We start from the raw sequence: 72,089 nt of genomic DNA on the forward strand, positions 1-72,089 counted from the left end.
CAAAACATGAGCTGGTTTTGCTACACACATGTGAACATGTTGTCCCAGACAAGCATGACCACATGGTAGTCTTATAATAAAACACTACCGAGTTCAGGGGGGAAACCATCATCGAGGATATCGAAGTCTTGTGCACTTAAATTAGACTTCTTTACCTGGAACAAGTCAAGCAGTGGCTTGGTGTGATAGGAACACATATAGAATGGAGGCGGCCAACCTACCAAACCATAGAATACTTCGCACATATGCATGACCAACTTGGGATGATTCCAGAGGAGCAAAACAAACTTTCTCGAATTCACGGCGGCAACTTACATCAAATGCACATGAATCAAAGGAGGTCACTTCTTTCATCCAACATATACTTCATGAACGGAGCATGAAGAAAATGCTTATACAAGTTTCCAACACTAGCTTAATGTTCAACAAAATCATGGAGGAGATAAGGATGTTGTCAATGGACTCAACAACAACTCATCCAGGTTTCCATATAAAAGGATTTCCATAGTTAAGTGAACACGGTGATAGCATTGGTCAGACCAAAGAATATAATGGTGTATGCTCGAGGAAAACCACGAGTAAGACAACATTACGAATATCGTTGGTTCTGATTTGATTTGACGATAGCTCATACTCAAATCAAAGATTGATAAGACAATAGGTCCAGCAACTGATCACAGGGACCAATCGCTGAAGATATCATCTTTCTTCAACTCACACAAACACAAGATATCCCTTTTGGAAAATGAACTAAGTTAGGCAAGCTTTTATCTTCCAACTCTCCAAGTTGATGTTCAGCTTAACCGTCTAGCTCAGGGATATCCAACACAGACTCTTGGGGAAGGGGTGGTTTACAGGAATAAACCAACTTGATCACGAACTCAACATAGCGGTCAGGTGACAACCTGGTAATACTTCCGAGAAGATAATCGAAAAATCACGAACCACCAATATGTTACTAAGCTCGAGGACAATCTTGCTTTTCAGGGCAAGACGATATGATCAATAGAGCGAGGATTTGAAGTAATCCTAACTCATCGATCGAGGAGTGAACCAGGAGAATGGACTAGGTAGCACGATCAATCTTAGAATGATGATTCAATAACCAACATGCTAAGAATGAAATTATTGTCCTTTAACTACCAAGCAACGAGGTTGCTGGGAGTATTGATTTCACACATCACGATTCACTTGTCGGCGTTCCGGTTGCATCAACACGAGGACCGAGAAATGAATAACGATGGTGAGAAGTATCACTGTACCAAGAGTTCATAGGATGGTGTGCAATTCCTATAACAATCCCGATATAAAAGATGGTAATACTCCAAGGTAGAACAGAGCAAAAGCTGGATTGGCATTTTGATCTGCGGAGTACAATTGTTTTGACCCAATCCTAGATATGGAAGAGGTACTGGAGTTTGTTTCTCCCAGTCATTCCGCGATAGAATGGCTTGACGGACCACAAGAGTAATAGGCATCGATAAACGAACGCACGCATACTCTTGACTATCAATTGATAGACGAAGGTCAGTAGACAACTAAAGAGGGGCAACTCAAAAGAACATATGACTTTCTGAGTTGTGGATGTATAGATTAGTATGTCGAACCAGGTTCAACATAATTCTTCCGGATAACCCATGCAGAAAGATTGAGCTGGCAGAGTCACAACATAGAATCGAGAACTCAACAAGAGCTCTGGTTGTGATCTTTTGGTTCAAAGAACTTCTGCCATAAACGATTCATAGTATTTGGAAGAAGGAAGTACCACGGACCTTGAGGACTATCGCAAAGGATACTAGTATCCTAAAGGGAATAGCAAACACTATCAACATGAAGTAAGTAGGGTGAATCTCGGGTTCAAGAACCCAGGAATAGAATACCTACTACTAAGTAGCATCACGGAATGCTTTCGAGAATAAAGGCCAGAACCATCACACTAGGACACAAATCATGGCTAGACCACTAGATGATCCCCTGAGACACCTAGGGTCATAATAATAATTCCAACATAAATGTCAAGGCAATAGAATACCTCAACTCAACAATTAGTGTGGTTGAGCTGGCATAAAGGAGCATCGAAACCAGAGGGAAAGGATTTTGCAAATACATCAGACTATTTAGAAACCTGGGATGACTCGGACAGCATAACGGCTGTAAATGCTCAGAAAAGATTTGAGACATACTACAAAATGGTGGCATAACCACTCAGAAGCACAATATCAAGGTTCCGAGATCAACAATTAACATACGGAAGTAGTAGGAACTGAACTGAGACTTAAATCCAACAATCTTATAAGTCTACTGATTAGTAACACGTGATCCTGATAGAAAGAAGAGGAAGCCTAGTTCCTTAACCCCGTAGAAAAGATAAGATGACTCAGATCAGAAGGGCATGAGGTATAAGGAGTAAAAAGAGCCTTACGTTCCATCCCACAATCAATTCCCTTATATAACTAAAGAATTTCTAGACTCAACTTCGACCAGTTTGGCTTGGTAATCCTACAAGCAGTCAAGCTCTGATACCAACGCTGTCAGGACCCTGACTCAATGCCACATCGATCTAGCATGTAACAGCTCATATCACTTTGCGGCCTCACGCACGGTATTCCCACGGGTGTCGCCTTACCTTTGCCCGGGACCGTTTGCGCCTTTTGGCACACGTATATGACAGTGTCGCTAGCATCCATATGATAAGGATCCCGGGCTGACATGGCTAGTCGTAAACCCAAAGTGGCACAAACTTACAGGGACAGGTATACATGACCCAGCATCGAACGTGTCGGTCATCAGCGAGTGAATCCAGGCTGTAGCACTGGGCTAGCAGGACTCCGGTGAACCGGGCTGTAGCGGGCTAACAGGACTCTGGTATTCATCGCGTGACATTTCCCCGAAGGGACAGACACAGGAACGAAGAAGGACACATGCCGGCCAGCCTAAGTGTTCCGGAGCAGTAGCAAGCTACCATGGCTCAGGAAACACTAGGAGACATTTCCCGGTAAGAGAGGCTACTAAGGATAAACAACTAGATAGTCAGATCCCACACATACCAAACATTTCAATAACATACACACAATATGCTCGATATGTGCAAACACAACATGGCATCACAACATGACTCTACGACTCAAGTATTTATTCATTAGGCTCCGAGGAGCGAGATATTACAAACATAGGTCTCATGACCCAACATTCAGAGCATATAAGTCAAAGCACAAGCGGAAGCTATCATGTCTGGGTACAGACATCTATAAATGAAAAAAAAGGCTGAGAAGCCTGACTATCTACCAGATCCTGCCGAGGCACAAGATCATAGCTGAGGTAACAAGTTAAACATCGAAGTCCACGTGGAACTACTAGTGAGACTGAAGTCTCTCTGCAAAAACATAAATTAAGCAACGTGAGTACAAATGTACCCAGCAAGACTTACATCAGAACTAACTACATATGCATCATTATCAACAAAGGGGATGGTGGGGTTTAACTGCAGCAAGCCAGCTTTGACTCGGTGGCTATCCTGAACTACGACTGCAAGTAACTCTTTTGAGGTGGCGCACACGAGTCCACATATTCACCATATCAATACACCACTATGGATCCGCTCCCGTCTTCCTACGAGAACGCCATCCATAGCACTCATGCTTATCTTGCGTATTTTAGAGTATCCACTTTCACTTGTCTATGAACTGATATAAGCAACCCAGAAGTCCTTTTCCGCGGACACGGCTATTCGAATAGATGATGTTAACCCTGCAGGGGTGTACTTCTTCATACATGTTTCCACCACTTAGCGTCTGCACACGACATGTGCTCGGCAGACTTCAAGCGAAAGCCGACGTGGGTGTAGACCACGACCTACCTAAACACTCAAGTCTCTAGTCCAGGTTTATCGCCTATTCGGGTTCCATCCATGAGGAGATCCGGCCGGAGTTTCGCTCACAGCCCCAAACGATGTGAACAGGGTTCCCGAGATACCAAACGGGCATTCGGTACACCGTGCCACGTACCTACCGCATCACAGCCCACCCCTACAGTCAGCGCTGTCCACGGCCTCCAGTAAGCTACAAACACCAGAAACTACTTGCAACTCCTGGACAGAGGACTAGGGTGAATGAGAAGTCGAGCGGGGTCATATTTCAGGGCCCAATGTATGGTAGTAGCTGAATCATGGATCACAAACACAGAACTCAGTTCCTGAGGACGGCTGCAATGAGACAACCCACCATGTACTCCTACATGGCCTCTCACCGCTACCTTTACCAAATCGTGTTCACACACTTAGCTCACACACAGTAGGACATGTTCACACACCTCTGATTCATCCCCGATGAATCAGACCTGACACAACTCTAAGCAGTAGCAGGCATGACAAACAAGCATGAATGAGTAGGCACAACAGGGCTCAAACAACTCCTACTCATGCTAGTGGGTTTCATCTATTTACTGTGGCAATGACAGGTCATGCAGAGGATAAAGGGGTTCAGCTACCGCAGCAAGTAACAAATATGTCGTTGTTGTCCTAATGCAGTAAAAGAGAGCAGGAGCGAGAGAGTGGGATTTTATCGGAATGAACAAGGGGGTTTTGCTTGCCTGGCACTTCTGAAGATAACATTGAGTCTTCATCAGTGTCAACGATCACAACGTCAGAACATCGTCTACCGGGAGGGAACAGATACCGGCAACAACGAAGAAATACAATCAATGCAATGCACAATATGATGCATGCTCATGACATGGCAATATGAATGTGTTTTGAGCTAATGCAACTAGCAACAGATTAAATGAAGTTGGTTTGAATACAAGATTCAAATTCAAACTCCATATGTGATTATTCAAATGCCCTTTAATTGATTTGTGCTAAACAGCAGCTATAAGTTGTTCTAGCATGCATGAAAATGGTACAGATGGATTCCTTGAATTTTTCTGATAATTTTTCATATATAAATTATTTAATTTGGAGTTACGGTTGAATTTCTATGATTTATTGAAGTTTAGGGCATTTTCTGAAAATTCCTGAAATAATAATAAATCCAGAAATGATTTATGGCGTCAGCACCACGTCACGGTGACGTCAGCAGAGTCAACTGGGCGCCCCAGGTCAAACCTGACCAGTGGGGTCCACTGGTCAGTGACTCAGGAACTAATCCCGGTCAAACCCAGTGCTGACTGGGGTTTGACCAGGGGTGGGGCCTACTGTCAGTGGCTCTAGGCCTGGGTTAGCGGGGGGGTGGTTAGGCCCTAATGACCGGCCACGTCGGATTCGCCGGCGGTTGGACGACGGCGACGACCCAGAGCGGCGGTGGCTCGCCGGAGTTGCGCCAGAGACGACGGATCGACGCGCCAAGGGCACCAGGAGGTAGCCCGTGCCCGTGCGCATCTAGGGGAACCAACGGGAGGTGCGGGGGTGGCCGGGGTTCGCCGGAGTGGAGCCCGAGGCGGCGGCCGGAGCTCGGGCGAGCTCGGGTTCGAGGCCACAGCGGCCTTGGCGACGCGGGGATAACACATACGGTGTCTACGTGGTGCGGCGAGAACGTTGGACGCATGCCCGGGACCGAATGGTCACCGGAGCGTCATCGCCGGCGAGCTTTGGTGGCGGCGCTGTCGGGTGAGAAAGGCACGGCGGCTACGGCATACTAGGGAGAAAACGGAGAAGGGGAGGAGGATCAGGAGCTCACAGCGGTTCCAGTAGGCGTCGAAGCGGGCTCGGGGAAGGTCGGAGCTGAGCGGGGCGGCGAGGCCGATCTCCGGCGGCCGAGAAGGGGAAAAGCGTCGGGGCGGCGCTTAGGGGCTCTTCCGGTCACGTGGCTCGGTGAGGGGGTTGGCGACGAGGTGCAGGAGCTCGGGAGCAGCTCGGGGCATCGTCGGAACGGCGGTGGTCGTGGCAACGGTGAACGGCGGCGATGGGCGTGTTTGGTGGCGAGAGAGAGGGGTCCAGGGGAGAGGATGAGGGCGCGGGAGAGTGAGGGAGAGAGGCAGGGAGGTGCGTGGCGTCGCGGGAGGCGACCAGGGGAGGAGGAGGCAGCCAGGCAGGGAGGAGGTGGCCGGGGCGCGTGGCCGCGCGCGCCGGGCGCGTGCCCGTCCTCCTGGCAGAGGAGGAAGGCGACAGGGGGGGTAGCGGTGGCGGGCTGGGCCGCCAGCTGGAGTTGGGCCAGGTAAGTGGGCGCCAGGTAAGTCCTTCTGCTCTTTTTTTAAATTTTCTGTTCTGTTTTATTTTTATTTAATTCTTTTGCCATTGTTTTGAATTTAAACAAATTCAAACAATGCCAAAAACTCCTCTGAATATTTTTATTTTGCTAGATGGACTTTTCCAAAAGCTCATAAAATATTTCAGGGGTATTTGAAATTATATTCTAATTATATGAATATAATTCAAATTCAAATAGCTAATGATTTAAATTCAAAGTCCCAAAAATAAATCCTTAAAAATGTTCAATATTTTGGTTGGGACCAGAACCCTTGCCAAAAATTATCAAACATTTAAGAAGAACATTTTGGAACAATGAATGAGATTTTAGGGTTTTTGCCCTTCTTTTATTTAGGATTTTGAGGCTTCCAATTTTCCTCAGTTCAAGTTTCAAAAATTTAAACATGATGCACAGATGGAAGCAAGCATAGGTCAGGCCAGAACTAGGGATGTGACAATCTCCTAGATTGATCTTGGTGACACGTAGGAAAATTTTGAATTATTACTACGATCCCCAACAGTGGTATCAGAGCTAGGTCTATGTGTAGATTCTTTGCACGAGTAGAACACAAAGTTGTTGTGGGTGATGATTTGGTCAATTTGCTTACCGTTACTAGTCTTATCTTGATTCGGCGGCATTGTGGGATGAAGCGGCCCGGACCAACCTTACACGTACGCATACGTGAGACTAGTTCCACCGACAGACATGCACTTGATGCATAAGGTGGCTAGCGGGTGTCTGTCTCTCCCACTTTAGTCGGATTGGATTCGATGAAGAGGGTCCTTATGAAGGGTAAATAGCAATTAGCATATCACCGTTGTGGATTTTGCATAGGTAAGAAACGTTCTTGCTAGAAACCCTTATCAGCCACGTAAAACTTGCAACAACAATTAGAGGACGTCTAACTTGTTTTTGCAGGGTAAGCTATGTGATGTGATATGGCCAAAAGGATGTGATGAATTATATATATGTGATGTATGAGATTGATCATGTTCTTTTAATAGGATTCACGACTTGCATGTCGATGAGTTTGACAACCGGCAGGAGCCATAGGAGTTTTCTTAATTTATTGTATGACCTATGTGTCAATGAAAAATGCCATTTAATTACTTTACTTTATTGCTAACCGTTAGCCATAGTAGTAGAAGTAATAGTTGGCGAGACAACTTCATGAAGACACGATGATGGAGATAATGGTGTCATGCCAGTGACGATGGTGATCATGCCGCACCTCGAAGATGGAGATCAAAAGGCGCAAGATGATATTGGCCATATCATGTCACTTTATGATTTGCATGTGATGTTTATCATGTTTGCATCTTATTTGCTTAGAACGACGGTATCATAAATAAGATCACCCCTCACAAAATTTCAAGGAAGTGGTTCCCCTAACTGTGCACCATTGCAAAGGATCGTTGTTTCGAAGCACCACGTGATGATCGGGTGTGATAGATTCTAATGTTTGCATACAACGGGTGCAAGCCAGATTTACACATGCGAAACACTTAGGTTGACTTGACGAGCCTAGCATGTACAGACATGGCCTCGGAACACAAGAGACCGAAAGGTCGAACATGAGTCGTATAGTAGATGCGATCAACATGGAGATGTTCACCGTTGATGACTAGTCAGTCTCACGTGATGATCGGACACCGCCTAGTCGATTTGGATCATGTATCACTTAGATGAATAGAGGGATATCTATCTAAGTGGGAGTTCACTAATAATTTGATTAGATGAACTTATTTATCATGAACTTAGTCTAAGTTTTCTTTACAATCTATCTTGTAGATCCAATGGTCCACGCCAATGTTGCCCTCAACTTCAACGTGTTCCTAGAGAAAAACCAAGCTTAAAGACGATGGTAGCAACTATACGGATTGGGTCTGTAAGTTGAGGATCATCTTCATAGCTGCCAAGAAATCATATGTCCTTGAAGCATCGCTAGGTGAAGCACCCATTTTCCCAGCAACTCAAGACGTTATGAACGCCAGGCAGTCGCGTAGTGATGATTACTCCTTGGTTCAGTGCGGCATGCTTTACAGCTTAGAATCAGGGCTCCAAAAGCGTTTTGAGCAGCACGGAGCATATGAGATGTTCCAAGAGCTGAAAATGGTTTTCCAAGCTCATGCCCGAGTCGAGAGATATGAAGTCTCTGACAAGTTCTACAGTTGTAAGATGGAGGAAAACAGTTCTGTTAGTGAGCATATACTCAAAATGTCTGGGTTGCACAACCGCTTGTCTCGGCTGGGAGTTAATCTTCCAGATGACTCGGTCATTGACAGGATCCTCCAGTCACTTCCACCTAGCTACAAGAGCTTTGTGATGAACTACAATATGCAAGGGATGGAAAAGTCCATTCCTGAGTTATATTCAATGCTAAAATCAGCGAAGGTGGAAATCAAAAGGGAACATCAAGTGTTGATGGTGAATAAGACCACTAGTTTCAAGAAAGGCACCCGGTAAGCCAATTGCCGAGAAGAAGCCAAAGAATGGACCCAAGCCTGAGAGTGAGTGCTTTTATTGCAAGGGAAATGGTCACTGGAAGCAGAACTGCCCCAAGTACTTAGCGAGTAAGAAGGTCGTCAACACCAAAGGTATATATGATATACATGTTATTGATGTGTACCTTACCAGCACTCGCAGTAGCTCCTGGGTATTTGATACCGACGCGGTTGCTCATATTTGTAACTCAAAACAGGAGCTGCGGAATAAGTGGAGACTGGCAAAGGACGAGATGACGATGCGCGCCGGGAATGGTTCCAAGGTTGATGTGATCACCGTCGGCATGCTGCCTCTACATCTATCTTCAGGATTAGTTTTAAACCTCAATAATTGTTTTTTGGTACTAGCCTTGAGCATGAACACTGTATCAGGATCTTGTTTAATGCGAGATGGCTACTCATTTAAATCCGAGAATAATGATTGTTCTATTTATATGAGAGATCATGCCCCGCTGGTCAATGGTTTATTTTTATTGAATATCGAACGTGATGTTACACATATTCATAGTATGAATGGCAAAAGATGTAAGGTTGGTAATGATAGTCCCACATACTTGTGGCACTGTCGCCTTGGTCACATTGGTGTCAAACGCATGAAGAAACTCCATGCAGATGGACTTTTGGAGTCTCTTGATTATGAATCATTTGACACATGTGAACCATGCCTCATGGGAAAAATGACCAAGACTATGTTCTCCGGAACAATGGAGCGAGCAACCAATTTATTGGAAATCATACATACTGATGTGTGCGGTCCAATGAGCGTTGAGGTTCGCGACGGCTATCGTTATGTTCTCACCCTCACTGATGACTTAAGTAGATATGGGTATGTCTACTTAATGAAACACAAGTCTGAGACCTTTGAAAAGTTCAAGGAATTTTGGAGTGAGGTAGAGAATCAACATGACAGGAAAATAAAGTTCTTAGGATCAGATCATGGAGGGGAATATTTGAGTCACGAGTTTGGCATGCACTTAAGTAAATGTGGAATTGTTTCACAACTCACGCCGCCTGGAACACCTCAGCGTAATGGTGTGTCCGAACATCGTAATCGCACTCTATTGGATATGGTGCTATCTATGATGTCTCTTACCGATCTACCGCTATCATTTTGGGGTTATGCTTTAGAGACTTCCGCATTCACTTTAAATAGGGCTCCGTCAAAATCCATTGAGACGACACCGTATGAATTACGGTTTGGAAAGAAACCTAAGTTGTCATTCCTGAAAGTTTGGGGATGTGATGCTTATGTCAAGAAACTTCAACCTGAAAAGCTCGAACCCAAGTCGGAAAAATGCGTCTTCATAGGATACCCTAAGGAAACTACTTGGTATACCTTCTACCTCAGATCTGAAGGCAAGATCTTTGTTGCCAAGAATGGATCCTTTCTAGAGAAAGATTTTCTCTCGAAAGAAGTAAGTGGGAGGAAAGTAGAACTTGATGAGGTACTACCTCTTGAGCCAAAAAGTAGCGCAAATCAGGAAGATGTTTCTGTGGTGCCTGCACCGACTAGAGAGGAAGTTAATGATGATGATCATGAAACTTTGGATCAAGGTGCTACTGAACTTCGTAGGTCCACAAGGACACGTTCCGCACCAGAGTGGTACAGCAACCCTGTCCTAGAAATCATGTTGTTAGACAATAGTGAACCTTCAAACTATGAAGAAGCGATGGCGGGCCCGGATTCCAACAAATGGCTTGAAGCCATGAAATCCGAGATGGGATCCATGTATGAAAACGAAGTATGGACTTTGACAGACTTGCCCGATGATCGGTAAGACATAGAGAATAAATGGATCTTTAAGAAGAAGACTGACGCAGATGGTAATGTGACCATCTATAAGACTCGGCTTGTCGCTAAGGGTTATCGACAAGTTCAAGGGGTTGACTACGATGAGACCTTCTCACCCGTAGCGAAGCTGAAGTCCGTCCGAATCATGTTAGCAATTGCCGCATTCTACGATTATGAGATATGGAAAATGGAAGTCAAAACAACATTCCTTAATGGTTTCCTTAAGGAAGAATTGTATATGATGCAGCCGGAAGGTTTTGTCGATCCTAAGAATGCTTACAAGGTATGCAAGCTCCAGCACTCCATCTATGGGCTCGTGCAAGCATCTCGGAGTTGGAACATTCGCTTTGATGAAATGATCAAAGTGTTTGGGTTTATGCAGACTTATGGAGAAGCCTGTGTTTATAAGAAAGTGAGTGGGAGCTTTGTAGCATTTCTCATATTATATGTGGATGATATACTTTTGATGAGAAATGATATAGAACTTTTGGAAAGCATAAAGGCCTACTTGAATAAGTGTTTTTCAATGAAGGACCTTGGAGAAGCTGCTTACATATTAGGCATCAAGATCTATAGAGATAGATCGAGACGCCTCATTGGTCTTTCGCAAAGCACATACCTTGACAAAATATTGAAGAAGTTCAATATGGATCAGTCCAAGAAGGGGTTCTTGCCTGCATTGCAAGGTGTGAGATTGAGCACGGCTCAATGCCCGACCTCGGCAGAAGATAGAGAAAATATGAGTGTCATCCCCTATGCCTCAGCCATAGGGTCTATTATGTATGCCATGTTGTGTACCAGACTTGATGTGAACCTTGCCGTAAGTTTGGTAGGGAGGTACCAAAGTAATCCCGGCATGGAACACTGGACAGCGGTCAAGAATATCCTAAAGTACCTGAGAAGGACTAAGGATATGTTTCTCGTTTATGGAGGTGACGAAGAGCTCGTCGTAAAGGGTTACGTCGATGCTAGCTTTGACACAGATCTGGATGACTCCAAGTCACAAACCGGATATGTGTACATTTTGAATGGTGGGGCAGTCAGCTGGTGCAGTTGCAAGCAAAGCATCGTGGCGGGATCTACATGTGAAGCGGAGTACATAGCAGCCTCAGAGGCAGCACAGGAAGCAGTTTGGATGAAGGGGTTCATCACCGACCTAGGAGTTATTCCCAATGTGTCGGGCCTGATGACTCTCTTCTATGACAACACTGGAGCTATTGCCCTTGCCAAGGAGCCCAGGTTTCACAAGAAGACCAGGCATATCAAGCGTCACTTCAACTCCATTCGTGAATATATTCATGATGGAGACATAGATATTTGTAAAGTGCATACGGATCTGAATGTCGCAGATCCGTTGACTAAACCTCTTCCAAGAGCAAAACATGATCAACACCATAACTCTATGGGTGTTCGATTCATCACAATGTAAATAGATTATTGACTCTAGTGCAAGTGGGAGACTGTTGGAAATATGCCCTAAAGGCAATAATAAAGTGGTTATTATTATATTTCCGTGTTCATGATAATTGTCTACTATTCATGCCATAATTGTATTAACCGGAAACCGTAATACATGTGTGAATACATAGATCATAATATATCCCTAGTAAGCCTCTAGTTGACTAGCTCGTTGATCAATAGATGGTCATGGTTTCCTGACCATGGACATTGGATGTCATTGATAACGGGATCGCATCATTAGGAGAATGATGTGATGGACAAGACCTAATCCTAAGCATAGCACAAGATCGTGTAGTTCGTTCTCTAGAGCTTTTCTAATGTCGAGTATCGTTTCCTTAGACCATGGAATTGTGAAACTCCCGGATACTATAGGAATGCTTTGGGTGTGTCAAACGTCACAACGTAACTGGGTGACTATAAAGGTGCACTACAGGTATCTCCGAAAGTGTCTGTTGGGTTGGCACGAATCGAGACTGGGATTTGTCACTCCGTATGACGGAGAGGTATCTCTGGGCCCACTCGGTAATGCATCATCATAATGAGCTTAGTTTGACTAAAGAGTTAGTCACGGGATCATGCATTGCGGAACGAGTAAAGAGACTTGCCGGTAACGAGATTGAACAACGTATGGGGATACTCACGATCGAATCTCGGGCAAGTAACATACTAATAGACAAAGGGAATTGTATACGGGATTGATTGAATCCCCGACATCGTGGTTCATCCGATGAGATCATCGTGGAACATGTGGGAGCCAATATGGGTATCCAGATCCCGCTATTGGTTATTGGCTGGAGAGGTGTCTCGGTCATGTCTGCATGGTTCCTGAACCTGTAGGTCTACACACTTAAGGTTCGGTGACGCTAGAGTTCTAACGGGAATAGTATGTGGTTACCGAAGGTAGTTCAGAATCCCGGATGAGATCCTGGACGTCACGAGGAGTGCCGGAATGGTCTGGAGGTGAAGATCAATATATTGGACGAAGGGTATTGGAGTCCGGAAGTGTTCCGGGGCTACCAGGCTATGGCCAGCATGACCGAAAGGTGTTTCGGGAGCCCCGACAAGTGTTGCAGGGCCTCATGGGCCAAGGGGAGGGGGCAAACCAGCCCACTAAGGGGTTTTGCACCCCACACCCTTTTCCCATGTTACTTGGGGAGGTGGGGCGCCTCCACCTGGCTTGGGAGGCAAGCCTCCACCTGCTTGGCTTGGGGGGCAAGTCTCCCTAGGGTTTCCCTAGGGAGATCCAATCTGCCCTAGCCGCCGCCCCCTAGGGGAATCCCTAGGGCGCCTCCCCCTCTCCCCTTCCCCCTATATATAGTAAGGGGGTGGGAGGGCAGCCATACCCTTCCCCCTAGCGCAGCCCTCCCCCTCTCCAACTCCTCCTCCTCTTCCGTAGTGCTTGGCGAAGCCCTACCGGAGAACCACGACCTCCTCCATCACCACGCCGTCGTGCTGCTGGAGTTCTCCCTCAACTTCTCCTCTCCCCTTGCTGGATCAATAAGGAGGATACGTCCCCGGGCTGTACGTGTGTTGAACGCGGAGGCACCGTCCTTCGGCGCTAAATCGGATCTTTCGCAATTTGAACCGCCGCGAGTATGACTCCATCAACCGCGTTCTTGTAACGCTTACGCTTAGCGATCTTCAAGGGTATGAAGATGCACTCCCTCTCTCTCTTTCATTGCTAGCATATCCTAGATTGATCTTGGTGACACATAGGAAAATTTTTAATTATTACTACGATCCCCAACATGAGCCACCCTGAGATAAGCCCCAGGCGCTCCCTCACGAGATACATGTCGGCATCTTGGAGGTCGGCTCAGAGCTGACCGAGTGCAGCGTAGGCTTCATCCAAGGCGCAAGGGCCTGGGGAGGAGGCGGCACCGGCGCGCCGGCCAGCGTCACCACCAGGGAAGCGGTGGCATGGACGGCTTGGGGAACCGGAGGCTCCAAGCTCCCCTCAGGCACGACAAGGGCGTATGACTCCGTAGCCTGCTGGCCCGCGGGGGCTGGCTCCTCCTGAGGCTGCATCACCATGTCCTGAGGGGCCCGCTTCATCGCAAGGGGACGAGGGACTGCCTCCTCCACCCGTGTTGGGGTCGTTACGGCTGCGGCCAGAGGTGGCGCCTCCTGAGTCCCAGCTCCCTCCTTCCTCTTCTTCACCACGACGCCTAGACTGGTCATCGGGAGGGGACCGTTATGGGCACGGTGCTAATCTATGCTAAACAAAAAGCAAGGTAAGGTACTTACCCGTCAGGATCGATCCACGTCCTCTTCTTCTCCTTCTTGGACGAGGCTGGGGCACCCCTACTATTCATTTGTGTGGCCCTAGTCGCGCTTGGGGAGCCTAGGGGGCCATGACCTGCAAGACCGCGCCTGCTCCGGCGGTGAGAGGGGTGCCCCTCGGAGGGGATGCCCCCCACTCTTCTTCGCGGTCGCCTAGCCTGACCTTCACTGGGCGGCGAGAGGACCCCGGTGGAGCATGGGGATTCCACGGCCGGAGGCTCGTCGGCGTCGGCATCGTCTGTGAAGCTACGGAGGAGCTCACTCTATGATGGGGGGAGATCTCTGCCACATCATCCTCGGTTGCCTCCGAGTCCTCCTCGCCCTCTTCGCCGGCACTATCGCCAGAGGACACTAGCACCGGGGAGTTGGGGTGTTCAGGCGATGCGAGCCCCAACTCGTTGAAGATGGGCATGGTGGTGATCAACACCTCCCTGTCAGCATGGAGGTACAGTGGGACGTAGCCTCTAGAAGGTCCCCCGGCTCACCGTCGAGCAGGATGTCCATGGCCTTGTCAAGCTCTCCGAACGCAGCCCAATGTCCTCCGCTGCGCCCAGAAGTCCCACACGGGGCGTGTGTGCGACTGGAGCGGAGCCAGGCACTGCGTCAGGAACTCCTTCACGAGCATGCCCCGCCAGCGCCTTGGCATCCATGTCTGAGGTCATCTTCCTCAGGACAGGTGCCGCCCGAGGGTCAGATAACTTCTCATGGCTCCACCTCTCGAGTCGTTCAGGCAGCGCAGTCGGCAGCTCCATTCGCTTGTTGAGGCCCTTGGTGTCCGTGAAGACCCAGCAGCGCCGAAAGCCTTCAACCTTCTTCATGTCCCTCATGAGCACGTTGTTCTTGTGGACCTCAATGAAGGACACGCAAACGGAGCATTGTGTCTGATCGTGCATCCGCAGGCAGAAGAAGTGTCGGAGGAGTAGCACGGAGGGCCTCACGCCCACGAAGGCCTCATAGTAGAAGGCAAAGATGGACAAGAGGAGGATGGAGTTGGGTTGAAAATGTAGGGCATGGATCTGGTAGTGGTTGAGGACGGCGATGAAGAACTCGGAAAGGGAGGGAGGACGAGCCCCGCGAATATGTTGTGGAGGAAGAAGGAGTAAACCGTCTGCGCCAGGGTCCGCTGCTCGGCGGAGCCGGCCCAGATCATGGTCTCCTTCCACTCATTCTCGTCGCTCGCCATATGCGGGAGCACGAGGTCGAGGTGCCCCTCCTCGATAATGGAGGACGCATTGAGTGCTAGCGCAGGGGAGGAGGAAGAGCTTGCGGCTTGCGTGGCGGGCTTCGACTTCTTGGGAGTCATCTGCGAAGTTGCCGGCGCCAGAGTAGTACAAGGAAAGGGGGAAGCCCGAGTGCGATTGGATCTGGAGAGGTCCTTGGTAGAAGAAAGGGGATCTAAGGCTGGGCGAGAAGGAGCAATGATGGCTCGGCGGTGTGCGCCAGCCTTTTGTCAGTCTGGACGGTTGCCGAGGAGACATGGGGAAGTGGAGGCGTCCACGTGCTGTCAAGCGCCACATGTCAGCCTGGCCCGCAGGCGATTGGGGCGTGCGGCGCTTCACCCTTGCCCCTTGGCTTCCCCTCGAAGCCAACCCGAGCGCACCTTGGGCCCGGGGGCTACTATCAGCGTTATGGGAACTAGTGTACCCAGAGTTGCCTGCCTGTGACCCATGGCATGGCTCCCTCGACGGCCTGGTATGGCCCATCTATAAGACTGGCAAGACAACACCCTCACGAGGGCCCTGGCCTCGCGAGGCGGACGACACCAAGACCTCCCAAGGGAGCGGCCTCCCCAGGCGGCCTCCCGAGGAGCAGAGATTTCTATGAAGGTACCCAACCTCACGAGGCTACGATGACGCGGGCGCAGAGGAGGCAGTTTCCTCTTTGGTGCTAAGGAGGCAAGGACAGGCGTGGGTTCCCAAGGAATCTCCCAAAGGTTTCCATTCTAGTGCTACAAGACCAAGACCACAGGCTCAGCAGGACGGACATCATCACCGCGCCCACCGCTACGTCACGACCAGAAGCTTTGCAGGCAAAGACCACCTTTCGTCAGGATTAGATGTACTACTTGTCCCCTTTCAAATTGGTCGTTGTGGGATCCCTTCCCGCCTAAGTCTCAAGGGAAGAGGACCATGGCCACTATAAGTATAGGTTAGCCACCACCGTAGAAGGGGTTCGGGATCCAACCTTTCCACTCTCACCACCATAGCCCTCGTGAGGTTGTTTATCCATTGTACTTGTTCATCCTCTGCCCCTCGTGAGGCCAATCCACCACAAAGCAGGAGTAGGGTCTTACACCGCAAGGTGGCCCGAACCTGGGTAAACTACCGTGTTCATCTTCTTCCTTATTCATACGAATCCGGCTAGGCTAGGCTATGGGGCGATGGTCTCAAGTCTTGGGAGGTTGAGATCTTCGTACATGCCCCAGAGTTCGAACCTTCTTGGGTCTACGGAGCCCTGAATCCAATAGTCATTCCTTGGAAGACGACATTTTCATACTCTGTTATCATACATATACAACATCATACATTTCATCATCATTTGCATCATCATAGTATGCATCATATATGCATGGATATACTGGTTTATATTGCAGGAATCGGTTTTCAAACCGGGTTATATTATTCAAAACTTAAATAGCCAACATGGCTGGCTTTTTATTATGGTTATCATAACCAATATTGGATGATTGAGGTTTTCAAAGATGATTCAGAGAAATGGCTATTATTCCCTCGTCCAAAAATACCGGCTTACAGCAAGGAGCATAGTTCAATATTGATATGCAAAGGATTCAGTAACATCATCCAGACAGTGGATATGATTTTATTCTACAATGAAAGGAATAGTCCCGAGTCGCTGCAGGCATACCACCCGGCACTTGGGGGCTACATTATTCAAATCAAGATTACATAAAGTATGCAAGTCCCATGTCACTGCAAGAATGCACCACGACACTTGGGGGCTAATGCAAGTTGCTTTTCAAATCATCATATTGTCAACAAACCCAGTTATCTCAAGGAGATGAGCCGGCCTTTCATCATTTTCTATGTTCCAGCCTAGTGTTATCTTACTGAGCCGGCCCTTGGGGGCTACACATTGCTCCTCAAGTCTATATAATCATATCTACAAAAGTCCCTGCTCATTATTGCATAATGACCCAACCCTTAGGGGCTACACTAGCTGAAGTTTTATAAGTATAAGACAGTTACAAGTCCCATGTTGTTGTAGGCAAGACAACCCGACACTTGGGGGCTACACATGTGAAGTACAAAATATTATGTTTATGAATGTTGACTCAGACGAACAACCCGGATTTCTCCAGAGTTGCAAAACATTTATATTAAAGCAAGTCTTAAGCTATCACTGTGTTCCCCTCTTAAGACTTGGGGGCTACACGTAATATGGGTATAAGGAAGGTATGTCTTCAACTTCTCAGTTTTGAGCAAACCAAGTATCATATTTTTAGTGGAGGAATTTGCAAAGATTATCTCCTCCAAGCTATTCATAGAAAGGCTCGAAGAGACGACTCGACGATTGAGAGTTATATTTACAAAAGCAAGCACCAAGTCATCACAAGGCATAATCCGGTGTCAGCAACAATCATGACCCGGTATCTTCAGTTTTATAACCCTACAATTTTGGCAATCGTAACTCAGGAAGCTCTACATCCTTAAGCCGGCTGAAAGCCAGATGAATATCTTAAGACCAATTTTTTTGGCAATCCAGAGCATTGGAAGCCGAATCAAATGGATTATTCTTCACAATATTTTTTTGCGAGAAACCAATGTCAGCAAATTGATTTTGGAGCTGGCCTATTGACCCGGACTTTTCAGAAGAAGTGCATGGATTTTTGTATTGGCAAAGTTTGACTCGGTCGGGTATATTTTACAGAAGGAAATGACAAGGACTTAAGGATGATCAGGTGCCGGCTTAGAAGAACTTTTTAACCCGGAGCACAACCTATCAAATTTGTTCTTGTGTTTATTGTGCAGGATCAGTTTAACATTGATAAATCCAAATTAAATTGGGGGCTAATGCCGAGGACATACCCCATTCTGTAACCCGGACTGATGGATGACCCAGCCAGAACTTGGCGACTCACTAGTGACCCGGCCGGACTGGGCGACTCACTGGTGACCCGGCCGGACTTGGCGACTCACTAGTGACCCGGCAGGCGGGTCAGACGAACAACAAGACCCAACGGCCCAAAAGGCGGCTCATGGGAAGGCCAACTCATGTTATAGTGGGTCGGCTTAGAGGAAAGGCATAAGGAATATTTCCCTGACAAGGGAAGCAAGACTAGGATTCCACTTGTAATAGAATAGTCCTAATCCTACTAAGACTCCACATGTAACCCTCCCCTTCAACTTATAAGGAGGGGCAGGGCACCCCAAGAGGGACAAGTTTAGATAGACAAATAAGTCTTAGACAAGATCAAAGTATATGCTCTCGAGATAGAGGTAGCGAAACACCACCCTTCTAACCAAGATCATCATCATCATCAATATCAATCAAGCAGGATATAGGCTTTTACCTCCATTGTGAGGGGCCGGACCCGGGTAAAATCTCGTGTTTCTCGTCTCGTTCAAGCTACCACTTAGATGCGTTGGCCTCACGACGAAGTCCTCACACTAGGACATCTACCGTGACAAAACCACGACATATAGTTCTATTACTTTTTTCCTAGAACATGACTCTTTATTCCCCTTTACAATACCATGATCAGGAGGCAAGAAACATGTGTGAATGGAATAATAACTATATATAGTTACTGATAAGCGTCTTCCAGTATTGATATTAAATGACACCAATATCTGAAAGTTACTTGTGTCTACTTCCCCTCTTGAAATTAGCATTTTGTTTTGATTTTTTGGTACTTTAGTAAGGTCACTCATCAAGGAAGTGCCTTCTCGGTACTTGCATGATGAAGGACAAATTTTGTTTTCTAACTTTTCATTGTAGGTGCTTTGGAAAGTACAACTATACAAGTATGTGACATAATAATGCCTGGAAATTGGCCTATGGCTGCATCATTTGAGCTATTTTGGCGCCTCTGCCATCCGATGGTTGTTCAGTTTCTCTTTTGAAACAAGGCTATCTAGAGAATTCCAAGTTGTGTTTTAGGAAGGCAATTGTTGGTTATAGTGAATGACTTGGTTAGACTATTTGTTTATTTGGCTATCTGAATGCAGTCCCATGTTCATGCTTTTTGCAGGCATCAGTGAAGATTTGAGAGGCGGGGAGGGATTGCTCAAGTGGAAACAGAGCAAGAACCAGAAGGAGCTCAAGATTTTACTACTACCTTGCTAATAGCTTTGTGAGGTAATTAAGCTAGCTACACGCGTGTTTGTTTTCTGCTATACCGAGGTCACTATTATAATTTAGGAAATATAAACATTAAGTGTGGTTTAAGAGTCTAATAGCAAATGTTGTTAGCATGAATAGATTGTACGTACTAACTAGCAACAGAGTCTAATTCTTCCCACATAGCGGTTGTCACTTGAGACTTGACCAGCCGGACTTTACGTACTTCCTGCATTATTTCTTCTTTGATTTAGGGAACATAAAAATGCATGAGATAAGTGTCAAAATTAGTACTCACCGACAGTTATTTTGGGACACCTATAAATAGGTGTACAATTAGAATTTATCTGACTCTGGGTTTTCACATCTGGTTCGAGGTCTTGAGCCCTCTTCATTCATTGAACATGTGATTTATTTTTATTTTCTACTATAAATTGAGCTAATTAGAAATTCTATAAATGTGTTTTTCTTGATAAATTTAAGCTTATGATGACGTGTATTTGATTTTCATTTCTTTTCTTTCATCATAGATTAGTTAGGTATTATCCAGGCCCAGGTCCCCATCCTTGATGATGGCTTCCATAAGCTAAGGTTGCCGGGGTGAACTAAGTTGGGATTTTGCAGTGGCGAGGGTCACAAGTACCGGTGGAGATCCAGCTAATGAGCTCACAAAAAATTATATAGATTCATCAAACACTAAAGGAGGTTAGTGTGTACGTGAGCAGCAACGGCGGCTGTTGTGGTCTTGCTGGAGCCTTCCTTGCCATGGAAAGTCGCCAGCTTCAGGGAGCGAGAGTGGTAACTACAAGGATTTTTCTCGCCGGTACGAGCAAAGGTGACCCCATTTGCCGATTCCGCAGCTCCAAGCTGCAGCGAAAGCTGCCGGGCCACTAAGATGCAGATGGAGCTGCTGCGCCTCTGAGCTGCCGGGCCGCCAAGATGCAGATGGAGCTGCAGTTGAAGGAAATATGCCCTAGAGGCAATAATAAATTTGTTATTTTATATCATGATAAATGTTTATTATTCATGCTAGAATTGTATTAAACGAAAACTTGATACATGTGTGAATACATAGACAAAACACCATGTCCCTAGTAAGCCTCTACTAGACTAGCTCGTTAATCAAAGATGGTTAAGTTTCCTAACCATAGACATGTGTTGTCATTTGATGAACGGGATCACATCATTAGGAGAATGATGTGATGTACAAGACCCATCCGTTAGCTTAGCATGTTGATCGTTCAGTTTTATTGCTATTGCTTTGTTCATGTCAAATACATATTCCTTCAACCATGAGATTATGCAACTCCCGAATACCGAAGGAATACCTTATGTGCTATCAAACGTCACAACGTAACTGGGTGATTATAAAGATGCTCTACAGGTATCTCCGAAGGTGTTTGTTGGGTTGGCATAGATCGAGATTAGGATTTGTCACTCCAAGTATCGGAGTGGTATCTCTGGGCCCTCTCGGTAATACACATCATAAGCTTGCAAGCAAATGACTAAGGAGTTAGTCATGAGGTGATGTATTACAGTACGAGTAAAGAGACTTGTCGGTAACGAGATTGACTAGGTATGAAGATACCGACAATCGAATCTCGAGCAAGTAACACAAAGGGAATTACGTATGTTGTCATAACGGTTCGAACGATAAAGATCTTCATAGAATATGTAGGAGCCAATATAAGCATCCAGGTTCCGCTATTGGTTATTGACCGGAGAGGTGTCTCGGCCATGTCTACATAGTTCTCGAACCTGTAGGGTCCGCAAGCTTAACGTTCGATGATGATTTAGTATTATATGAGTTATGTGATTTGGTGACCGAATTTTGTTCGGAGTCTCGGATGAGATCACGGACATGACGAGGAGTCTCTAAATGGTCAAGAGGTAAAGATTGATATATAGGACGATGGTATTCGGACACCGGAAGTGTTCTGGAGGGTACCGGGTACTTATCGGGTCACCGAAAAGGAGTTTCGGTCACCCCCGGCAAAGATATGGGCCTTATGGGCCAAGTGAGGGAACACACCAGCCGTGGTGCGCCCCTATAGAGGCCAGCTCTATGATGAGGAGAAGGAAAGAGGGGAGGGCAAGGAAAGTGTGGATTAGGATTCCTACTTCCTTCCCTCCCCCCTATTTCCTTCCACCTCGGTTATATATGGTAGGGGGGCACGCGGCTTGGGAGGGACTCCAAGTAGGATTCCTCCTACTTGGGGCGTCCCCCTTGGCTGCTCCCTCTCCCTCCCACCTATATATATGAGGAGGGAGGCGCCTAGAACATACACCAACTATTATTAGCCGTGTGCGGCGTCCCCCTCCACAGTTTACGCCTCCGGTCATATCTTCGTAGTGCTTAGGCGAAGCCCTGCGCGGATCACTTCAACATCACCTTCACCACGCCGTCGTGCTGACGGAACTCTCCCTCGACACTTTGCTGGATCAAGAGTTCGAGGGACGTCATTGAGCTGAACGTGTGCAAAACTCGGAGGTGCCGTACGTTCGGTGCTTGATCGGTCGGAACGAGAAGAAGTTCGACTACATCAACCGCGTTGTCAAACGCTTCCGCTTTCGGTCTACGAGGGTATGTAGACATACTCTCTTCCCTCTTGTTGCTATGCATCTCCTAGATAGATCTTGCGTAAGCGTAGGAATTTTTTTGAAATTGCATGCTATGTTTCCCAACAGCAGTGCCTTTGAGCTGCAATGGAGCCGCTCTGCCACCAAGCTGCAGCGTGAGCCACCCACGAAGATGGATCCCAAGGTGCCTTTGTCGGCCTCCTCCTGGTACTTTCTCACTTCACTTCAGTACGAGTAAGGGGGGGGGGAACGGGGTGAAGAATTGGTCGATGGAACCAAGGATGCCAGACACGTGGTTGGTGTTCTGCGTCATGGTGGCAGTCCGTGAAGCAGCTATTGACCTGTGTTGTTGTCCCTCGGCACAAGTATCTTGAGGGCATGATTGTAAATTTCTTTATCTTTGAGGTTTGTGATGTTACTCAAATTGTAATCCTGGTTGAGCCTTTTGGTTCTGGTTTTAATGAAAGCAGGGAGGCCCCCTCCTTGGGAGCGCAGGGCTCGGAGTTTGTCAAAAAAAAGGACTAGCGGTCAACCACGGGGAAGAAGATTTGAACAGAATTGCAAATTTGCCAAGGGGCAGTAGTGTCATTTTGCATGGTATTATGCAAATCAATAATATTTTTCACTTCTTATCCATGTATTATCATAAACAACTTTGTTGCAGCACAAACAGTGAAAAAAAAACATAATGCCTTCGGATCAAAGTGAGATTGTAGGTTGTACTTTATTCAGAGACACAAATAAGTGAGCAAGTTCCATCTTAGTCAATAGTAGTTGATGCTTTAGTGTTGTACGTTTTTCTTTTCTTCGATCTATGTGATTTTGTGCTTACTCTATCTTCTTTTGATCCATGAATGCTTATATCATGCCATGTAATATATGGTCCATAAACATTATCTTAGAATATCTGAGGACTATCTAAAAAACTATTTGCCTCTCATCCTATTATGCTATAGAAATGAGGTTTGGAATCGTGCTTATTGTTTCATTCCAAAGTAATATATGGCTCAAAGTACATTACTCGGTCCTAATAGGCTTTTTGTCAATGGATGCAATGTACCTTGCTTCATAAAAGCAATGTAAATAAGCTATTGTAAAATGATCTTGTGGCTCTCTTGTAATGCTATGTATCGGCTGCATCTAAATATTGTAGTGTGCATGGTTTGAATGCTCACTCTGCATAATACCATCACTTCCATGTCCCGGTCTTCCAATTGGTAGCTATAGAATGCATCTTTGCTACTGTAGCTTGCTTCATAAAACCAATGTATGCTATTGTTCGCAGATATACAATGCATCTTTGCTACTGTAGCTTGCTGTATAAAACCAATGTATGCTACTTGTCATGTGATCTCATTACTTCCTTTTAGTCTATCATGGTACCATGTAATGATATATAAGTATCTATTAAGTTGGTTCTAAATTAGTCACATATGCATGATTTGAATACTTGGCTCGCTCTTGCTTTCTACACCATGGGCGCAATGGGTCATCTTATGAAACCGTGAAAGTTTTTAGCGACCTGGAATAAAGCAAAAAAAAAACATATCGTTTGGTTTTGTGGATTCCCAATGTCTCAACTAGCTCTTGACAGTGGTATCCTTCAATAAGCCACGTTGCTTTCTTTTAATCAAGTTTGTGCGTTGTATGTTATTCAAGAGTTTCTCACGGTAAGGTTGATCAATCCACAATTGAACAGCTGAAGATGCAGCAACTGGATTAGTCCGGCCAGCGTCTAACACCACAAAACCCGGCTTCATAAACTTAGACCAAGTAATAACTGAAAAATCACTCAAGGGAAAAGGGAAAACAAATACATCATCCCTTGCAATGTGGCACGAGCATGGAGTCATGGACCATAGGATGGCTTTATCACATAAGTTCAGTTTTTATAGATCTCGGCAGGAAATGACTCAACTTCAGGACGGGCCTTTCAAATAAAGTTGGCAATAATCCATTCAGATCACCAGTACAAACTGCAGCGCTACTTGACCGGGAGCTTATGTTGTCTGTTCTGAACTGGATGACTGCTTTCTTCCTGTAGAAACACAACACATATTTCGACTAACTTCAACAATCTGAGAAAGTGAGTCAACCTGTTTCACGCTAGCATATCTGAATCAATTTGCTCAAGATTTGGAAATATTTCCTTCAATGTGGATGAATAGTTGGGAGTTTTTGCCTGCAAAAAAGTAAGGCACAAATAATAAGATTCACTTTTAACATGAGCTCTGAAGATTGATAATTTTAGGGTATAGTCATAAGATTGGTGCATAGTAGGCCAGTTGCACAATATACTCTACAGTACTGGATGTACATTAATTAACATCACTAGAAAAATCATTTCCAAAATCAACATTCCATTCTCAATAGTGTCATGAAGTATTAGTACACGAAGTTCCCACCATCGGTGACATCTTAGTTGTATTCTAGGTACTTTGATGAATACAATATTACTTGTGAAACTTCCAGATTGCACCACAGTTGATAAAGAACTGGCAAAATAAGTACTGTAGGATATATGATCCGTGAGAAATCAATGATGTCCATTCAGAACCAGCGGAAGTGCTTCAAACTTTTTGAAGATACTGATATGTTCAAAGAAAACCTGATGTCCATTTCGGTCATAATGGTAATGGTAAATCAAACGCGGCACAGGAAAACACCCAGAGACTGTGTTTAAGAGTAATAATAGAGCAATAATGTAGACCAGAAAATATACAGTACATCATAAATGGTTAAAGCACTTTGGATGTCACACTTAACATTCATCCAGAATTCCATACACAATCAATGTTGACTTCAACAATATGCACCAACTTTCGCAACATAAAACGTGAGATTGAGTTTACTACTATGATGGTGCCATTATGATGCTTAAGATGGTAACAATAACTCTTAAATCAGGTTTAACAGCAATGAATGAGACTGATAGTAACTAGACATAACTAAACAAAGGATATAAGTACGTACACAAGGATTTCTCTCAAGATATATGGTGGTCAGTTTCTCTCGTGAACCAGACAAAGCAGATTCTATCCCAGACAGTGATGGTATTTGGTTGTCATTCAACCACAAGTCCTCTAACCTGCAAAACACATAATGTCAAATTAGTAAAAGAGTCGGAACAAACAATCTATCAAGCTATTTATGTAGCTTAGGATATTTGGATCAATTTCCCCACTTATTTTTGTGCACCAAGGATGATAAACAATCAGTTATGTAGTATCATGCTACCTGGTTAATGGCTCAATATCTTCGATAGCAGTTAGTTTGTTAGATGAAACATCTAAAACACGAAGGTTCTGTAACATAGAAAGGCCTTCCATCTTTTGGATTCCATTATGGCTGAGATACAGTTCCTCTAACGCAACACATTCCTGAATTCAAAAGCAAAAGACAAATTAGCGAGTAGGAGTAGCAATTACTTCAGCAAAAAGTTAGGGAGCTGGTGAAGGTACGACACGGTACTTGTAAGCCATTCATTGAAGTTAGCCTGTTGCTTTGCAGACTTATTTTTTTGATTGATTTCAACCCACATAAGTTGATAGTCCGGATCCGGTTTCTTCCGAGCCATAACTCCTGTAGATTTGTCAAAGTTTCCAGATTTTCCATCACCTGAAATAGAGTAGAACATGTGAGAACATAGGGCCAGGATCCATCCAAGTTCTTTATTATAACATGCACCATCATGTGTAAAGAAGCACCTAAATGCTTACCCTTAATCTGTTGCTACCAAGTTCAAGCAATTCTAATGCATGGAAATGTTCAAGTTCTTCCATCTTTGGAACCTCATTCTTCGAAAAGTAGAGTTCTTTCACTGTGCTGGAAACCTTGGATAAACCATTTAAGGACGACAACTCATTGAAAGAAACATCAAACACCAGAAGACCCTTGAAGATGCTGGCATCGGGGATCTTTGTAAGCTTGTTATCTCTAAGGACTATCTCCTGAAATCGGAAATGATTTAAAATAGCACTGTAAAATCACTTCACCATTTCTGGTTACAGGATAAGGAAAAACATTGCATAGTAAATTACTTTGTCAGAAGGCATGGATAACTTACCATGAGAATCCCCCGCAAAAAAAATTACTTACCATGAGAAAATTTCAGGAATAACACAGCAAAGTTTAAGAGTAAAACTTAAATTGCACTTCCAAGCCCGTGTGCAAAGTACTCCCTCTGTAAACTAATATAAGAGCATTTAGATCACTAAAATAGTGATCTAAACACTCTTATATCAGTTTACGGAGGGAGTATTTAACAAAGAATGTAAGGTTGCCTTCATGTAAATATCATGAAATGGCATGCATCAAATTTGTTTACATGGGGCTTCATGTCATATAAGCTTGTAAAGTGATAAATAAGTGATGTGCATAACCATTTCTGCAGAAACACTCTCAGTTTTGCTCACGAATGTTGTTTATTTAGATAAAAATAATAATCAGTTAACATCTTACTTCACATTCAATTTTCCTGCATACACATGTTAGCAAGGTACCGCCTAAAAATTTGCTCATTGCAGATCATTGCTTTTTTTTTTTGCGGATAATTGCAGATCATTGCTTGGCAGGCGGACAAAATCTTGTGATGGTGGAAGAAAAAAATGTTGCTGTACTAGGAAAGAAAGTGCAACAATAGGACACATGCATATAACAAAAGAGGTAAGTAAGATGGGACCAGCCGAAGAAAGTCTCTCGATCACATATTTTCAAGCGGTTCTCAACACATAAAAATAATCACCTGTAAGCCAGCGATGGCATCCCAGGTGAAGAGGGGCGCGACGGCGTCGTCGTCGAGGAGATTCTGGCGGAACGAGAGTTTGCGGAGGCGAGGGAGGTGGCTGATCCGGGGGTCGACTGCGGTGAGACGGTTCGCCGTAAGGTCCAGCTCCTCCAGGGTGGGCGGGATCTCCACCTCACTCAGATCATGCAGCTGGCAGCTCGTGAGATCGAGGCACAACTCCACCTCCGGCACCTCCATCCCTGCCCCCGCAGCCTTCGAATCTCCGGTGCCTTCGCCGGAGGCCATGGGGGATCGGGCCTGGACTTTCAGGGAGCTTCTGGAAGAAGCAAAGGGGAGAAGAAGAAGAATATGCCGAATGGGGGCCTAAAGGCCTAGCCTAATCCGATTGGTTGGAAATAGCCCATTAAAGCCCATGTACAGCGACTCGGTCTCAAATCGCAAGGTCCAAAACCCTAAAACCTTCGCCCTTCCACCTCCCCTCTCTCCTTCCGTTCCTCCTCCCGGCAATGGCGTCGCGCCTCCGCTCCTTCTCCCGTCCCGTCGCAGCCGCCTTCCTCCGCTCAGCTTCCGCCCGGAGCCCCGCGGCCTCTCTCCCCCGCGCTCTCTCTCCAACCCCCAGGTAAGTGATCGACCCCCTTGCACGCTTCCTCTCTCAAATGCTTTCCAAGTTAGCCTTGAACCGTGGGGTTTGCGTGGTACAGGGCTTCTTCCCTGGGGCGGCAGGTGGCGCTGGCACGATCTCTGCAGCCGCTGCACAGCGCAATCTCGGCGGCGAGGCTAACGTCACGGCTTGGGGCAGAGGTGGCCCGGGCAGTGTCGCAGGGTACGCTCTGCAGCTCCAACCCGGGAGTCTGAGTCTGATAGGATCTTAATCTTTGCATCCTACCTGTGAGTTTTGACTGCTCAGTTACCTGCCTATTTTAGTTCATGCGTAACCGACACACACAATTTTGGTTGATTCGGTTTGTTGAATCCTGAAATTCAGATTCGTTTTGTGCTATTCATGAACTGATTAAACTGTGTTTTTTCTCTGTCAATCTATGTGAGGCAGGGAGGGGGACTGTGTTTAGTTTTATGCCATTGTGAACATGTTATACTTAACGTAAAATAAACAAAATGCTCACGATGAGGCCCCCCACCTGAATACATTACTCAAAGTGTTACACGGCCAAGGCCGGTTACAAGGTTTACCAGAAGTTACATAGGAATGCAAGAACAAGAGGAGAGGAAGGCACGCCACAAGAAAGCGGATTTGTTATCAGCATGTTTACAAAGTCTATGAGACCAAAGGTCCAAATCTGAAATCATAAGCCGAAGCGACGTAGCCGAGTGGATATCAAGGTGATGAAATGCTTTTCCATTCCTCGAGTCCCAAATCTTCCATAGGATGAGCATTAAGCATTGTTCACTAGGCTGGCTTTCCAACCAGCGAGGTCTTTGCAACAGCTTTGCAAAATAGGCAGAAAAGCACCAGAGGGTAGTCGAGTGGGTGAGAGTTGTAGTCTGATGTAGATGTGGGGGAAGGAGGAGATTGGGCAAAGCAGCGATTCCACAATAGTTGTTGACGTAAATTCATCGGCACAAAGGTGGTTTTAGATAAGTTAATGGAAAGACCATTGGCTCGGACGAAATCTTGCAAGATGTTTTTGAGAGCGGTTGCAGCGGCAGCAGTTGCCTTGGCGATGGTGAGGGTATCATCAACGTATTGCATGGTGGTTGGTGGTAGGTGTGTAAAGATCGGATGGTGAAGTAGGTGGGAATTATGGTGGATGAGTTACTGTAGTAAGTCTGCCACTATGATAAAGAGACAAGGTGTCCTAGGCGCAAACCATTTTTGTAGTTGATCCAGTCACCCGGAACACCATTGAGCATTATTGCGGTTTTACAAGCGGATAGGATATGGATCCAAGAGTAACATTGTTTCGACATTCCTCTTTGAAGGAGAATTTTGTTAGGAAGGACCACAATACTGATGTAGGGGATTAGTGGTTTGAGCATAGTTGTTAGAACCTTAGTGGCCGCTTTGATCCGACAGTGCTAAAGAGAAATGGGCCTATATGAGTCGGGCATAGCAGCGGAGTCTTTTTTGGCCAGAACAACATGTGCTTGGTTCAAGCGTTTTGTCTGGCCTGCAAGTGAAAGAAGTTTGAGAGGAAGGGTAGGATGATTGGTTTTAGGAGAGACAAGAATTTCTGATAGTAGGCTGGTCCGAAACCATTGGGACGTGGGCTTATTTGACAGTTCAATTGGAGAAAGGCCTCTTTAATTTCCGCTTTGGATAAAGGTGTAGCCATGGAATAAAGTTGTGTGACATTGTATTTTGAGAGGCTGGAGAGATAAAAGGTCTAGGTTATGTCTAGCAAGCCCGATGATCTGGGTGAAATAGGAGTTGCTTTTTGATCGTGTGAGGTATAGACATTGTTTTTCGAAGTCCTTTAGAGGCGGAGACATGAAAGAATTTGTTATTCTCACCGGCATCTATAGTGCCTCTTATTTTCAGGTGTAAGCGCCAGTAGGCTGCTATTTCTTTAATTGTTTGTTGTAAAACAGCGATAATAACAATCCTAAGTTATGATTCGGCTGCGGAGAACGGCCGACGTTCATCTTTCAAATTGATAAACTGATGTTCATTTTTTTGCAAAAACCTACACGGACAAAGGCCGGAGCCTGCTTAGGGTCCTAATTTTGAGACCTGAGCAAGAGCTTTTTAAGGCTCGCACTAGATGTGTTGATGCGAACTGGGCCGGCCGGCTCTATGCAGGAGAGGCTCAACATTGCCGAATGATCCGGTGACAGAATGAAGGGCCCAACCGGGTTCAAATAGGATATGGCGGGAACAAGGACTGTTTGTGTTAATGTGGACGAGAAGGGGCACATTATCTGAAATAAGTTGTGTTGAGAATAGAGTAATATTCGGCAATTTGTCATTCTGGGCAAGATTAAAGAAGACCCGATCCAGGCACTCAAGGGTGGACATTGATTTAGCATTTGTTCGGGCCAAGCGACGGTCAAGCAGTGGTAATTCTAGCAATGATAATTGGTCAATGGTGTCCTTGAAAGAGTTGGCCTCTGATTGCTGGAATGATTGCTTGTTCTTTTCGGAGGAAAAATGTAGGGAGATCGAAGTCACCGATAATGAGCCAGGGGATGTGATCCTCTTGTTTGATGGTTAGTAGTTTATTGACCAAGTCTAGCTTTAAGGAGCGATTGGAAGGAGCATAGACATTGGTGATTGCAATTAGGAGCAGGGTGAGCCGTGGTGGAGAGGTTGATGGTTGTGGAGAAGGTGTAGTTTTGTTGATTGGTAATGTTAAAGAATCTGGAGTTAGCCGTCGAGATGGCCCCGCCTGCAGTGCCAATTGTTGTCAAGAGAACGCGGTATTCTATAGTCCGTGGGATGAAGAACTGGAATTTGAACTCATCGACCGAAGCTAATTTTGTTTCTTGAACCAAAGCGAGATGTGGATTTAAGTTGATGAGTTCAGAGAGGACGTTGATGCATTTTTGCGGGTTGCCCAGCCGTCTGACATTCCAGGAGCAGATTGACAGGGTGGTTTGATTCGATACTAAACTTCTACGGCACTGATAGAACATGGCTAAAAGTAAACCGGTATGTATAGTGCTTAGCTTAGATTCGAGAACATAGCATCGGTTCAATACAAGGGCAGCACAAACGCTGAGATTTTGCAAACACACTTTTCACGGTGACGAGATTGCCTAATAGTAGTAGTAGGACGCCTGAGATAAACTAAAACATAGCTAAGCAAAAGATAGGCCGACATCACTTAAGCGTGTGGCAGCAGCACAATGTGGTTGTCACCGAACTATATGCACAGTAATGTTGAATGTAACCTTAAGCAAGTAACAAAAGGTCAGCCCATGTTCTTTTGTTTAGATCATTTTAGAAGGAAAGGTTCTTGTGTTTATATTGGTCTTGCACACGTTTCTATATAAAGTTTAGATAGATTTGTTAGTATTTTGCAGTAACGGAATAAGCACCTAATGCATCTTTCCTATACAAATAATGGAGCTCCAGAATTATCCATGGAAGCAGCATGAATGGAAAAGTTGACTAAATTCTTCTTGTTAAATGCTTATAGTGCTATAATTTGTAACAAGAGACAGGAGATATCTACTACAAAATGGCGGTTCAGTAATTCACATTCATTCACCATTATTACTGGTCTTCTCCGAGTTTAGATTTATATTAAAATTCATGCAATGGATAAGCTACCTTTATCTTGTAAATGGAAGTGTATTAGGCTGCAACACCTTTTATTTAGATCAGTGGTACATATAGTAACCAATTTAGTGTAACGCACCCTTCCTAAAATTACTAACCACAAATGAGTACTTAGTATATTGTTAGTTTGAAATGCTAGGAACCATAAAACATAGGCATTTCTGTTGTTAAAATTTATAAAGCATTTTTGTAATACTTAAATTTAAAATGAATGCTGACACTATAGATACCTGTTTTATCTCATTCCAGACAAACCCCATCTTGGCGATGATTTTCACGTGTGTTTCGCTTGGATTAGCATATTCTGTTGAAACTTTGTAGCCACAAAAGACTTTAGCGTATAAATGCTATGTACCCATGCTTAAGATGTGAAGAGTGTGGTCCAAGGTGGTGAAGATACATGTCTAGGCTCTAGGGTAAGAAAGACACTTGAAAGGAAGCATCAGAAAATGCATGCCTTTAGCAGCTAAGATAGCAAAGTTGAGAAGAAACAAAAGGAAAAAAGGCCTATATATACCTAAAGAGTTCTCAATAAGGCAACAAGACTCTAGGGTGCTTGACGTGGTTGTAATTATTTGGTGTGTTCTCGGTAACTGATTAGTTGACAGTGGAAAGTTTGTATTTGCTTCCAGTGACTGATTTTATAGTAAAATCTAACTTGTCGGGGTCCCTGGTGTGCTGTCCATGTTCAGATTGTTTATGTGACTTAAGCTCTATCTTTTATTGCTTGAGAAGTTGAGATTATTAATTTTATATTCTGATATTTACCTGTTTTTGCTAGTTTCGTTAATACATCATTCTAATGTTTCCATAAAGTAGGTAATGGTAACCTTCAATTGAGTAGGACATCATTATCTTAGTTCGGATGCTGTTTGGAACAGAAGTTAGACTGCTGTAATCTTTGTCTGACCAATGGCTTTGGCGTGATACTTTATTGTAAATTTGGAAATTCAAATTGTTTGCCACATAAATCCCACTTGTATCTCAATGATGTTTTGCACCAATCTGCATATTTCATATAGGTGCAAAATGCTCTGTTTGGATGAACTCTGTTGGCCAACCGAGTTTCAGAATACATCGGTCAATGAAGAAAAAAATTGTACTCCTATAGCATAACTATCAGTCTGTTGTTTAAAATGAATTCGGTATTTCCACATCATGGAGCATTTATATTTTCTTTTACCTTATCATGATTGTTTTATTACCCAAGAAACTCCAGACTTCCAAACTCAATACTGTGATTTTGTTGTTGTTCAGACGTGAGACATACGTTTGGTAACTTGATTTTACATTAGGGGATTATCAAATTTCTTGCTGTCATTTTTATGTCTTTCGTGTTTTGGTTGTGGCACCTCTCCCGGTGTGCTCAGGGATTTATATAAATGCTGTTGCAGCACGACAACTGAAATGTATGATCTTCCTGCTGCCTTGCAGAAACTGGTCTGAGTGTGCCTCGATAATGAAAGAGGTTGGGACAGACGCAGCGGACTTTTCAAGAAATTTATTCCCTTCAATAATGGGTTTTGCTTGTTGGCATTCTTCCGCACATTAATATGTGATGTACTGCTCAGAAGCAATTACTATGTGCACTTCATATCAGCTCGAGCCTTAACTGAACAGTGTTATATTTGTTAACGATCTAGTTATGGGAAGAACTGCTGCTCTAGTTTGTCCTTTTAAGACTACCCACAATAGGAGTAACATAGGTAGTAACATCACATATTTCTAAATAAAATAGATGATGTGGCAAACAATAAATGAAGAAAGAGAGGAAAGTAGTAACATAACTAGTTACTACTAGTATGAGTAACATCATATATATCAAGGCAAGATGAGTCTATAACGTAATAAATGAAGTATTGCATGTTATCACACATATATTACTCCCCACTATAGAGGTAGTAACAAAGACTAGTAACATACGCATGTTACTATTCTATGTTACTACCCATTGTGGCTAGTCTAATTGAGGATCACCTAATCTTTTACCATACTCAAAATTACTGTATATAACCCAGCCCTTATTCTATACTACGGAACATGTCTATTTTATTTCACAACCCAAATAAAGGAGCTAGGGTTAAATGGTTCATTAAATCAGATTGACAAAATCAATAGAAGCGCCATGCTATTGGCAGATATGTTGTCTCTAGTTATCATTAGAAACACAGAGGGTTGTGGTAAGCACTCAACCTATTTGTGTTGTCGGCAAACACGTACGATCAACCGCAATTGTAAGCCGCATCTTATTTATTCGTCACGGTCTACTGTACGCCAGGTGCATGTCTATAGGCCGAGTGCTGTTGCACGGCTAAAATGGTAGCAGCGGTCGACCAATCACTGCCATGTGTCCGATGCATGGGTTGAGTGCTCACCACAACTCCCGGCCTGCACTCTGTCCGATGCATGGGTTGGGTGTCACTCATAATGTTTTGTATCCGCTTGATGCTATATTTTTGAGTTAATAAAATACCCTTTATCGGAAAAAAAACTCCCGGCCTGCACTTACGCCGTGTCCTGCCGTTTGGTACTGACTCCAGGCCTTGCCACGTGTTTTTTACGCCGTGGTGGCACTCTGCGTATACCCATAGGCCGAGTGTATGACTTGGCTTATGTGTGCATATGTTTTTTTTTCTTTTTTGCTAATTGCACTATCCCTGCAATTCAACATCTATAAACAGTTCAGCGCGCACGCACAATTCAACACATATAACATAAGAATCTCTGACCTATATACGTTCGTATGTCCATAGAATGATAGAAGCAACCTCATATATGTCCATATGTCCAAATTGGTTCAGCGGCATAACAAGCATACAACCTCATATAAGTATGCAGCTTAACAAGCAAGAAGTGGCATATATCAACATGTTTCGAACCAAGCAGCAGCATAGAATCCAAGAAGTCACATAACCAACAACAAGCATAAGCAGCAACAGTCATATATGTTCTATGCTTCAACACCGTTGATGGCGTCCGCAATGCGAAGCTACAAGTTCATTAGTATAAGCATGAGTTTCCATATGAGACGGTAAGATGAATGGGTTTCCATTAGCATAAACAACAAGTCATATGAACGAGTCAAATACCTCGAGTCAAGGATGGGTCGAGGTGGAAGTACCATGACCATTAGTGGGCATCATTCGGCTTGCTTGCCTAGGTGTAGATGCACCTATCGGCACATTGTTGGATCCAGCTGATTGATGGAGCTGTAATCATGAGACGATAAACATATCCGACGATAATATAAATGATTAAAAGGTTGGAAGAGTTACAATGCCCATAGGAGGTGGAAGAGGTGGAAAAGGAGGCAGATCCTCAGAATTAGTCGTGCCGCTCCCACCAACCATGCCATGCAAATTATTACGGGCTATGTCAGGTTTCATGATGTAGCATAGATGAATGGAACTAAATCTACTGAGTGGGTGTTATGAGAACTTACCACTATCCATTGCTCGAATTGTGCCCACCTCGCCTTGTTTGTTGGCTGCCTGTTGTTTAACAATGAAATCTTGTTATTGAACTAGGGCTTCCTTCATTTGATGCATATATGTTCGTTGTTCAAGCAAGGTTTCTTGCGCCTTCGCCAGCAGTCTATTTTCTTCTTCCATGAGGAGCTACAATATGTCATCGCAAGAAGGTATCATCGTTGCAATGCAAACATGCAATCACGTGGAAGATCAATGAAGCAGAACATACCAACATATTGGCATGTTCCTCCTTGAATTGGTTAAGCATCTCCACCACAGGTTGTGGGCGCGATGCTCTATAGTAGGTGCTGAGCTTATCCTCTTAGCACACAACTTTGAAGAGTTTAGGAAGGTTATCCTTAGGGATGAAACCATTGCCAAGCCATAACCAGCCTTTCAACTAGCCTTCTCACAACAAGACAACAACCTCAACGTCGACATCGTGTGAGCTCGAATCAGACTCGGACCCATGTACCTCCTTGAACTTTTTCCTGTATCCATCTGCCCTCGTCTTGGCTCTTGCGTTGATCCACTGCTCACGCTCAATGTTCGGATCCCGCTGTTGGGGAACGCAGTATTTAAAAAAAAATCCTACGATCATGCAAGATCTATCTAGGAGATGCATAATAACGAGAGGGGAGAGTGTGTCTACGTACCCTCGTAGACCGAAAGCGGAAGCTTTAAGTAACGCAGTTGATGTAGTCGAACGTCTTCGCGATCCAACCGATCAAGTACCGAACGCACGACACCTCCGTGATCTGCACACGCTCAGCTCGGCGACGTCCCTCGAACTCTAGATCCATCTGAGGCCGAGGGAGAGTTTCGTCAGCACGACGGCGTGGTGACGGTGATGATGAAGTTACCGACGCAGGGCTTCGCCTAAGCACTACGACAATATGACCGAGGTGTGTTTCTATGGAGGGGGCACCGCACACGGCTAAACCAATTGTCAACTTGTGTGTTCTAGGGTGCCCCCTGCCCTCGTATATAAAGGAGCAAGGGGGAGGCCGGCCGGCCCTATAGGGCGCGCCCAAGGGGGGCAATCCTACTCCTAGTAGGAGTTGGACCCCCCCCCTTTCCTAGTCCTACTAGGAGAAAAGGGAAGGACAGGAAGGACAGGGGAAGGAGAAGGAAGGAGGGGGCGCCGCCCCTCCCCCTAGCCCAATTCGGACTAGGCCCATGGGGGGGGGGGGGCGCACGGCCAGCCTTGGCTGCCCTCTCCCCCTTAAGGCCCAATAAGGCCCATAACTTCACCGGTGGTTTGGATAACCCTTCCGGCACTCCGATAAATACTCGATACACCTCGGAACCATTCTGGTGTTCGAATATAGTTATCCAATTTATCAATCTTTATGTCTCGACCATTTCGAGACTCCTCGTCATGTCCGTGATCTCATTCGGGACTCCTAACTACCTTTGGTACATCAAAACACATAAATTCATAATACATATCGTCATCGAACGTTAAGCTTGCGGACCCTACGGGTTCGAGAACTATGTAGACATGACCGAGACTCATCTCCGGTCAATAATCAATAGCGGAACCTGGATGCTCATATTGGTTCCTACATATTCTAAGAAGATCTTTATCGGTCAAACCGCATAACAACATACGTTGTTCCCTTTGTCATCGGCATGTTACTTGCCCGATATTCGATCGTCGGTATCATCATACCTAATTCAATCTCGTTACTGGCAAGTCTCTTTACTCGTTCCGTAATGCATCATCCCGTAACTAACTCTTTAGTCACATTGCTTGCAAGGCTTATAGTGATCTGCATTACCGAGAGGGCCCAGAGATACCTCTCCGATACTCAGAGTGACAAATCCTAATCTCGATCTATGCCAACTCAACAAACACCATCGGAGACACCTGTAGAGCATCTTTATAATCACCCAGTTACGTTGTGATGTTTGATAGCACACAAAGTGTTCCTCCGGTATTCGGGAGTTGCATAATCTCATAGTCAGAGGAACATGTATAAGTTATGAAGAAAGCAATGGCAATAAACTAAACAATCATAGTGCTAAGCTAACGGATGGGTCATGTCAATCACATCATTCTCTAATGATGTGATCCTGTTTATCAAATGACAACTCATGTCTATGGTTAGGAAACTTAACCATCTTTGATTAACGAGCTAATCAAGTAGAGGCATACTAGTGACACTCTATCTGTCTATGTATTCACACATGTACTAAGTTTCCGGTTAATACAATTCTAGCATGAATAATAAACATTTATCATGATATAAGGAAATATACATAGCAACTTTATTATTGACTCTAGGGCATATTTCCTTCAGTCTCCCACTTGCACTAGAGTTAATAATCTAGATTACTTTGTAATGATTCTAACACCCATGGACTCTTGGTGCTGATCATGTTTTGCTCGTGAGAGAGGCTTAGTCAATGGGTCTGCAACATTCAGATCCGTATGTATCTTGCAAATCTCCATGTCTCCCTCCTTGACTTGATTGCGGATGGAATTGAATCGTCTCTTGATGTGCTTGGTTCTCTTGTGAAATCTGAATTCCTTTGCCAAGGCAATTGCACCAGTATTGTCACAAAAGATTTTCATTGGACCCGATGCACTAGGCATGACACCTAGATCAGATATGAACTCCTTCATTTGCTGCTTCCGAAGCAGCTATGTACTCCGCTTTGCACGTAGATCCCGCCACGAGCTTTGTTTAGAACTGCACCAACTGACAGCTCCACCATTCAATAAAAATACGTATCCAGTTTGTGACTTAGAGTCATCTGGATCAGTGTCAAAGCTTGCATCAATGTAACCGTTTACGACGAGCTCTTTGTCACCTCCATAAACGAGAAACATATCCTTAGTCCTTTTCAGGTATTTCAGGATATTCTTGACCGCTGTCCAGTGATCCACTCCTGGATTACTATGGTACCTCCCTGCTAAACTAATAGCAAGGCACACTAGTGACACTCTATTTGTGGATGACATGTCTATGGTTACTAAACTAATAGCAAGGATATGTCTAAGGTGATTACTAAGATTTCATGGCCAGTTCATTGATGTAATGTAGGCATATATTCCGAATATAGTCATACGTGCTTATGGAAAAGAACTTGCATGACATCTTTTGTCCTACCCTCCCGTGACAGCGGGGTCCTAATGGAAACTAAGGGATATTAAGGCCTCCTTTTAATAGAGATCCGGAACAAAGCATTAGCACATAGTGAATACATGAACTCCTTAAACTACGGTCATCACCGGTAAGTATCCCGATTATTGTCACTTCGGGGTTAACGGATCATAACACATAATAGGTGACTATAGACTTGCAAGATAGGATCAAGAACACTCATATATTGATGAAAATATAATAGGTTCAGATCTGAAATCATGGCACTCGGGCCCTAGTGACAAGCATTAAGCATAGCAAAGTCATAGCAACATCAATCTCAGAACATAGTGGATACTAGGGATCAAACCCTAACAAAACTAACTCGATTACATGGTAAATCTCATCCAACCCATCACCGTCCAGCAAGCCTACAATGGAATTACTCACGCACAACGGTGAGCATCATGAAATTGGTGATGAAGGATGGTTGATGATGACGACCGCGACGAATCCCCCTCTCCGGAGCCCCGAACGGACTCCAGATCAGCCCTCTCGACAGGTTTTAGGGCTTGGCGGCGGCTCCATATCGTAAAATGCGATGAAATCTTCTCTCCTTTTTTCTCTCCCCGAAAGCACATATATAGAGTTGGAGTTGGAGTCGGGAGGTCTCCAGGGGGGCCCACGAGGTAGGGGTGCGCGCCCTAGGGGGGGCGCCCCCCACCCTCGTGGAAAGGGTGTGGACCCCCTGGTCTTCATCTTTGCCGAGGATTTTTTATTATTTATTGTAAGATATTCCGTGGAGTTTCAGGTCATTCCGAGAACTTTTGTTTTCTGCACATAAAACAACATCATGGCAATTCTGCTGAAAACAGCGTCAGTCTGGGTTAGTTTCATTCAAATCATATAAGTTAGAGTCCAAAACAAGGGCAGAAGTGTTTGAAAAAGTAGATATGACAGATACGTATTAGTCCCTAAGTAGCCGAAACACCTTAGGAGACCCAACTAACAACACAAACAAAATTGGGTTAAATTGGGTTGGCGGAAGTGTATGGTGGGCAAGCCTATGCAGAGGTTATGGTGGTGGTGGTGGTTGATGAAGAAGAAACCGTACCTAAGTAGCCTAAACACCTTAGGAGACTCAAATCACAACTCAAACAACCACAAATGCAATGGGGAACAAAATTGGTTAGGTTGCGGAAGTCGGTGGTGGTTATGCGGAGGTTGTGGTGGAAGCCCTAGGCAAAGATGCCAAAGTTACAAAACTTTGATGGTGTCAAATGGTGATGGTAGTATTTTTGTGGGAAGGGGGATGTCAAGAGCTTTTCAATGAGCTAAAGAACGTCAAAAACGGACTCCGAATGAATTAGTTATAGACAAAACGGTGAAACGGGGAAGCTGAAATGTACAGGGGCCGGACATCCGGGCTCGGGGCCGGAAATCCGGGACCTGATGTCCAGAACCGCGCGCGAATTATGCTCCAGGAGCCGGATGTCCGGCTTGGGGCCCGGATATCCGGCCAGGTGGCCTAGATGTCCGGCCTGAGGCCCGGATGTCCGGCCCGACGATTCTAGATATGGATTTGGACTTCGAAACTCGATTTGGGGCGGAAATTGAAGATTTTGGGGGCAAAATTTGACGGATTTTGTGGATGGAAATTGGGAAAAAGTGGATGGAAAGCTAGATCTACCTGCAACACATGAAATTTGCGGATCAAATCCAACAAAACTTCATCTCACCAACAAATGACAAAAAAAATTGGGGCTATTTTTGGTGGGGATTTTCGAAATTGGGGAAGAACGCGACAAAATTAGGCTAGAAACACAACGGGGAGGCTCCGAAATCGTGATCAACGTGGCTCATGATACCAAGATGATGTAGGGTGGAAACCCTTGGGGCCAATCTTTCACAAAAGGAGCAGATCCCGCGAAGAACACGAAGAACACGAGGGGAAACACGAGGGGAAAATCATGAGGGGAACACAAGAGAATACTCAAACCAACAAGTATGATCACACATGTGCTAGATCCTCGAAACACGAGAGGAGATACAAGATCCAAAGTCAACAACGGACGATACAAGAGGTAACCAATTCTTCTCCGTGAGGAGGTATTGAGGTATTCTCTGTGAGGAGGTCTTGAATCCAACGTGGATCTTCTCCGTAGAGGGGCCGCTGTCTCTCTCGTGGAGTAGATCCGATGTGGATGAGTGAGGCTCTATCTCTAATATGAGCTATCACAACGCTAACCCTAAAACGTAGGTGGAGGGGGAGTATATATAGTCTAAGGGGCGAAGGGATACATCGGCCACGGCCCAGATCCGCTACACGCAGGCAGGGGGCGGATGTCCAGGCCTTCCCGAGACGCCGGATGTCCGGGTGCTGGGGCCGGATGTCCGGGCTGGCAGGGTCCAGCCTTGTTTCTCTCTGGAATGGTGGGGTCCAGATTTCCGGGCTAGAGGCCGGATGTACGGGGGCTCGGGACGTGCCGGATGTCCGGGCCCTGCAGACTTGGCCGCTGGCTCCTTGCTGCTGGTGAGACTTCCAGGAGCCGGATGTCCGGGCCAGGGCCGAATTCCGGGTCCTGGGAGCTGTCTCCATCTTTTTCCATCGTCGCTTCCATGCTTCCCTCGCAGATGGTGTAGTTGTTCCTTGGCGCTTGCACTCCTCCTTGTCGTTCGTAGTGTTCCGACAATACCTATGCATGCACACGATAGGGGTGTCAAGTAGTATACCATCCTCGAAGGGGTCAAGTGAGCACGTGTAAAGGAGATGATTCACCTTTGGGTATGTCAAGTAGATGTCGCCTTGACATGGTGATGTCCATAGGATGCTCCGCATCAACGGAGTTTTAGTCATCTTGCCCATGAGGCATGGTTCGCAAGCATCAAGTGATTCATAATCAAGTGATTCCAAAAGCCCATCAGCATGGACTTTCTTCATGCGCTTTACACCAATATGACCTAAACGTCAGTGCCACAAATAAGTTGCACTATCATTATTAAACTTATATCTTTTGGCTTCAATACTATGAATATGTGTATCCTACTATCAAGATTTAGTAAAAATAGACCACTCATCAAGGGTGCATGACCATAAAAGATATTACTCATATAAATAGAACAACCATTATTCTCTGATTTAAATGAATAACCATCTCGCATCAAACAAGATCCAGATATAATGTTCATACTTAACGCTGTCACCAAATAACAATTATTCAGGTTTAAAACTAATCCCGAAGGTAAATGTAGAGGTAGCGTACCGACGGTGATCACATCGACTTTGGAACCATTTCCCACGCGCATCGTCACCTCGTCCTTAGCCAATCTTCACTTAATCCGTAGCCCCTGTTTCGAGTTGCAAAGATTAGCAATAGAACCAGTATCAAATACCCAGGCGCTACTGCGAGCATTAGTAAGGTACACATCAATAACATGTATATCAAATATACCTTTCACTTTGCCATCCTTCTTATCCGCCAAATGCTTGAGGTAGTCCCGCTTCCAGTGACCAGTCCCTTTGCAGTAGAAGCACTCAGTCTCAGGCTTAGGTCCAGACTTGGGCTTCTTCACTTGAGCAGCAACTTGCTTTCCGTTCTTCTTGAAGTTCCCCTTCTTCCCTTTGCCCTTCTTCTTGAAACCGGTGGTCTTGTTGACCATCAACACTTGATGCTCCTTCTTGATTTCTACCTCCGCAGCCTTTAGCATCACGAAGAGCTCAGGAATTGTCTTATCCATCCTTGCATATTATAGTTCATCACGAAGCTTTTGTAGCTTGGTGGCAGTGATTGAAGAACTCTATCAATGACACTATCATTAGGAAGATTAACTCCCATTTGAGTCAAGTGGTTGTGGTACCCAGATATTCTGAGTATATGTTCACTGACAGAACTATTCTCCTCCACCTTGCATCTATAGAACTTATTGGAGACTTCATATCTCTCAATCGGGGCATTTGCTTGAAATATTAACTTCAACTCCTGGAACATCTCATATGCTCCATGACGTTCAAAATGTCGTTGAAGTCCCAGTTCTAAGCCGTAAAGCATGGCACACTGAACTATTGAGTAGTCATCAGCTTTGCTCTGCCAGACGTTCTTAACGTCATCGATAGCATCTGCAGCAGGCCTAGCACCTAGCGGTGCTTCCAGAACGTAATTCTTCTGTGCAGCAATGAGGATAATCCTCAAGTTACGGACCCAGCCTGTGTAGTTGCTAACATCATCTTTCAACTTAGCTTTCTCTAGGAACGCATTAAAATTCAACAGAACGACAACATGAGTCATTTATCTACAACAACATAGACATGCAAAATACTATCATGTACTAAGTTCATGATAAATTAAAGTTCAATTAATCATATTACTTAAGAAATCCCACTTAGATAGACATCCACTACTGCAGGATGCTGCTAACGCGACACTACGATCAGATACCCTTCGAGAAACTGTGTGCGATGCAATAATCGCAAACGGTGGTGTATGACAACTGTCAAAAATGTATAAAACGTTTGCAATGACGGATGCATCAAACACGGTTCAGATTTTAGTTGCTTGTGTGATGAAGGGCATACGGTTCAGTTAAATTAACTATTTGCGATGAGGAGGAACAAAAGACATGGGCAGCCAGATGAAGGCGTGTGCGATACACAACATACGGTTCACTTGGATGAACTGTTTGTGATGAGGACGAACAAAAGAAACGGGCAACTAGATGAAGGTGTGTGTGATATACATCATACGGTTCACTCGAATGAACTGTGATTAGGCAACACAAAAGAGACGGTCAGCCAGATAAGGGTGTGTGCGATATACGCATGCGGTTCACTCGGCCCTTGTCGTCAGTGTCTGACCTCTATGGCAACCGTTCGCTCCCCAGGCGCCTCTTCGTGTACCGTGGCAACTGTCCACCGACTCTTCGCCTTTCCCTCTCGATTTGGAACTGCTGCCGCACGCTAGCTCTTCCTCCCTCCTCCATTTGCCTTCACCCTTCCTTCTGCCATTGTTCAATCGTCTTCTCCATGGAGGGAACAAGCCTGAAACGACCATGTTATTCTTGCCCTGATCTGAATGATGACGCGGTGGAGGAACTCATTGATCGGTGCAACATCATCACTTCGGCTAACATGGCAGGTTCATTCAAGACCATTCTCGACTCAACTAATAACATCATTACAAGGAACCCAAGGGTCCAGGAGCGGTTTGATCTCCCTTATCTTCTTTGTCGTGACCTTGCTGACTGGCGCGGGGACGAGGGAAGCCTCGCCTTGTGTAAGTTGATGCCGCTTGATAATGATATGTATGATGTTAATATGCCATCCCTTGAGAGCAAGGCTTGGGCAGGCGCAAATGGAGATTGGGTTGTTTATATTGGGTACAACTGCGAGTAGGAACTTGTGAATGTGTACACTCGTCACCGGGTTCCACTTCCAAAAATCTCAGATGACTGCCCAGAGATTGAGTACACCGGAATTCTACGTGAGTTCAAATACGATCATGCTGATTGTCGTCTACGGAAGATAGCAATTTGTCGAGTTCCCAACCACTCTTGGGATTACACGAACTATGAAGTTGTTGCTATCTTCGACAAGCTTGTTGCCATCCTTACTTCCACGCCTCGATGGATATTGCTCAAAAATCAATTTCTGTACACGGATGAGTACTGTGATGCAATTCAATACAAGGGTCTTGTGTTTGCTGCCACCACTCGTGGCACTGTTTTTGCATGGAATCCTGATGCTTTCGGTACGTTTGTCTTCCACCATAATTATAATTGTTTCATCCACATGCATGCGGGTTAGCTAGTTTCCCTTTACTATTAACCTTCTTGTGTTTCCAAGGTCCTATGAACATTCCGCCACTTATACTTGAAATTTTTTACGAGTATGAGGACGAGCAGGACCCATATACTCAGTGGCGCCTAACAACTTATTCTGATGGATCACCTCTTCTTGTCTATATACAGGGCACTGCTGATGTTACTAAGGAAGCAGGTGTTTTTTCGCATGGTCGCACTCTCCGGACCTATTCAACATCCGTTGCAGGGTATTCGGGATGTATACTAGTGTACTAGCACCAACACCTTCTCCCTAGTTCAGTATTGAAAGTCTTGGAGGAAACTCGCTCTTCCTTGGACAAAACTATCCAATGATGGTGGAAGGAGATCCAACTGCTATTGACACAACATTACTACCATTTATGAGAAGTAATTGTATCTATACCTCGGACATTACTATGCTTCCCTACCGTCCGAATATGGGTCCTGACATAGGCCACTTCAGCCTCGATGATTAGTCATGCGTTGGTCTCGAGATTGACAGTAGCTGTCCCTTCCCAGAGAATCACTTTTGGTTCAAAGCAAGTATTTCCAACGCCGACGAGTGGGTGAGCTGAAGTTCATTTCATTGCTTTGTTATTTGTTGTGTGAGAAAAACTTTACTAGAATGTTTTGTTGGAGATGATCTATAATCCAACATGTATCCTCGTTGTAGTTGTGGGTTGATGACTTGTTGTATGTAATCAATGGTACATTTGCATATGCGTCCATCAACTCACGCCTACTAGTGGTGTCCAAATGAACAGTGCTAGTGATTTTAGTTGCAAAAATTAGACAGTGCTAGTAATTTGTAGCTGCATATTTTGACAAATCACAGTGTTACAAGGTTGACAAATGGCAATGTTACTAGATAAACAAATGTCAATCTTTCTAGTTTGACAAATGGCAACACACCGAAAATGACAGATATGAAAATCTTACCTAATTGTTTGTACGTGCTTGCACACGAGTCATGCAAAACAACCGTTTGCGTTGAAGGGATGCATAAATCCTGCTCGGCACATTTTCCCTTGGCTTCCTAGGGAAGCTGTCAGTTTGCATACGGGTGTTCTAACTAAAACGTTTACGATGACTGTTTTATATTTAAAACCATTGAAGTTCTTTTAAAAGAAAATCGTTTGATAAGTCTGTATGTTAAGAGAGAAAAACGCAAGTTCGTTCAAACCATATCTTTCATTCAGTCACACTGCAAATTTATATTCATATGATCGAGAATTCGAGATACAGTATTAAACCCCCACAAAAATATTTCCGGTGGCGGCGGAGGCGGCGTGCCGCGCCGTCATTGTCGTTGTCGTCCTCCGGGACGCCGTTGTTGAAGTCTTCAAGGCAGCACAAAATGTTCTTCACTTGTAAATCAGACATCATGTCATTGCGTGATCGACGGACGGGGCACGGGAGGATGGCAACTGGCGTCGCTGAGAGGTAGCGGTCGACGGCAGCGTCCCATGCCACTAAGGGGGGGGGGCGCACGGGCACGGGCACGGGCGCGACGGGTGCAGCCAAACACACGGAGACCGGTGTCGCGGTGGTGGAGGGGCGCGCATGGGCAGGGGCACGAGTGCGACGGGTGCAGTCAAACACACGGGGGCCGGCACCACGGTGGGTGGAGGGGTGCGCATGGGCACGGGCACGGGCGCTAGCGCTGGCATGTACACGAGCTCGCGCGGGTCCGCGGAGACCTCGTTGATGCCCGCGGCTTCTAGCTCTGCGATAGTGCTCGGCGACCAGCTCGTCAATGCTACGGGGATGGTCGCTCGCGCGGGCGCATGGATGGGAACTGGGACGGGAGCGGGGGCAGCAACTGCCGCGCCCAGCTCGTTCTGGGCCATGTCCATGAGGCCCCATTCCTCCTTATTTTCTATCTCCTCCGGCTCGAAGTCGACTTCACCAAACTTGAAGACTAGTGGCAGATGATCATTCTTCGCCATGGCATTGGTGGAGGTCTGCGGGATGGAGGGGAATGGGAGGCGAACAGTAAGGCCGGACGTAATAAACAGCAGCTCGGGTGCCATTAATGGAGAGGAAGGGCGGGCGGCCATGTAAGTCAAAGGGCCCACTTTCCTAGTGATCATGCGCAGTGTATAGCTCGCACGCTTCCCGGTGAGCCTGCGCATTGGAGGACAGCTTGCATGCCTCTCGGTCAGCCTGCACACCGAACTGCACTCGCATGCCTCCCGTTCAGTCAAGGTCAAGCAATTGTCCGCATGGCACCTCCTACAACCATTAAAACCAAGACACGTGGCATCACGTGAATGGTTAATAGAACACACAGGGTTTGAATTATACAAATGTTTGAGATATTAAAGTGGCAGCTATTTTTTCAAAATGTCTTTGTTGGCTGTCATTATTCGAGTGTGCCTTCTCCCAAAATGGACACGAAAAATGCCACAGCATGTCGGGTGCCATTCCATGATAGCATGCCAAGTTTCATGAATTTCAGATGAGTTTTGGATTTACTAGAATTTAAAAACTAGGCATCTCAATGTTTTACCGGCAATCAACGGTGCCCTGGTGTTTGAAATTCATTCCCATTTCTTGCATGAGACCTAAGCATGCACCCAAGGGCACAAATTTGATTTTTCAACCAATTTATATGCACTGGAGCATGTGCATGTAGTTAAAATTTGAATTATGCACATAAATGCATTGAAAACTCAGTTAATGCATAAAAATGTCCAAATGAACACCGAAAAATCCCAAAAATTGACACAACACTCCTGTTGTTCTATGTTGACACGAGAAATTTTTTGAAAGCAATAAGAGGCAATGGATATCGCTTTGTCCCCAAAGATGGGATGTTCCCTACCGAAACCATCAAGCTTGTTGTGAGAAGCTCTGGTTTGTGAGAAGCATATACCCGAACCTACCCCAAATGGGACAATTTTTTAACACGGCATGTTGATGCCGCTCCATGATAGCATGCCAAGTTTCATGAATTTCAGACGAGTTTTGGATTTACTAGAATTTAAACCCCAGGCATCTCAACATTTTGCCGGCAATCAACAGTGCCCTGGCGTTTGAATTTCATTCCCATCTCTTGCATGGGACCTAGAAATTCACCCAAGGACACAAATTAGATTTTTCAACCAACCTTAATGCATTGGAGCATGTGCTTGTAGTTCAAATTTGAATTATGCACATAAAATTCCTAGAAAACCCAGTTAATGTATAAAAAGGCCAAACGAACCCCGAAAAATTCCAAGATTATACACAACACTCCTGTTGTTCTATGTTGACACTAGAAATTTTTTGGAATCAATAAGAGGCAACGGATATCATCCCGTCCCCAAAGGTGGTACGTTCCCTATCGAAACCATCATGCTTATTGTGAGAAGCTCTGGTTTGTGAGAAGCTTATACCCAAACTTGCCCCAAATGGGACAAAATTTTCACCATGACATGTTGAAGCCGCTCCATGATAGCATGCCAAGTTTCATGAATTTCAGACGAGTTTTAGATTTACTAGAATTCAAAAATTGGGTATCTCAATGTTTTGCCTGCAATCAACAGTGCCCTGGTGTTTGAAATTCATTCCCATCTCTTGCATGGGACCTAGAAATTCACCCGAGGACACACATCTGATTTTTCAACCAACTTTAGTGCATTGGAGCATGTGATTGTAGTTCAAATTTGAATTATGAAAAAATGCCTAGAAAACCCAGTTAATGTATAAAAAAGGCCAAACGAACCCCGAAAAATTCATTCCCGTTTCTTGCATGGGACCTAAGCATGCACTGAAGGACACAGATTTGATTTTTCAACCAATTTGTATGCACCGAAGCATGTGCATGTAGTTTAATTTTGAATTGTGCACCTGAAATGGCTAGAAAACCAGTTTAATGTATAAAATGTCCAAACGAACCTTGAATAATTCCAATTCTTTTACGACACACATATAGTTGCATGTTCATTGCACATAAAAGGTCTAGCAATTCAAACAGCGTCCATTGCCGCTGTGACCCCATTTTGTAATTCAAATCAAGTAGACCCCACACAATTTATTATCACCAACCATGTGAGATGTAGTAGAAAGTATCTTGGAGCACCGTCGGTGTATATAGTACGCCTATGGCTTACGCGAGAAGGTGCATTGGCTACAGTCCACAGCCGGCGTGTCAAGCACACTAGCTTGCTCCCCAAAAACTCCCGCCTCTGCATCCCTCGCAATCTCGAAAAGATCTACTGCCTCGAAGGTTTTAATGTTTTCAGTAGTATGTGCGGACCGTGTGCGATGTATGTTACTCCCACTCTGCTTCAGTCCCTTGATTCAAATTTTCAGTAGCCCCAGCATTTTACTCCCGCCTCTGCATCCCTCGCAATCTAAAAAATATCTGCTCGCCCTTGATCCAAATTTTCAGTAGCCCCGCCTTATTACTCCCGCCTAGTAAAATTTTCAGTTGTCGCAGTATTTCCTCAAACACAACCTCCGCTCACACAAACACACACAACCCTCGAAACCATTGGTAGGACGCCGCCATCGCCGGCGCCTCCATCCTCAACCTCTGCCTATGTGCCGGGGAGCTCGAGGAGCCAATGGTCAAAAAGAGGTTTATCGCGGCCTTTTCGCCCGACGCCAACGAGGTGGCCGCCGAGGTGTCCCCGCCGTCCTCCGCGGGCCCGATTCGCTGTCGCCGGTCCCCCGATCTGCCTGCCGCCGCGCCCCTACGCCAGTTCAGGACCTCCCTGTCCTCCCCCGGACCCGGCAGCCGACGAAGTTCTACCTCGGGGTCCGGCAGTGGCGGTGGGGGACGTGGGTCGCCGAGATTACAGATAAAGAGACCCACACCCGCCGATGGCTCGGTAGCTTCAACACGACCGAGCTCACGGCCATGGAGTACGACCGCTGGTAGGTCAGCTACCATGGCGCGATGGCTAGGCTCAATTTCCCCTTCAGCACACGTCTGGTCAACCTCGTTCCCCTGGAGCCAAGGGTGGTGAGCTCGGCTATGGCGCGGGAGGACCACGAGGCATGGGAGCGCCTCGAGGCCGAGGCCGCCGACGAGGCCTACATGCAAGAGCTCCGCCGGCAGCACCCGAAGCTCATGGAGGGGGAGCGTGCAATCTTTGCCGGCGCGAAGGGCGGCGAGGTTATCGCGCTCTCCTTTGATGATGAGGTCGAAGGCAGCAAGGACGGCGGCACATAGGGCGGTGAGGTTATCGCGCTCTCCTCTGATGACGAGGTCGAAGGCAGCGGTGACGGCGGCGCGGAGGGCATCGAGGTGGGACGCTAGGACGAGGAGATCGACGTCGACGAGTGGAGGAGTGCCTTCCCCAATGACCCTGATGATGGTACTGGCCCGGACCTGGATCGCGGCACACCGTACATGACGAGGAAGGATTGGCTCAACCTCTACTTCGACCGAAAGTAGTTTAGGTTAGTTTAAATTTATGTTTTATGTTCGGTTATGCAAAACTATCTATGTTTATGTTTGAATGCATGCTACTTTCAGTTGAACCTACTTTGAACTTGATTTTAGGGGATCGACTAGAAAAGGCCAAAAAATGCTGGAGTATATATATACCCACTAAGGGTTTTTAGTCCTTTAACTTTTTAAGGATCGCCTAGAGATGTCCTTATGACTTGTTTATTTCAGTTCTTCACAATGTGATGCTCTATATGTGCAACTATTTGCCCTGGAGTTCAATTTCATCAATAACATTTTCAACAATACCACTATGAATTATGATATTTGGTTGTTGTTAAGGATATTGCAGTTAACATGCCTTTTCGTTTTTCAATTGTTGTTTAGCAACATGCATTGTATTGAATGACTAAATATGCAATCCCAGGCTACATAGCAACAAGGAAGAGTGTTACCTTAATGTTCTGATGATGTCTAGATGTACATGTAATAAAATCTTATATAATGGGATGGATGGAGTGTTGTACTACATCATTTTTCAATTGTTATTTAGCTTCTAATATTAACTTGGTGCTTTTAGGTACATATATCATTGCCAAAGATCCACACTTCGACCCTTTCTGCGTATGGGGCAATGAGATATTTACGAACCAGCATCAAGTGAGGAAACTGATAAAGATTGTTATTAAAATGGGTCAAAAGATGTCAATCAAACTATTTGTTTACACTTTATGCAAGACAACAGTGAACTGCAGGATGGTAAGTAAGAACCCTGTAGCCTTCTTTTTACTGCCCGTAATGAGTTGTGTTAGATGACAATATCTGAAGCTTTTTTCTTGTGCAGTGGATCCTGAAGTAGTTTACTCAAGATTACCTCTCAAACTACATGATTGGCGGCCGACCATCACAAGGGGTTGGACTAGAGTCTTGCATGCCTTCTGCATCCAGGAGAGCACAATAGGGCCATTCCACTTCACCTTTTTCAGCAACTGGAATGTTTGTCGCCTCTTTCTTTACCATCTATAATAGTACAAGTATAGAACCCTGGTACATCATTCTTTATTTGGTGCTTATGTAATTCTTAAACATATGTACCTATCAATCGAATAATGCATTGGTTATTTGAACCTGATGGATATGAATAAAGTTGTAGCATACATTCAAATTCAAATTCAAATTCAAATCCAAATCTGGTACAATTTGGAAAAGCATCAATTAAATTAGGGTGAAATTATGCTCTCCGGGCTGTCACGGCACACACGGTTGGTAAAACACAAACGTATGTGATATGCACCATAATCCGAGATGGTTCACAGAGAGGAAACGTGTGCAAGCATGCACACAATTGCCATTCGCAAAGCGTGTGTGATGTCAGACACTATCACATACGGTGCGGGAAAACTAAATGTGTGTGATTCTCTACCTATCGTACATGGTTTATAATCATGAACTGCTTGTGATGTGCCAGGCATCATAAAACTCTCGTGCCTAGAATCTGCCTGGAAAACTCCCGTGCCTGGAATCTGCCTGGTTTTAGGCAGAACCACAAAACTCCGACTGTGATGGCAATGCGAGCACAAACGAGTATCAAGGATGAAGCATTTGGGATATTCAAGATATCGGAAATGGTTATATATCCCCTACGGTTTCTGGGTCGTGTGGGAAGGACCCCCCTATCGCCCACACTCACTTGGCGACGATTCCTAATGCCGTCGTGGAAAGGGGTTAAAAACTATTTGTTTAAGACCGACGCGCACCAGTGATCCCTCTAATCATCTAAGTGATCACGTGATCCATATCAACTAAAACATGTCCGATCATCACATGAGATGGAGTAATTTTCAATGGTGAACATCACTATGTTGATCATATCTACTATATGATTCATGCTCGACCTTTCGGTCTCAGTGTTTCGAGGCCATATCTGCATATGCTAGGCTCGTCAAGTTTAACCCGAGTATTTTGCTTGTGGAAAACTGGCTTGCACCAGTTGTATGTGAACGCAGAGCTTATCACACCCAATCATCACATGGTGTCTCGACACGACGAACTGTAGCAACGGTGCATACTCAGGGAGAACACTTATACCTTGAAATTTAGTGAGAGATCATCTTATAATGCTACCGCCGTACTAAGCAAAATAAGATGCATAAAGGATAAACATCACGTGCAATCAATATAAGTGATATGATATGGCCATCATCATCTTATGCCTTTGATCTCCATATTCAAAGCACCGTCATGATCACCATCGTCACCGGCTTGACACCTTGATCTCCATCGTAGCATCATTGTCATCTCGCCAACTATTGCTTCTACGACTATCACTACCGCTTAGTGATAAAGTAAAGCAATTACATGGCGATGGCATTTCGTACAATAAAGCAACAACCATATGGTTCTTGCCAGTTGCCGATAACTGTGTTACAAAACACGATCATCTCATACAATAATTTATATAATCATGTCTTGACCATATCACATCACATCATGCCCTGCAAAAACAAGTTAGACGTCCTCTACTTTGTTGTTGCAAGTTTTACGTGGCTACTACGGGCTTAGCAAGAACCGTTCTTACCTATGCATCAAAAACCACAACGCGGTATAGTGATTGCTTTTTGATCTTCAGAAAGAACCCTATTCATTGAATCCGATTCAACTAAAGTTGGAGAAACAAACACCCGCCAGCCACCTGTGTGCAAAGCACGTCGGTAGAACCAGTCTCATGAACGCGGTCATGTCATGTTGGTCCGGGCCGCTTCATCCAACAATACCGCCGAATCAAGAAACAACTAGTGACGACAAGCAATATGTATATACCCACGCCCACAACTCCTTTGTGTTCAACTCGTGCATATAACATCTACGCATAGCCTGGCTCGGATGCCACTATTGGGGAATGTAGTATTTCAAAAAAATTCCTACGATCACGCAAGATCTATCTAGGAGATGCATAGCAACAAGAGGGGATAGTGTGTCTACTTACCCTCGTAGACCAAAAGCAGAAGCGTTAAGTAACGTGGTTGATGTAGTCGAATGTCTTCGTGATCCAACCGATCAAGTACAGAATGCACGGCACCTCCGCGATCTGCACACGTTTAGCTCGGTGACGTCCCTCGAACTCTAGATCCAGCTGAGGCCGAGGGAGAGTTTCGTCAGCACGACGGCGTGGTGACGGTGATGATGAAGTTACCGACGCAGGGCTTCTCCTAAGCACTACGACAATATGACCGCGGTGTGTTTCTGTGGAGGGGGCACCACACACGGCTAAAACAATTGTCAACTTGTGTGTTCTAGGGTGCCCCCTTCCCCCGTATATAAAGGAGCAAGGGGGAGGCCGACCAGCCCTATAGGGCGCGCCCAAGGGGGGCAATCCTACTCCTAGTAGGAGTTAGACCCCCTTTCCTACTCCTACTAGGAGAAGAAGGAAGGAGAGGGAAAGGAGAAGGAAGGACGGGCCGCTGCCCCTCCCCCTAGTCCAGTTCGGACTAGGCCCATGGGGGGCGCGCGGCAGCCCTTGGCTGCCTTCTCTCTCCCTTGAGGCCCAATAAGGCCCATAACTTCCCCGGTGGTTCCGATAGCCCTTCCGGCACTCCGATAAATACCCGATACACCTCGGAACCATTTCAGTGTCCGAATATAGTCATCCAATATATCAATCTTTATGTCTCGGCCATTTCGAGACTCCTCGTCATGTTCGTGATCTCATCCGGGACTCCGAACTACCTTTGGTACATCAACACACATAAACTCATAATACCGATCGTCATCGAACGTTAAGCGTGCGGACCCTACGGGTTCGAGAACTATGTAGACATGGCCGAGACTCATCCCCGGTCAATAACCAATAGCTGAACCTAGATGCTCATATTGGTTCCTACATATTCTACGAAGATCTTTATCGGTCAAACCGCATAACAACATACGTTGTTCCCTTTGTCATTGGTATGTTACTTGCCCGAGATTCGATCGTTGGTATCATCATACCTAGTTCAATCTCGTTACCGGCAAGTCTCTTTACTCGTTCCATAATGTACCATCCCGCAACTAACTAATTAGTTACATTGCTTGCAAGGCTTATAGTGATGTGCATTACTGAGAGGGCCCAGAGATACCTCTCCGACAATCAGAGTGACAAATCCTAATCTGCCAACTCAACAAACACCATCGGAGACACCTGTAGAGCATCTTTATAATCACCCAGTTACGTTGTGACGTTTGATAGCACACTAAGTGTTCCTCCAGAATTCGGGAGTTGCATGATCTCATAGTCATAGGAACATGTATAAGTTATGGAGAAAGCAATAGCAATAAACTAAACGATCATAGTGCTAAGCTAACGGATGGGTCATGTCAATCACATCATTCTCTAATGATGTGATACCATTTATCAAATGACAACTCATGTCTATGGTTAGAGCATCTCTAGCCGTTGGCCCCCCCAAGACGCATAAAAATCGCCCCCTGGGGGCGAGCCGGCAACACAATCGGCGCTGGGGGCAGTTTTGCGCCAAGTCGTCGCCCCCAGCTTGCCCCCAGGCACCAAAATTGGCCCACTTTTCAGCCCAATTTTGGCGAATAAAGGGCCCATATGGGAAAGAATAGGCCCATATTCGGCGTGGTTCGCCGTAGCTCAGCGTTCAATTATCAATGTAATTTTTTTCCTATAACATATTTCATCACAGAAAAATCAAATACTTTAACAAAATAGTACAACAACAAATATTTCAATACAAATTATATAGTTCAACAAATAAAAACTCATATTTCATCACACGTCGCACCCGGCGTCCCCCTTGAGCCTCCATAGGTGCTCGATCAGATCTTGCTGCAGTTGATGATGCACCTGTAGGTCTTGGATCTCCTGACGCATACTGAGATAGGCAGTCCAGGTTGCCGGTAGCTGGTGATCAACTTCGTCTAGAGGACCCTGCCTATAGTATGGTTCAGTGTCAAACACTGGATCTTCTTGCTCGCTCTCGATGATCATGTTGTGCAAGATGACACAACAAGTCATAATCTCCCACATTTGATCTTTCGACCAGGTCTGAGCAGGGTACCGGACAACAACAAATCGAGATTGGAGCACACCAAATGCCCGCTCGACATCCTTCCTGCAAGCCTCCTGAATCTTCGCAAACCAGGCGTTCTTGCCTCCTGGCACAGGGTTTGAGATCGTCTTCACAAATGTCGACCATCTCGGATAGATGCCATCAGCTAGATAGTACCCCTTGTTGTAATGTCGCCCATTGATCTCGAAGTTCACCGGAGGAGAATGACATTCAACAAGCTTGGCAAAGACAGGAGAGCACTGCAGCACGTTGATGTCATTGTGAGTTCCTGGCATACCAAAGAAGGAGTGCCAAATCCAGAGGTCCTGTGTGGCCACCGCCTCAAGTACCACACTGCAACCGCCTTTGGTGCCTTTGTACATCCCCTGCCAAGCAAATGGGCAATTCTTACATTTCCAATGCATGCAGTCGATGCTTCCAAGCATCCCAGGAAATCCTCTTGCTACATTTTGTGCTAGGATCCGAGCAGTGTCTTCCGCATTGGGTGTTCTCAAGTATTGCGGTCCAAAAACTGCCACCACTGCCCGACAGAACTTGTAGAAGCACTCTATGCTGGTGGACTCGGCCATGCGCCTATAGTCATCGAGTGAATCACCGGGAGCTCCGTATGCAAGCATCCTCATTGTTGTCGTGCACTTCTGGATCAAGGTGAATCCAAGTTTGCTGGTGGACTGGGGCATTTTTTTGGCTCCGGCACTGAAAACGTGTCCTAGGGGGCCTGTTCGGGGTGCGGCTGGAGATGCTCTTAGGAAACTTCACCATCTTTGAATAACGAGCTCGTCAAGTAGAGGCATACTAGTGACACTCTGTTTGTCTATGTATTCACACATGTACTAGGTTTCCGGCTAATACAATTCTAGCATGAATAATAAACATTTATCATGATATAACGAAATATAAATAACAACTTTATTATTGCCTCTAGGGCATATTTCCTTCACCCGCTCCTTCACGGTGTCGATGGCACATAATGCCATGAAGGTATTGAGGTTCTTGTCGCGGTTCTTTTCTACAAGATAAATCAACAAGATCCATAAAGGGACTCCCGTGCATAAAGAAATAATTTGAGGGCAAGGAACGAATGGTATTGCTTACACTCAGGGCCGGTCCAGAGATTTCGGGGGCCCGGGGCGAAACTAGAACCTGGGGGCCCCTAATATAAACCTGGGGATATTTCTATAGGCCTCACATCGATTTACATGAATATGTAGATATCTTAAAATGCATATGCTTCTTTAGTATGACAAAATAATCAAATAAGGCAGCAATGCATACCTCGACCGTCCTCAACGCATCATGTGCCACTTTATACATGTTCTTCTTGATATCGTTTTTTTCTTTTTGATGAAGCACTAGAACTATCTCGTATAATAATGAGGACAATGAGTCAAATTCCATTTACAATATGAGAAAATCATGGAATAGAAAATACTATAGACTCACTATATTACTTGTTATCATATGTAGATCGAAAAACATCATGTCCACTTTTATCCTCAAGATCTAAGATGATTTTTCTATGGAGAACCATATGAATGGCTTTGAGAAATGCTTTCCGAGCATCACTATAAAACCAAAAAATGATTATCCAGTTAAATAAATGAGTTCATAAAAAATTCGACACAACTTAGTGGTTAATCCCACAGTAGTAGACATCACCCAATGCTCCTAATTTTCGTAATCTAACAACAACACCATGGCTCCTAATTTTTGGATGCAAACCGTAGATCCACTTCATAGTTACTATAGTTTTTTCCGCGGTAGCAAGGAAGAGTTTAAATCACAAAATCCATACATCACTAGAGGATTCAATCAAGAACCAAAGATCCTTACCAGAACCTTTAGGCCTACTGGCGTGTGCCTCCTCCATCGCTACCCTGCGGCACTGGCGGCTGCGGCGATTGGGGAGTAAGAGGTGGGCGTTCTACATTAGGAGGGCTTCGGGAGCAATCGTCAGGCCAAAGGTGTGCAGGGCCAGGCCCAATATCTCCCACTGCTCTCTGGGTTAGGCCCAATATCTCCCATTCCCTGTTGTGTGATCGCAAGAAACAGCAAAACATACAAACTGTTGTTCGTTGCCTGAGAAAAAATGTACTGCTGCTCGTGGCGTAATCTTTGCTGTGTCCCCTGCCTCTCTATCGCAAACCTGTAGGAGGGGCCCCTCGATTGTGGGGGCCCGGGGCGGCCGCCCCCTGCCCCTCCCCAGGGTCGGCCTTGCTTACACTCTTATGCACAACACCACGCAGGGTGAGTGTCGGTGTCAAAACCGGCGGATCTCGGGTAGGGGGTCCCGAGCTGTGCATCTAGGCGGATGGTAACAAGAAGCAGGGGACACAATGTTTTACCCAGGTTCGGGCCCTCTTGATGGAGGTAAAACCCTACGTCCTGTTTGATTAATATTGATGATATGGGTAGTACAAGAGTAGATCTACTACGAGATCAAAGAGGCTAAACCCTAGAAACTAGCCTATGGTATGATTGTTGTCTGTCCTACGGACTAAAACCCTCTGGTTTATATAGACACCGGAGAGGGCTAGGGTTACACAGAGTCGGTTACAATGGTAGGAGATCTACATATGCGTATCGCCAAGTTTGCCTTCCACGCCAAGGAAAGTCCCTTCCGGACACGGGACGAAGTCTTCAATCTTGTATCTTCATAGTCCAGGAGTCCGGCCGAAGGTATAGTCCGGCTATCCGGACACCCGCTAATCCAGGACTCCCTCAGTAGCCCCTGAACCAAGCTTCAATGACGACGAGTCCGGCGCGCAAATTGTCTTCGGCATTACAAGGCGGGTAACTCCTCCAAGTACTTCATACAAGATTTTGAACACAAAGGTAGTGTCCGGCTCTGCAAAATAAGTTTCCACATATTGCCATAGAGAGAATAATATTTACACAAATCTAATCTGCTGACGTATTCCGTAGCGTGACATCACACCACGGCCAAGTCTTTATTCGAATCGTTTTACTGTCCCACCTCAGCGCATTTAGCGAGGCGGTTTCCTTGGCACGTCTTGTCAAAGCAGAGATCGTGTCCCCTTATTCCGGGATTCTCATCAATACGGGCGTGGGTAACCCAATCGCGCCATTGATTACGGCACTTGGGAGATAAGCGAGTTTTACCAGGCTGGTGGGGACGCATAGTCGCATCCGCCCATATAAGGGGATAAGGATCCACCTTTTCATCCACGCCTTCTTCCTCCTTTGCCTATCCATTTCCGCGCACTCGAGCTCCAGCACCCAAGCCCGCACACCCCACCTCAACCTTCTCCAGCCATGTCTGGAGCGGGAGGCAAGTGGATGGTCTCCTCCGTCACGGAGGGACACATCAAAAAACTGAGGAAGGCCGGATACTTGTCTAACGACATCGCGCACCGGCTTCCCGAAGAGGGGCAGCTCATCCCCACCCCTAGGCCCCATGAGAGGGTGGTGTTCCTCCCCCATTTCCTCCGCGGACTGGGCTTCCCTCTCCACCCATTTGTCTGGGGGCTCATGTTCTACTATGGCCTGGATTTCCATGATCTGGCCCCGAACTTTGTCCTCAACATCTCGGTGTTTATCGTCGTGTGTGAGGCTTTCCTCTGCATCCGCCCCCATTTCGGCCTATGGCTCAAGACTTTCAATGTCAAGCCGAAGGTGGTGCGTGGCACCCAGGCGGAGTGCGGAGGCGCCATGGTGGGCAAGATGCCCAACGTCCTATGGCTCGAGGGCTCCTTCGTGGAGTCCCTAAAGGGGTGGCAATCGGGGTGGTTTTACATCATCGAGCCGCGTGACCCTAAATGGGTCGCAGCCCCCGAGTTCCGATCCGGACCCCCTACGCAGCTCACCTCCTGGAAAGAGACGGGCCTGTCGTGGGGTAAAAAAGGAGAGCTGACCGGACTCCAAACATGCGTCCAAACCCTGGTGGACAAGAAGCTCAAACTTGTCAATGTAGTCCAGGTTATGCTCATCCACCGGATCCTCCCGTGTCAACAACGGGCTTTCAACCTGTGGGAGTTCAACCCGGCGCGGCACTGAACTCTGAGCAAGCTCTTCGACACGATGTACGAAGATGCCTAGAAGGTGCTTTTCAAGGGCGCCGAGGCCCCCGCATCCGCTACCGAGGATCGCGGATTCAGCACGCAGCGTCACGCTTGTGCGGTAAGCTATTTTTACCTTTTATAGGGTATTAGTTTTTCATAGTTTGACTCCATGCGGGACCTAAGCTCACTTACCTTTGACAGGATTGGCAGGAGACGTCCGGACAGATCAACTGTCCGGCTCCTTTTCCCGAAGGCCCAGCGTATGCTCACTTGGCGAAGCTGCTGGTTCCGGCACCCTATGTGGTGCCGGAGAAGAAGGCTAAGAAGAAGGCCACGGGGACTCAAAAGAGTGCCCGGCGCCAGGAGGTGTCGGATTCATCATCCGACGACTCCAAGGCGTACTCCTTCCATGAAGACGAGGAGGAGGAAGAAGAGACCTCTCCCCCTCCAGCGGGGGGAGGGAAGAAAAGGAAGGCCGCCCCAACTGGGGAGGCCGAAGGGTCCAAGAAGGGGAAGACCCTTCCTCCGGACTACTCCACCAACGCCGACAACGGCGAAGAGGAGTGGCCGCACAAGGACAAGCCCCTGGCGAGATCGTAAGTATTCGGACACCAAAGCAATTCATAGTGTTCCTTTCTTGCATAGCTCCTCCTTACGCCAAATATGACTATGCAGTCCGCCCAAGGCCGGGCTCGATGAGTCATCGAGCGGCTCTCTGGATTCATCGGATGTGAATTCGCTTCCGACGGCTATCTCCCCCCACCCTACGGACGACGCCGAGGTGGCGTCCCAACAGGTTCCAAGCCAGGAGGACGTGGTCCTGGAGGCGCCGCAAGGCGACCTCCCGGACTCCAGGCGTAAAGGGGATAGAACCCCCAAGGGCTCCAAGTCCGGCCTTGAGCCGGACACCGCGCCGGAACCTTCGACGGTTCCAAACTCCGATAGGCAGCCTCCTTCCAAGAGGAGCAATCCTACCGAGCCGGCGACCTCCGTCCAACCAGAGGCACCGGACAATTTGCTGGAGGTGCTTAACGGTGCCTCCATCGACGAGGAGCACCGCACTATTATGAGTGCGGTGATCCAGAAGGTTCAGTCCGCCAAGAGTGGACTGACTGAAGCCTGTGCCAGCCTTCTAACAGGCTTTGAGGTAAGTAAAGAATATGTAACAATATTACCACATAGACAGTAGCCCCTGATGCTTTGTTCGGCGTTCGGAAAGAAAAGCCGAATAGAGGATCTAATAACATTCGCAGGAGTCTAACATAATCAAGTTAATATGCGTATGAAGGCTTCGTTGCTGGCCTCCGCCGCACTGACTGCGGAGGTGGATACACTGAAGCAAAACCTCACGCGGTCCGAGAACAAGCTCGGCCATGCCAAGAGGCAACTCGAGGAGAAGGAAGGTAAGTAATACCTTGCGCAAGTATATAGAGAAGATGTGGTTGCAAAAAATGACAGGATCAATGTGCTATTATAGGGGCCACGACCGAGGTGGCAACCCTTAAGAAAGCGCTGTCCGAGGCCGAAAACAGAGCGACCGCGGAGCGCACAGAGAGAGGGAAGCAGGAGGCACGGGTGGAGGAGGTGCAGAAAGAGCTCCAGGCTCTTGTGAAAAACACGAGAGTTTGGAGCTTGACTCAAAGACGCAAGCGTCCGAGCTTGCGGCAGCCCTCGAAAGTGCAAAGTCTGCCAAGGCCGAAGCCCAGAAATCCCTCCAAGAAATTGAAGCGATGAAGAAGATAGCGGCGGGTAAGGCATTCATTATGCAAAGCAAGCACGTGAAAGTGAATTACTTGTTACTTACCCGAGTCCGGAGCCCTCCAGGAGCATTCGCAGATTTGCCCCATAGTGCGTCTGATGCCGCCGCCTACTACCGATCCAAGGAGGGGAGCTCGACGGAGAAGGTGTTCTGGTCTCAGTATGCTGAGGCCGGACACCTGGTGCCTTTGAGCGACCAGCTGAAGCAAATGGTCGAGCTCCACAAGGTGGCCGAACAGGCCATAAAGGGCCTCGTAGTTTGGCTTTGGCTTGGAGAGGCTCTGCCTGGGAGCTACTTCGGGCTGGTGAGGCGGCTGGTGGATGCCTGTCCACGGCTTGAAGTAATCAAGCGCTCCGTATGCATCGAAGGTGCCCGTAGAGCGCTTGCCCGTGCTATAGTGCACTAGGGCAAGATGGATGCGGAGAAGCTGGTGAAGGACGGGCCACCGCCGGGCAAGGAGCATCGCGTCCCGGAAGCGTATTATGAGGGCATCCTGAACGGTGCCCACCTTATAGTGGATGAATGCTCCAAAGATGTAATTTTTGAGTAAACTCGCATTTGTGATCTTGTACGCTGAAAACTTGTTCATATGCGCTAAGCAACGCTTTTGAATTTAAAATATTACCTTCTGTGCGGCCGTTTATCAAATTTGAGAGATCGCAAGTCGTCGGCTTCTGCCCCCATGCCACAAGTGCTGGGGTGTTCGGGATAAACATGAGCGCTCTTTTTCCCATTCTTGGGTCCTTCGAGGGAGGCGCTCAACACAACGAACAAGGCAATCAGACTATAATGCTTGAACACTCTCACTTAGCCATAGAATTCTATAATTTTAAATTTCGGCGAAGCCCCTAGTGTTCGGAAGACCGAGTTCGGGGTGCTATCCACGCCTAGGCCGGACAAAGCCGACTCCTCGCTCTAAGCGGCATAAGTCTTTAGGGACTCGAAAACCTCTCGAATAGCGACCAGCTCTCGCCTCATCATGACGGTCAGTTTTAGCTTTCTCTACTAAGTTGCTTAGCCCAGATCAACTGGGGCACAATCGCAGTAGTTCTCCTAGTGCTACCTTAGCCAATATAACGGAACGTAAGGTACCAAAACATAGGAGCCGGGCAAACCCAACTATTGACCCAAGACATGATTCGGAGCCGATGCATATAATGCTATAAGTTCGGGATGCCGCACTTGTGAAAGTGTTCGGACTTCTCACACCGTATTGTGGGGTACTTAAGCCCCTGGCGTATTGGCCATACCAAAGTGTACGGGTGCAACATGTCATTAATGAACATATATTCATAAAAAAGAGTAATGCAATGACAGAAGGAAGCTATGCATTCTTTATTTAAAAAGCTGCGATCAAAGCAGAACGATACAAATAGTGCAATAAGCAAAAGATGGGACTATTTAACATGTCCTTTCCAGGGGCGAGCTGCGGAATGTTATGTGAAACAGGTATACTGCTCGTTATAGAGACCACCTTAGAGTTCCATAGTGCGGTGTAGCTTTCTGCTTCCCTGGTTGTATCATTTGTGCGGCAATTGTACTGCCGGACAAGCCTTCCGAAGAATGGAGTCCTGAGAATAAGAGAAAATTAAGAAATCGGGATCCCCTAGTGCGGTTTAAGCTGCATTTCGGGCGTGCCGTGATGGTGCCCCTCCCCCTGTGCCCATGGTATTTCCAGAGCGTAGTTATGTACGCGTAACACTGGTTTCGCAAGTTCACGAGGGCTGGGGTTGGGGCCGCATTGCTACGCTTGCTCGGAACGTGCCAGGCGGTCTTGTTGTAGGTTATTCTGGGCGCTCTTGATGGTGTCCAGACATTTAATGGCCGGACTGGAGAATTGCCTTGAGAGGCTGCTTTGTACTTCCACTGCGATAGCCGCCGTATGCTCCTCCGTTCGGAGAGAGCGTTCGGTGTTTCCATTGACCGTGATGACTCCTCGAGGGCCTGGCATCTTGAGCTTGAGGTATGCGTAGTGCGGCACCACATTGAACTTGGCAAATGCGGTTCACCCGAGCAGTGCGTGATAGCCACTGCGGAACGGGACTATGTCGAAGATTTACTCCTCGCTTCGAAAATTATCTGGAGATTCGAAGACCACTTCAAGTGTAACTGAGCCTGTACAGTTCGCCTCTACACCTGGTATGATGCCTTTAAAGGTCGTTTTAGTGGGTTTAATCCTCGAGGGATCAATGCCCATTTTCCACACTGTATCCTGGTAAAGCAGGTTCAGGCTGCTGCCGCTGTCCATAAGGACTCTAGTGAGGTGAAATCCGTCAATAATTGGGTCTAGAACCAATGCGGCGAATCCGCCATGACGGATGCTAGTGGGGTGGTCCCTTCGATCAAAAGTGATCGGGCAGGAAGACCATGGGTTGAACTTTGGGGCGACTGGCTCCATCGCGTATACGTCCCTTAGCGCACGCTTCCGCTCCCTCTTGGGGACGTGGGTTGCGTATATCATGTTCACCGTCCGCACTTGTGGGGGAAAACCTTTCTGTCCACTGTTGTTCGGTGGGCGGGGCTCCTCCTCGTCATCGCTATGCAGCCCCTTGTCTCTGCTTTCGGCATTTAACTTGCCTGCCTGCTTGAACACCCAACAATCCCTGTTGGTGTGATTGGCTGGTTTTTCGAGGGTGCCATGTATCTGGCATGAGCGGTCGAGTATTCGGACCAAACTGGACGAGCCCAGAGTATTTCTATTGAATGGCTTTTTCTGCTGACCGGGTTTAGAGCCTCTGAATCCGGCATTAACTGCCATATCCTCAGCATTGTCGCCGTTAATGCGGCGCTTCTGCTTGTTGCGACGTGACCTGCCACTGCTGTCCTTGGTACCCGAATTACCAGGGCTCTTGGTCATGTTATTGCTGCGAGCTAGCCAGCTGTCTTCTCCCGTGCAAAAGCGGGTCATAAGTGTCGTGAGGGCTACCATAGATTTCTGCTTTTCCTGTCCTAGGTGCCCTGCAAGCCACTCGTCACGGATGTTATGCTTGAAGGCTGCTAGGGCCTCTGCGTCCGGACAGTCGACGATTCGATTTTTCCTGGTTAGGAACCGTGTCCAGAATTGTCTGGCCGATTCCTCTGGCTGCTGAATTATGTGGCTAAGGTCAACGGCGTCTGGTGGTCGCACATAAGTGCCCTGGAAATTGTCGAGGAATGCGGTTTCTAGGTCCTCCCAAAAACCAATTGATTCTGCTGGCAAGTTGTTAAGCCAATGCCGAGCTGGTCCTTTAAGCTTAAGTGGGAGGTATTTGATGGCGTGTAGGTCATCACCGCGGGCCATGTGGATATGAAGGAGATAGTCCTCGATCCATACCGCAGGATCTGTTGTGCCATCGTATGTTTCGATGTTCACGGGTTTGAAACCCTCGGGGATTTGATGATCCATTACTTCATCTGTGAAGCATCGTGGGTGTGCGGCGCCTCTATATTGGGCTATATCACGACGCAGCTCAAATGAGCTTTGTCTACTATGTTCGTCCCGGCCGGATTTACTGTATTTGGAGTGACGATTACCGTCTCGTGTCGTGGGGCGCCCACGCGATCCGTAGATCGATCTTGTTTGCCTTGCCTTGTCCTCCAATATATCTCGCAGGTCTGCCGCATTTTCCCGTGCCTTGGTATTTTTTGAGCGGCACTGGGGTGCGGCTTGAGTGGAGGGCCAAGAGGCCTCTCTGTCGCGGCCACGGGGTGGCCGGTCGGCCGCATCATGCGCTGGTGATGTAGGTTTAGGTGCTTCCTCCTCTAATCGGGGTAGCAACCTGCACTTTGGGTAGCTCTTGGAGGGGCGTTCGAGTTCATACTCTTCGGACGCAAGGACTTCAGTCCATCTGTTGGCTAGCAAATCTTGATCAGCTCTAAGCTGTTGCTGTTTTTTCTTGAGGCTGCTCGCCGTGGCCATAAGCCTGCGTTTGAAATGCTCTTGTTCGACGGGATCCTCCGACACGACAAATTCGTCGTCGTCGAGGCTTGCCTCGTCTTCGGAGGGAGGCATATAATTATCATCCTCGACCTCTTTGTCTACCGCTCTCTCATGAGAGCTGGCTTCTCCATCCTCCTGTGCTGAATCTTGCTGGAGGTGGTTGTCTTCAGCACTGTCCGGGGTGTTATTATCTCCTGTGCCGGAATCACCGTTTTTGCTTTGGCGGGATTTAGAGCGGTGCCGCTGACGCCGGCGCTTAGGCTGCTTCTTGGAGGGGTCATCCTCCGCTGTTCCATCGCCATTGCCTTCTTTTGGGGTGTCCACCATGTATATATCATACGACGAGGTGGCTTTCCAGTGCCCTATAGGCTCTGGTTCTTGATCGTCTCCTGCATCGGCGTCCATACTGTCGATGTCTTCGGAGTCGAAGTCGAGCATGTCGGTTAAATCATCGATAGTGGCTACGAAGTGGGTGGTGGGTGGGCTTTGAATTTCTTCATCATACGCATCCCAACCTTGCTGACCATAGTCCGGCCAGGGCTCTCCTGATAAAGAGAGAGACTTTAGTGAATTCAGAATATCGCCGAAGGGCGAGTGCTGAAAGATGTCCGTGGCGGTGAACTCCATGATTGGTGCCCAATCGGGTCCGATCGGTAGGGGCGCGGAGGGCTCGGAGTCTGGAGAGGAGTCCGGCTCCTTGGAGTCACGGGCTTCGCAGAGAATAGGGCTGGTGTTCAGCTCGATCGTCGTAGAGATTGCAGCCCCCGAGGCGGTGTCCAACCAACCATCCTCGATTGGCACAGTTGGCTCCGAATTAAGGGCCGGGGCTGATGCGGGTGCGGCCTCCATGGCACTGTTCGGCGGTAGAGCTAGATGATGTCCATCGTGACAGTGCGGCGCGCTCGGCTGCGGCTCGAATCCGTCGAAGATCAAGTCTCTGCGGAGGTCGGCTGTGTAGCTCAAACTTCCAAATCTGACCTGATGGCCAGGGGCGTAGCTTTCAATCTGCTCCAGATGGCCAAGTGAATTGGCCCGTAGTGCAAAGCCACCAAATACAAAGATCTGTCTGGGAGAAAGGTCTCACCCTGGATCGCATCGCTGTTAATGATCGGAGAAGCCATCGGGCCTAAAAGTGACGACACAGAGGAACTCTCAATGAAAGCACCAATGTCGGTGTCAAAACCGGCGGATCTCGGGTAGGGGGTCCCGAACTGTGCGTCTAGGCGGATGGTAACAGGAGACAAGGGACACGATGTTTTTACCCAGGTTCGGGCCCTCTCGATGAAGGTAAAACCCTACGTCCCGCTTGATTAATATTGATGATATGAGTACTACAAGAGTAGATCTACCACGAGATCAGAGAGGCTAAACCCTAGAAGCTAGCCTATGGTATCGTTGTTGTTCGTCCTACGGACTAAAACCCTCTGGTTTATATAGACACCAGAGAGGGCTAGGGTTACACAGAGTCGGTTACAATGGTAGGAGATCTACATATCCGTATCGCCAAGCTTGCCTTCCACGCCAAGGAAAGTCCCTTCCGGACACGGGACGAAGTCTTCAATCTTGTATCTTCATAGTCTAGGAGTCCGGTCGAAGGTATAGTCCGGCTATCCGGACACCCCCTAATCCAGGACTCCCTCAGTGAGGTTGCCCTGAAGGCATGGTGGACCACCCATCATGGGTCGCCGCCTCACTGCATCCTTCTTCTTCGCCTTGTACTCCTTGCTTATCCACCTCTCCACAATCTTCCTATATCAAGGCATCTTATCTACAAGTGACCTAGAAATGGCCTAAGTACACAAAATACATTGTGAGCATATGAAAGTAAGTGACAGTCATCTAGGCAAGAGTAACTAAATAGTACCTACCTTAAAGTACCGCGCATGGCTGAGATGCACTTTTCATGCCAGCTTTTCTCGGAGCATGGTGTTCTTGTATTTCTTCATATACTTGATCAAACTTCTAATGCACGCATAAAGGCGCAAAGGACAAAGTGATCGGGGCAATAATTTTGAAGCTTGGCATATTGACTAATCTAGTTTGAAAGGAACTTACCCAAAATTCTTTTACCACCCACGCGGCGAGGTTCCTATGCTCAAGATCGAGAGCATTTTTTAAATAACCCCATGATCAAGCTGGCCCCTGGGGACCATTTGGTATGGTGACCTGATTGCTTTCTGGTTATAGCGCCAGAAAAGCTCCTGTCTGCTAGGACTACGTCAGTATTTCCCCAAAGAGGAAGGGATGATGCAGCACAGCGACGGTAGGTATTTCCCTCAGTGAAGAAACCAAGGTTATCGAACCAGTAGGAGAACCAAGTAACTCAACGTAAAAAACACCTGCACACAAATAACGACACCTCTCAACCCGACATGTTAAAGGGGTTGTCAATCCCTTTCGGGTAACGATGCCAGAAAATTGTAGTAGATTGAAATAATAGATCGCAAATAAAATAAATTGCAGCAAAGTATTTTGTATTTTTTGTTTAATATATCTGAATAAAAATGCAAAGGAAAAGTAGATCGCAAGCAAATATATGAGGAAGAAGACCCGGGGGCCGTAGGTTTCACTAGCGGCTTCTCTCGAGAAAAGATAGCAAACGGTGGGTAAACAAATTACTGTTAGACAATTGATAGAACCTCAAAAAATTATGAACATATCTAGGCAATGATCATTACATAAGCATCACGTCCAAGATTAGTGGACCGACTCCTGCCTGCATCTACTACTATTACTCCACACATCGACCGCTATCCAGCATGCATCTAGTGTATTAAGTTCATGGAAAAACGGAGTAATGCAATAAGAACGATGACATGATGTACACAAGATCCGTTTATCTATTGCGTAGATATAGATCCCATCTTTTTATCCTTAGTAGAAACCATACATATGTGTCGGTTCCCTTTTCTATCACTGGATCAAGCACCGTAAGATCGAACCCACTACCGGGCACCTCTTCCCATTGCAAGATAAATAGATCAAGTTGGCCAAACAAAACCCAAATATCAAAAAAGAAATACAAGGCTAAAAGAGATCATGCATATAAGAGATCAAAGAAACTCAAATAACTTTCATGGATATAAAAAGATATGACTGATCATAAACTCAAAGTTCATCAGATCCCAACAAACACACCGCAAAAAGAGTTACATCATATGGATCTCCAAGAGACCATTGTATTGAGAATCAAGAGAGAGAGAGAGAGAGAGAGAGAGAAATGAAGCCATCTAGCTACTAACTACGGACCCAAAGGTCTACAAAAAACTACTCACGCATCATGGGAGAGGCACCAATGGAGGTGGTGAACTCCATCCGAGATGGTATCTAGATTGGATCTGGTGGTTCTGGACTCTATGGCGACTGGATGAATATATCATCGACTCCCCTAGGGTTTTGGGAATATTTGGGTATTTATAGAGCAAAGAGGCGGTTCGGGGGGCACCCGTGGTGGGCACAATGATGTCTACTACACAACCTTCTTCTTGTACACGTTGTTGGGCCTCCAAGTGCAGAGGTTTGTGGGACAGTAGAAAATTTCCCTCAAGTGGATGACCTAAGGTTTATCAATCCGTAGGAGGCATAGGATGAAGATGGTCTCTCTCAAGCAACCCTGCAACCAAGGTTGTCAGAATCGCGACTTTATTATACGATTCTATGACTTTACGGTCCAAACAAACCAATCTGATTCTACGATTTTAGTTCATAGAATCTATGTTTTTACGATCCTGATAGTGAAGATTCTACGATTTGCAATCCTACCATCGGAGCTCCGATCCGATTCAAAATCGCAATTCTGACAACCTTGCCTGCAACCAAAAAAACAAAGAGTATCTTGTGTCCCCAACACACCCAATACAATGGTAAATTGTATAGGTGCACTAGTTCGGCGAAGCGATGGTGATACAAGTGCAATATGGATAGTAGATAAAGGTATTTGTAATCTGAAATTATAAAAACAGCAAGGTAGCAAGTGATAAAAGTGAGCATAAACGGTATTGCAATGATAGGAAATAAGGCCTAGGGTTCATACTTTCACTAGTGCAAGTTCTCTCAATCAATAATAACATAATTGGATCACATAACTATCCCTCAACATGCAACAAAGAGTCACTCCAAAGTCACTAATAGCGGAGAACGAATGAAGAGATTATGGTAGGGTACGAAACCACCTCAAGGTTATTCTTTCCAATCAATCCGTTGGGCTATTCCTATAAGTGTCACAAATAGCCCTGGAGTTCGTACTAGAATAACACCTTAAGACACAAATCAACCAAAACCCTAATGTCACCCAGATACTCCAATTTCACCTCGAGTATCCGTGGGTATGATTATACGATATGCATCACACTATCTCAGATTCATCTATTCAACCAACACATAGAACCTCAAAGAGTGCCCCAAAGTTCCTACCGGAGAATCACGACGAAAACGTGTGCCAACCCCTATGCATAGGTTCATGGGCGGAACCCGCAAGTTGATCACCAAAACATACATCAAGTGAATCACGTGGTATCCCATTGTCACCACAAATACGCACGGCAAGACATACATCAAGTGTTCTCAAATCTTTAAAGACTCAATCTGATAAGATAACTTCAAAGGGAAAACTCAATCCATTACAAGAGAGTAGGGGGGAGAAAACATCATAAGATCCAACTATAATAGCAAAGCTCGCGATACATCAAGATCGTATCACCTCAAGAACACGAGAGACAGAGAGAGATCAACCACATAGCTACTGGTACATACCCTCAGCCCCGAGGGAGAACTACTCCCTCCTCGTCATGGAGAGCACCGGGATGATGAAGATGGCCACCGGAGAGGGATTGCCCCCTCCGGCAGGGTGCCGGAACGGGTCTAGATTGGCTTTCGGTGGCTACGGAGGCTTCTGGCGGCGGAACTCCTGATCTATTGTGCTCCCCGATGTTTTTAGTGTATATGGAGATATATAGGCGGAAGAAGTACGTCAGGGGGGCAACGAGGGGCCCACGAGGGTGGAGGGCGTGCCCAGGGGGTGGGCGCGCCCCCTACCTCGTGGCCTCCTCGAAGGTCCCCTGACGTGGATTCCAAGTCTTCTGGGCTTCTTTCCTTCCAAAAATGAGTTCCGTGAAGTTTCAGGTCAATTGGACTCCGTTTGATTTTCCTTTTCTTTGAAGCCCTAAAACAAGGTAAAAACAGAAACTAGCACTGGGCTCTGGGTTAATAGGTTAGTCTCACAAATGATATAAAAGTGTAAAATAAATCCCATAAACATCCAAAACAGTAGATAATATAGCATGGAGCAATCAAAAATTATAGATACATTGGAGACGTATCAGCATCCCCAAGCTTAATTCCTGCTCGTCCTCGAGTAGGTAAATGATAAAAACAGAATTTTTGATGCGGAGTGCTACTTGGCATAATTTTAATGTAATTCTTCTTAATTGTGGCATGAATATTCAGATCCGAAAGATTCAAGACAAAAGTTCATATTGACATAAAAATGATAATACTTCAAGCATACTAACTAAGCAATTATGTCCTCTCAAAATAACATGGCCAAATAAAGTTCATCCCTACAAAATCATATAGTTTAATATACAAGCCAAGTTCTATAATAAAAATTCTCACTAGTATATGAAAGTGACAAAACAAGAGACTCTCTATCATGAAGATTATGGTGCTACTTTGAAGCACAAGTGTGGCAAAGGATAGTAACATTGTCCCTTCTCTCTTTTTCTCTCATTTTCATTTTTTTGGGCCTTCTCTTTTTTATGGCCTTTCTCTTTTTTGGGGCCTTCTATTTTCTATGGCTTTTCTCCTTTTTTTATTCCTCACTTGGGACAATGCTCTAGAAAATGATGATCATCACACTTCTATTTATTTACAACTCAATGATTACAACTCGATACTAGAACAAGATATGACTCTATATGAATGCCTCCGGCGGTGTACCGGGATTGCGATGAATCAAGTGTGACATGTATGAAAAATTATGAATGGTGGCTTTGCCACAAATACGATGTCAACTACATGATCATGCAAAGCAATATGACAATGATGAATGTGTCATGATAAACTGAATGGTGGAAAGTTGCATGGCAATATATCTCAGAATGGCTATGGAAATGCCATAATAGGTAGGTATGGTGGCTGTTTTGAGGAAGATATACGGAGGTTTATGTCTGAAAGAGCATATCATATCACGGGGTTTGGATGCACCGGCGAAGTTGGCACCAACTCTCAATGTGAGAAAGGGCAATGCACGGTACCGAAGAGGCTAGCAAGGATGGAAGGGTGAGAGTGCGTATAATCCATGGACTCAACATTAGTCATAAAGAACTCACATACTTATTGCAAAAATCTACAAGTCATCAAAAACCTCGGTACTACGCGCATCCTCCTAGGGGGATAGATTGGTAGGAAAATACCATCGCTCGTCCCCGACCTTCACTCATAAGGAAGACAATAAAATAACACCTCATGTTTCAAATTTGTTACATAATGTTTACCATACGTGCATGCTACGGGACTTGCAAACTTCAACACAAGCATTTCTCAAATTCACAACTACTCAACTAGCACGACTTTGATATTATTACCTCCATATCTCAAAACAATCATCAAGCATCAAACTTCTCTTAGTATTCAATACTCTATATGAAAGTTTTTGCTAATATTGTACACCTACCATATTAGGATTTTAAGCAAATTACCATGCTATTTAAGACTCTCAAAATAATCTAAGTGAAGCATGAGAGTTCATCTATTTCTTCAAAATAAAACTACCACCATGCTCTAAAAGATATAAGTGAAGATCAATGAGTAGTCGAATAATTATGCAACTATGTGAAGACTCTCTAACATTTAATAATTTCAGATCTTGGTATTCTATTCAAACAGCAAGCAAAGCAAAATAAAATTGCATTCTAATAATGGCAAACATCATGTGAAGAAGCAAAAACTTAGGATCAACCAAAACTAACCGATAATTGTTGAAGAAGAAAGGTGGGATGCCAACCGGGGCATCCCCAAGTTTAGATGCTTGAGACTTATTGAAATATTATCTTGGGGTGCCTTGGGAATCCCCAAGCTTGAGATTTTGTGTCTCCTTAATTCCTCTCATATCAAGGTCTCCCTAAATCTCAAAAGCTTCATCCACACAAAACTCAACAAGGACTCGTGAGATAAGTTAGTATAAACCACTGCCAAAACCTTATCATACTCTACTGTAGAAATTCCCTAAAATTATTATTCAACATTGAATCCTAAATGTCTATGCATATTTAATAGTCCTATCCTCAAATAGAATCATTAAAGAAGCAAACATATGCAAACAATGCAAACATAACAGCAATCTGCCTAAACAGGAGTCTGTAAAGAATGCAGCAACATCCATACCTCCCTAGCTCCAAAAATTATGAAAGAAAATTCCCACTGTAGTAACTTTATCTGAGCTTAATATGCAAAAGGTTTCAACATTTTATCACATTCTGACTTTTCTAGGGAATTATTGCAACAGCGGTAAACTTTCTGTTTTCAAACAGCAACATGTGGACTTCTAAAATAGGCATAGTAAAGACTATCAATGCCACTTTTATTGAAATAAAAGATGCAAAACATTGTTCTAAATAACAGCAAGAAAATCCTAACAAAATAAATTGACGCTCCAAGCAAAACACATATCATGTGGTAAATAAAAATATAGCTCCAAGTAAAGTTACCGATGAACGAAGACGAAAGAGGGGATGCCTTCCGGGGCATCCCCAAGCTTAGGCTCTTGGATATCCTTGAATATTACCTTGGGGTGCCTCGGGCATCCCGAAGCTTAGGCTCTTGCCACTCCTTATTCCATAGTCCATCGAATCCTTACCCAAAACTTGAAAACTTCACAACACAAAACTTAACAGAAAACTCGTAAGCTCCGTTAGTATAAGAAAATAAATCACCACTTAGGTACTGTTGTGAACTCATTCTAAATTCATATTGGTGTAATATATACTGTATACCAACTTATCTATGGTTCATACCCTCCGGTACTACTCATAGATTCATTAAAATAAGCAAACAACACATCGAAAACAGAATCTGTCAAAAACAGAACAGTTTGTAGTAATCTGGTTCAAACGTATACTTCTGGAACTCATAAAATTCTCAAATAAATTTCTGGACGTGAGGAATTTATTTATTAATAATCTACAAAAATAATTAACTCAATATCACTCTCCAATAAAAACTGGCAGCAATTCTCGTGAGCGCTAAAGTTTCTGTTTTTTACAGCATGATCGCAAAAAAATTCCCCAAGTCTTCCCAACGGTTCTACTTGGCACAAACACTAATTAAAAGCATAAAATCATATCTAAACAGAGGCTAGATGAATTATTTATTACTAAACAGGAACAAAAAGCAAGTAACAAAAATAAAATTGGGTTGCCTCCCAACAAGCGCTATCGTTTAACGCCCCTAGCTAGGCATGATGA

At 45.8% G+C, this 72,089-nt stretch overlaps 2 protein-coding genes across 5 annotated transcripts; one reads left to right on the forward strand and one right to left on the reverse strand.

Annotated features, from left to right (window-relative positions):
- Window positions 1–23,779: 23,779 nt before the first annotated feature.
- Window positions 23,780–27,209, reverse strand: LOC119316724 (protein phosphatase 1 regulatory inhibitor subunit PPP1R7 homolog). Its single transcript, XM_037591103.1, has 6 exons — window positions 26,848–27,209; window positions 25,823–26,053; window positions 25,575–25,721; window positions 25,341–25,483; window positions 25,077–25,191; window positions 23,780–24,285 (listed from the first exon to the last, which is right to left on the reverse strand). The coding sequence occupies exons 1-6, from the start codon at window positions 27,133–27,135 to the stop codon at window positions 24,205–24,207; spliced, it is 1,005 nt and encodes a 334-aa protein (XP_037447000.1). The 5' UTR covers window positions 27,136–27,209; the 3' UTR covers window positions 23,780–24,204.
- LOC119316725 (protein NONRESPONDING TO OXYLIPINS 2, mitochondrial-like) lies at window positions 27,205–32,759 on the forward strand. Of its 4 annotated transcripts, none has more exons than XM_037591105.1 (3): window positions 27,205–27,469; window positions 27,552–27,738; window positions 32,528–32,759. In XM_037591105.1, the coding sequence occupies exons 1-2, from the start codon at window positions 27,357–27,359 to the stop codon at window positions 27,703–27,705; spliced, it is 267 nt and encodes an 88-aa protein (XP_037447002.1). In that variant the 5' UTR covers window positions 27,205–27,356; the 3' UTR covers window positions 27,706–27,738; window positions 32,528–32,759. The 4 variants fall into 4 exon arrangements, with proteins under 4 accessions (XP_037447002.1, XP_037447004.1, XP_037447003.1 ...); XM_037591107.1 differs by having other exon boundaries at window positions 27,552–27,673; XM_037591106.1 differs by lacking the exon at window positions 32,528–32,759 and adding an exon at window positions 32,116–32,479.
- Window positions 32,760–72,089: the final 39,330 nt, after the last annotated feature.

This window comes from Triticum dicoccoides, chromosome 6A (genome assembly GCF_002162155.2).
Source record: "Triticum dicoccoides isolate Atlit2015 ecotype Zavitan chromosome 6A, WEW_v2.0, whole genome shotgun sequence".
Lineage (NCBI taxonomy): Eukaryota > Viridiplantae > Streptophyta > Magnoliopsida > Poales > Poaceae > Triticum > Triticum dicoccoides.

Excerpts from the sequence above, each read along its gene's own strand:
- LOC119316724 (XM_037591103.1), bottom strand. The coding sequence starts at position 27,135 with ATGGCCTCCGGCGAAGGCACCGGAGATTCGAAGGCTGCGGGGGCAGGG. Across the intron at positions 25,722-25,822 it reads TTGGTAGCAACAGATTAAGG|GTGATGGAAAATCTGGAAAC; the intron begins GTAAGCATTTAG and ends ACTCTATTTCAG. Across the intron at positions 25,484-25,574 it reads CTTCAATGAATGGCTTACAA|GAATGTGTTGCGTTAGAGGA; the intron begins GTACCGTGTCGT and ends TTTTGAATTCAG.
- LOC119316725 (XM_037591104.1), top strand. The coding sequence starts at position 27,357 with ATGGCGTCGCGCCTCCGCTCCTTCTCCCGTCCCGTCGCAGCCGCCTTC. Across the intron at positions 27,470-27,551 it reads GCTCTCTCTCCAACCCCCAG|GGCTTCTTCCCTGGGGCGGC; the intron begins GTAAGTGATCGA and ends TGCGTGGTACAG. Across the intron at positions 27,674-32,115 it reads GGCCCGGGCAGTGTCGCAGG|GTGCAAAATGCTCTGTTTGG; the intron begins GTACGCTCTGCA and ends TATTTCATATAG.